This window comes from Nicotiana tomentosiformis, chromosome 5, assembly GCF_000390325.3.
Source record: "Nicotiana tomentosiformis chromosome 5, ASM39032v3, whole genome shotgun sequence".
NCBI lineage: Eukaryota > Viridiplantae > Streptophyta > Magnoliopsida > Solanales > Solanaceae > Nicotiana > Nicotiana tomentosiformis.
In genome coordinates this window covers 12,074,244-12,145,468 of record NC_090816.1, presented here as the reverse complement: position 1 = coordinate 12,145,468, position 71,225 = coordinate 12,074,244, and the positions used below count along the sequence as shown (strand labels likewise).

At 38.0% G+C, this 71,225-nt stretch overlaps 5 protein-coding genes, 3 long non-coding RNA genes and 1 other non-coding gene across 10 annotated transcripts; 5 read left to right on the top strand and 4 right to left on the bottom strand.

Moving 5' to 3' along the window:
* Positions 1-290: 290 nt before the first annotated feature.
* On the bottom strand, positions 291-3,767 carry LOC108947107 (uncharacterized). Of its 2 annotated transcripts, none has more exons than XR_011415924.1 (5): positions 3,404-3,767; positions 3,098-3,259; positions 2,910-2,996; positions 738-1,127; positions 291-612 (listed from the first exon to the last, which is right to left on the bottom strand). It is a non-coding gene; the product is annotated as an uncharacterized lncRNA (long non-coding RNA). The 2 variants fall into 2 exon arrangements; XR_001971531.3 differs by having other exon boundaries at positions 3,126-3,259; positions 3,404-3,755.
* LOC104107721 (uncharacterized) lies at positions 1,930-2,294 on the top strand. The gene is made up of 3 exons (XR_688849.4): positions 1,930-1,990; positions 2,084-2,139; positions 2,225-2,294. It is a non-coding gene; the product is annotated as an uncharacterized lncRNA (long non-coding RNA).
* A 21,257-nt stretch (positions 3,768-25,024) lies between the features above and the next one.
* Positions 25,025-28,531, top strand: LOC138910779 (uncharacterized). The gene is made up of 3 exons (XR_011415923.1): positions 25,025-25,494; positions 27,397-27,465; positions 28,287-28,531. It is a non-coding gene; the product is annotated as an uncharacterized lncRNA (long non-coding RNA).
* A 7,562-nt stretch (positions 28,532-36,093) lies between these two features.
* Positions 36,094-39,583, bottom strand: LOC104110693 (putative wall-associated receptor kinase-like 16). Its single transcript, XM_009620230.4, has 3 exons — positions 39,022-39,583; positions 38,301-38,456; positions 36,094-37,301 (listed from the first exon to the last, which is right to left on the bottom strand). Exons 1-3 carry the CDS (start codon positions 39,581-39,583, stop codon positions 36,094-36,096), a joined length of 1,926 nt encoding a protein of 641 aa, XP_009618525.3.
* A 6,520-nt stretch (positions 39,584-46,103) lies between these two features.
* Positions 46,104-47,303, top strand: LOC117280158 (F-box protein At5g07610-like). The gene has a single exon (XM_033659843.1). It carries the CDS (start codon positions 46,104-46,106, stop codon positions 47,301-47,303), a length of 1,200 nt encoding a protein of 399 aa, XP_033515734.1.
* A 474-nt stretch (positions 47,304-47,777) lies between these two features.
* On the bottom strand, positions 47,778-50,269 carry LOC104110694 (amino acid transporter AVT6C-like). The gene is made up of 5 exons (XM_009620232.4): positions 49,843-50,269; positions 49,078-49,218; positions 48,749-48,952; positions 48,189-48,657; positions 47,778-48,091 (listed from the first exon to the last, which is right to left on the bottom strand). The coding sequence occupies exons 1-5, from the start codon at positions 50,216-50,218 to the stop codon at positions 47,965-47,967; spliced, it is 1,317 nt and encodes a 438-aa protein (XP_009618527.1). The 5' UTR covers positions 50,219-50,269; the 3' UTR covers positions 47,778-47,964.
* Positions 50,270-57,150: 6,881 nt separating this feature from the next.
* Positions 57,151-62,211, top strand: LOC104110696 (alpha-soluble NSF attachment protein-like). Its single transcript, XM_009620234.4, has 9 exons — positions 57,151-57,391; positions 58,603-58,652; positions 58,762-58,834; positions 59,049-59,128; positions 59,515-59,666; positions 60,183-60,342; positions 60,418-60,465; positions 61,147-61,227; positions 61,902-62,211. The coding sequence occupies exons 1-9, from the start codon at positions 57,247-57,249 to the stop codon at positions 61,980-61,982; spliced, it is 870 nt and encodes a 289-aa protein (XP_009618529.1). The 5' UTR covers positions 57,151-57,246; the 3' UTR covers positions 61,983-62,211.
* Positions 62,212-63,769: 1,558 nt separating this feature from the next.
* Positions 63,770-63,875, bottom strand: LOC117280160 (U6 spliceosomal RNA). Its single transcript, XR_004510641.1, has one exon. It is a non-coding gene; the product is annotated as a U6 spliceosomal RNA (small nuclear RNA).
* Positions 63,876-64,330: 455 nt separating this feature from the next.
* On the top strand, positions 64,331-69,152 carry LOC104110697 (cation/H(+) antiporter 3-like). Its single transcript, XM_009620235.4, has 3 exons — positions 64,331-64,722; positions 65,693-66,706; positions 67,700-69,152. Exons 1-3 carry the CDS (start codon positions 64,489-64,491, stop codon positions 68,816-68,818), a joined length of 2,367 nt encoding a protein of 788 aa, XP_009618530.1. The 5' UTR covers positions 64,331-64,488; the 3' UTR covers positions 68,819-69,152.
* The last annotated feature ends 2,073 nt before the right edge of the window (positions 69,153-71,225 follow it).

The following is a 71,225-nucleotide window of genomic DNA, read 5'->3' as shown; positions in this document are numbered from 1 at the left end:
CCGCCGTTATCATATAGCAGCGGGTATTTGACGGCGGTATAACCTTCATAATTTGGTAGTTTGGCTGTTACTTGTTAAAATAATAGTGGAGGTCTAAACCCCCACAATTTCTTTATTTAACCTCCACAAATTTATAACACGATATTATTATAGGTAAAATAGCGGCAAATTATAACCTTCGCTATTCATTGAATATTTTTTTTTTCTGCAATGTTCCTCCATAACTGTTCCAATTTCAATTATATTAATATAATAAAGCATCAACAAATTATATAAATTGCTTACTGAAATCAAGTAACATCAATATATTAATAAACCACAAAATACATTAAAGTAAATTATCATTAGTCTCAAAAATTTACTTTAAACACAGCTACTCCAACCATTAAACACAAAATATCAATATTATAATTAGTCTTAAAACTAACATTAAACAGAACATCCACTCCAACTATTATGGACAAAAGATCTACTATGACCATTCAATCGAGTACGATACTTAGTTATCTAATACATTTGCAAGCAACTTCAATGGTTGTCGTTAGAATTACTTCCACCGGATGATCTTCTTATATCCATGGGTGAAATGGATCCGCTAGCCGCATCACTTGGCTACAAAATAATCAAAAGAAAATATAATTAACAAAAAGTAGCTCAACAATATCCTAACTAATAATGCTTGGACTGAACAATCATACTTTACAAAATTAAATAAGAAAGTTATGAACTATTCTTACCGTTGAACGAGGAGGAGAAACAAATATCCTTGCAAATTCTTCGGGTATTTTTCCTTCTTTCATTATCATATACGCCTTAAAAGCATTCATCATTTGAGTGTTAACATTCATCATTTCTCTGTAGTTCTCTTGGCTTTGATTGTGAGCATTCAACATTTGATTGTACTTCTCTTGGCATTGGAAAGAACATGAATCATTATTATAACTTGAAGCATTCAAATCACTATAACGAGGTCTTGTTTGTCTAGAAGCTCTACCAGGAACAACTCCTAATCCTAAGCACCTTACCCTTCTAGAGAGCTCTTTTCCCAACACCTTACCAATAATATCATTTGGCGAAATTTCAGACTCATCCACGGTACTTTGGCTCAATGCTAGTTCAATTTTTTCCTAAATATATTACACACCAAAAGCCAGTGTAATTACTTCAATCACTGATTGACAAGTTAAAAAGGAAAAACAATAGAAGAATAATATCTTTTTCTATTATAAAACAAGTGGTGAAACTTTGGCACTGTAGTTCTATAAATGAAAAGGTCAAATTCGCATTAACTTAACTAACTAGGAATAGTTGCTAGTTTAATTAAAGTATCCAAAATGAATTATTACCATAAGCGTACACTTCAATTGTTAGTGCATGGTTAATGTTATAATAATAAACATATATTTATTCTTCTAAATTACTCCTAGGAATTAGGATATAATGAATGCAAACAATCTGATTATATTATGCACAGAATATATGAGTAAATACTTACTCGTACTTGGTTTTTATTCTAATCAAACAGTTTAACTTAGCAATTAAAAGTTGAAAAGAAAACACATTACTTATTCATGATTTAATTGTAAATATGTATATGAAAACATCTATCTTGTATATATTGGATTGATTAATCAACGGATATGTATAAGGAATATTTGTTTGCAAAGGAAAAAATCCAAACTGCTGGAATATTTTACTGTGGAATATGATACTCCTATAATGTTAAGGAAGAAATGAGGCCAAGAATCTAAAATAAACAAACTAACTCTGAAGTGCCACTTCATAAAAGCCACTATTTAGTGAAGAAAATAAAAAGACCTTTCAACTCAAATTACACATTGAAAACAATATGATATGCTAAATAAAAACTGGATTTTCTTTTTCCAGAACAATAAAAGTGGTTGTGGTTGATATTGATATTTATATGGTATCAACAATTACACTCACCAGCTCCTTAGTTATAACAGTGCCAATGAAAATACTATAACATGTAATTTATGCTAATTCTTACTTGTTTCATTCTTCTATTGCAATAAGGTTGATAATAACTACATTTTGACTATGTATTTTGTGTAATTATCAGGCAATTTGACAGAATCACTTCTCTTCCTTTCTCACTTTATGGGGGACATTCATCAGGTATAGTATTGAATAAATAAGTGTTTTTCAAAATATGTTAAAGATTTTACAGTTTGAGGCCATAGTTTTTTCTGTTCATATGCAGCCATTGCATGTTGGATTTACATCAGATAGGGGAGCCAATACAATAGATGTTCATTGGTACAATAGCTAAATTGCCTTGACATATAATTTAACTTCCATCACATGAAGTTTTTCTCAAACTAATGACAGGTCTGGGATTCCAACACAATTGAAATTGCAGAAGAACGATACGACAATTCTAACGTAGACGAATTAGTCGATGCACTGCAGAATAATATCTCGGTATAACACTTGCTCCTAACCTATGCCTGCTCGTATCCTCCAATAATATCGCCAGGTGTGTCTCCAGGATTAGACACAGGTGTAGTGGTAATTTTTGGACTACTCTAGCTTCTTTTAATAACAGAAGAACATTTATGGTTGTATGTATTTTCTCAAATATTACGTTACTACTAATCACTCTAGAAATTAACAGAAAATATTTTGTTCACAATGTGTTTCATTCATACTTTCTATTCTATTTATGCAACAGTACAGTCATAAAGCAAGACAGAACAAATCTTTTTATACAAACCAGAAATCAAAAGTAAGTTTACTAAATACAACTACAGTTCCATGATACACCAACTTTTAAGCAAGAAATTTTCTGCCGGTTGGAAAGTAGTACTGTAGTTTTTGTACTCTTATCCAAAAGAAGATATATTTTTTGACTCCAATATTATTAAACAGAAAAATAAAAAATGTACCTTGAGACTGATTCAAACACAACGCAGAGCAAAAAGAGAAAAATCAATCGGCGACAATTGCGTCTTCTCTGAAGGTCCCCAGGAGTTCTAAAATACACATGCAAAAGGAAATATTTCAATTAAGACCCAAATCACATAAATTAACCTACAAAATACACAAAAAATCTAAATTTTAGAACCTATAATACCTAATGCAAAAGGAGAAAGAGGACTTACATCTCGATTTCAATAGAGAGAGTTATATCCTTCTTCAAAATACACCGATTCTACCAAATTTCTGTCGATTCTACCAAATTTCTGCCGATTCAAAATACACCGATTCTACCAAATTTCGTCAAAATACACCGATTCTACAAATTAACAGAGAAAATAAACTCAAAACCCACATGCATGAAGAAAGAAAAACAAAAAAGCAAAATCAAAGAATGAAAGAGCAAAATCAAAGCAAAATCGAAGAGGAATTTGTATGAAAGAGCAAAATCAAATAAACTTACATCCAATTAATTGATAGATCTGAAGTTTTCTTTCATATCTCTTTCATTTTGCAACAGAGGAGGCACTGAAGAAAGAGGAGGCGCTGAAGAAAAGCAGAGAGCTATTGTTTTGGAATTTTGCAACTACACCGGCTTGAAATCGGAGGAAATGAAGAAGAAATGGAAGAGATTACGTGAAGAAGAAATGGAAGAGATTAAGTGAAGGAAAATAGATTGATAGATCTGTAGTAGCTTTATTGCTATGGGTTTTGATTAAGTGAGAGTGGGCGTGGGTTTCTGAAAATGAAAAATAAGCGAAAATGAGAAAGGGGTTTGGGAAAAAAAGAGAGGGAAAGGAGTAAAAATCGAAGGAAACATCGGGGTTAGTGGGCGCTATGTTTTTAAGGATTGCGGAGGTTACTGACCGCCGTAAATATAATATATTTGCGGGGGTAAATAAATCCCCACAATTTGATATAGATTGCGGAGGTTATAGTAACCGCTGCAATAAAACCTCCGCAAATTTAGCATTTTTTGTAGTATTTTCCCTTCAAATCTTCATATTTTCCAAATCACGATGGCTAAGACTTCCAAATCAGTTCCTTAGAAAGCTGCCTCTTCATCTTCCTACCCGGCCACAGGTACCGAGGAAGCCGTTCCCGAGGTGGTTGCTCTCGAGATGGCTTCTCCCGAATTGACTGTTACCGAAGCGGCCCCAGAGCCCCCCATGAAACGCTTTATACCTGGGGGTTGTTCAATTGGGGACGACTTCAAAGTCGAGAAGGCCTCATCCAACCAAGACCGAGGTGAAGGGGCATCGAGATATATATGCTCCATTACCGAAGACACCCTTCCCATGGTCCGAGAGGACTGTAAATGGGAAGGTAAGGAAGCGGTAGTCCCCGGGCCTGAGGATGATATTACTACCCATGTGGAGGGGTATCTAAGTGTTTACACTTACCCCTTCACGCTGGGCCCGCTAGACCCAGTAGTTGTGGCCTTTTGCAAAAGATACAAGGTATGCCTTGGGCAAATCCACCAGTCTCTTTGGAGGATCGTGATCCTCCTACGTTATTTTTTGAACAACACCGAATCTCCTCAGTTCACCCTTGACCACGTACTCCGTCTGTACATTCCTCAAATTTTCCGAGGGGGACTAATCAAGCTCGTTCGCTGGGCCAGCAAGGCTCCCCTTTCGAGCATCGGCGAGGATCGAGATAGAGGCTGGAAGGGGCACTTTGTTCGAGTAAAAATTGAAGGTTTGATCTCTCCTAAGTTTTTGCCATTTCCCGAGAAGTAGAACGCATCTCGTAAGTATAGTCTTTCCTTAAGTGTCAAGTCTCCTTTGTTTCCTTTCTTACCATCAGCATTTGGTCGTGCAACTGTTGCTCGAGTTCCCAATGCGGTCCTCGGGATGAAGGAGTGGTTCGAAGGCACCTGCAAGCAGATGTCATACTTCGAACGCTCGTGGCGCAAGCTTTAGAAGGGCAGATGGGAGGCCCGCTCTCATGGTAAGGCTCTCCTCTGAATAGTTATTATTAAGCCCCAAGCTCACGTAACACTGACCTTTTCTCTTCCCTTCACAGGTTTGCCTAAGACCACCGAAGTTAGGCCGCTAGTAGGAGACGAGGGTACGTCTTTACCTATTGATCCCTCCGTTACGGGACAGCCCAGGGCTACCGCGGGGGAGAAGAAAAAGAGGAAAAGAAAGTCTTCGGGCTCCCCGGGTCCCGAGGTGAAGCCAAAAAAGAGGGCGGCTTCCCGGGCTCGAAACCCAAGAAGAACACTAACTCCCAAGTGCCGGATTCTAACTCGCTTCGCCTGCTCACAGATGAGTCCGAAGAAGATGACATCTTTGTCGGTCATGGATCGACCCTTGCAGAGGAGCAGGCGGCAACCGAGGAAAAGTGTCGTGAGGTCGGTCTCCTTTAGAAATAGAGACTGGGGCTGAGACCTCCTGAGAAGCCGCTTCTGTTCCGAAGGAGGCGACCAATGTGATAGACATCATCGAGATGCCCTTCTACACCGAGTCCATACTTGAAGAGGCCCAAGCAGGAAAGGAAAAGTAAAGTGATGGAGTTCACTGCGCGGACGACCCTATCCACTCCTTCTTCGATGGCGTGGATATGTCCACTTTAGAAGATTTTTTGGCTGGGCGACTTGGAGATCCCAAAGAAGGACGCGCCTTCGGAAGCTGGCGGGCCGAGTTCGAGCCCAAAACTTGTGAAGAAATTTCGTGCTCCGAGTGTGGACCTCGGCCGCAAAAGAACAGTCATTCTTACCGTCCCGAAGGATACTCGCATTCTATGGGCATAACCAGCTACCTACGATGCCTGGTGGCCGAGGAGGACCAGGTAAAGATGAATGAGGTGGGCGCATCGAGTCTCTTCAATGATGCGCAACAGGCGCTGAACTGGGTAAGGCATCAACACTCCCTCATGAATTTCACTTAGGTTTTAATATCTCTTACTGTTTTTGTTGCTTTGCAGGCCATGGTGCTTCACCATGAGAGCTTCCTCCGGTACCGCTTCGAAATCAACCATCTCGAGTTCGAGCTCAAGGAGCAGGTTCGGAAGAAGGAAATGTACAGGCTTCTCAATGAACAACAAGACAGGGTAGTCAAGGATCTTCAGGCCGAGCTGGACAGGGCTTAGAAGGAAGCTTCGACCGTGAAGCGAGAATATGCTGATGTCATGACCCAAAATCCATAAAGGTCGTGATGGTGCCGGATACCGCTGTCAGACAAGCCAACAATAAATACTAAATAAATTCTCATTTTAATATTTTTGAAGTCATAGTTGTTCCCCTCAATTAAATAGCAGAAGATGAAGTTTACAAAATACGTAATAATATCTTTAAAAATTTTCAATACATTGCAACCCATAATCATCCCAAATCCCGGTGTCACAAGTGCATGAGCATTTACTAGGGAATTAAAAATAAAATACAGCATATGTCGAGAATACAAATTAGACAGGAAAATATAATATTTCTGAAGGAGACTCTGTTGGTTGCGGATCGTAATACAGAATGCAGCTTACCTATGTCCCCACAATTATTAACCACACCTCTACGCCCACAAGGCCGCTAGAAAAATATGTACCTGGACAATAAAATGTGCAGCAAGTACAGCATGAGTACGAAAATAACGTGTACCTAGTAAGTATCAAGCCTAATCTCGAAGAGGTAGAGACTAGATGTCCGACTTTGACACTCACTATGGGTCAATAATATTAAATAATCATAAAAATAGAAATATTTATATCAACGTGATTCACAGAGTTAACAATAATTTATTTAACCTGCAGAAGTAATTAAATTCCTTCAAATGCAACAATTCTCAATATATTAATTAAATTCCTTCAATTCAAATAATTTTTAATTTATCAATTAATCTCATTTATAGGAATAACAATTAATTCCTTAACAAGTAGGCATAATAATTCATTAAATTCCAAGGATTCTCCAATTTATCAATTAGCTTCGCAAGCTGAAATAAGCTATTAAGGTATCGTGTGATTATTATTATTAAGTATGATTTCTGCCTAGGACGTACAACCCGATCCAGAGTGTCGTGTACACTGCCGAGGGACGTGCGACACGATCCATAGATGCATCTATCCTGCCGAGGCGTTCGGCCCGCTCCACAAGAAAGGAGGACATTTTTCTTATGTACCTCCGGGAATGAGAGTATGTTTATTATAAGATAAATTCGAGAGTATGAACAATTTCTTTTAACAATTTATTTAATCTAAACAAAAATTAAGCATATGAAAATTTTATCTTTTACTACCCTTCATAACAATTCACAATATACTCAGCAAATAATTTAATTAATAAAGAATATAATTTACACAAGTAATGCATGCTTTGAGTCCTAAACTACCCGGACTTTAGCATTAATAGTAGCTACGCACCGACTCTCTTCAACTCGTGCGTACGTAGACCCCGCAATTAGCAATAATTATTTAATTTAATCCCTATGATATAATTTTCCCCTCACAAGATTAGACAAGAGACTTACTACGTCTCAAGGTCCACTTTTCGATTACCACGCTGTGTTGAATTCTCGATTCGACGCCGAAAAATCCGAAAATATCCAAATATTATACAAAATAATTAATATATGTTAAATGATTCAAAATTTATCTATTAAATAAATTACCTTATCCAAAATGGTAAAATTCCTAAAATTTATCCCGGGTCCACGTGCCCGGATTTCGAAAATTTTCGGAGGGAATTGTTACCCATAATCTCAAGAACTCAAATATATAATTTCCATAACAATTTTCGTAGTGAAAAATCAAAAATACCAATTTTTAGTTTTTTCTTCAAAACTCCAAATTTCTACAAATTTTCATGTCTAAATTCATATATAAACCATGTATTTAACTTGCAATATGTGTGAATTAACTTGCCTCCAAGTTTCTAGGTGAATGCTCCTCTCAAGAAGCTCCCAAGATCGTCCAAGAATGAAGAAATGAACAAAAATGCTCAAATCCCTGCTTTAAACACTATTTGCCCAGCGATCATTGCGCCCGCTGCAAAAATTTTCGCACCTGAGGCTTCGCACCCGCGATGGATTTTTCGCACCTGCGGTTTCGCACTCGCGATGGATTTTTCGCACCTGCGGCTTCGCACCCGCGATGGATTTTTCGCACCCGCGGCTTCACACCCACAATGGAGTTTTCGCACCCGCGATGGACTTTTCATACCCGCGATCACACTAGATATCAGCTGCCTCAGCTCTTCTTCAAATTCCAAATTTGATCCGTTAACCACCCGGAATCCACCCGAGGCTCTCAACCAAATATACCAACAAGTCCTACAACATCATACGAACTTATTTGAAACCCAAAATCACATAAAACGATGCTAAAATCACAAATTATGCTCCAATTCAAGTTTAATGAAACTTAAAATTTCCAACTTCTACGTTCGATGTCGAAATCTATCAAATCAACTCCGATTGACCTCAAATTTTGCACACAAGTCATAAATGACATAACGGAGCTATAAAAAATTTTGGAACTGTATTACGACTCCGGTATCAAAATGTCAACTCCCCGGTCAAACTTCCAAACTTAAATTCTTGTTTTAGCCATTTCAAGCCTAATTTCACTACGGACTTCCAAATAAAATTCCGATCATGCTCCTAAGTCCAAAATCACCATATGGAGCTGTTGGAATCATCAAAATTCTATTCTGGGGTCGTTTGTACATAATTTGACATCCAGTCACTATTTGAATTTAAATCTTTTTATTGTTTTATCAAAATTCCATATCTCGGGCTAGGGACCTCGGAATTTGATTCCGGACATACGCCCAAGTCCCAAATCACGATACGGACCTACTGAAATTGTCAAAACACTGATCCGAGTCTGTTTGCTCAAAATGTTGACCAAAGGCAAGCTTGGCTTTTTAAAGCCAACTTAAGGAACCAAGTGTTCCGATTTCAACCCAAACACTTTCAAATCCCGAACCAACCATCCCCACAAGTCATAAATCATTAAAGCACATACGGAAAGTTTTATTTAAGGGAACGAGATTCTAAAAGTCAAAACGATCGGTTGGGTCGTTACATTCTCTCCCACTTAAATATGCATTCGTCCTCGAACGTGCTAAGGAGTGTTCGAGAGTTATCCAAAATTACTATTTAACACCTCGTGCACCTACCCATTCTATCACACCCAGTTGAGCACATTAACTCGAGCCAATCTAAAAATTCTCCCTTTTATTTAGGCAAATAAGCCTTAGAGCCCAATTCTAACATCCAGAATTCTCCACCATGCCTGTTTCCAACCTATGAATGTCGTATCAATCACTACACGATGCACAAATATAGGATTACATACCTTTGTTGAATTTAGACCATGCACCGCATCATTCACATGACTATAATAACATCCTCCGATAACAATAGCCAAAATTTCACGAATCTGATGTTCACAATACACCTCATGATACATATAAGTCCTTTTCCAACTCTTGAAATGCTTCCACGATGGAAGAAATGTGTAGAAATTCATAACCAACTGCCAAGTCAACAATTATTGAGTTTCTCCTTCTCACAAGAACTATTACCTCAGTATAACCAAATAATGGTATTTGCTCTTTATTACACTCTATATAATCTGATCGCACTGATCCCGAATCCAATAATCTCGTCTCACCAAGTATAAGCTGCTCAGGCAATAAACCAAATCGGACACGATCAAAAAGCCTCATATGACGCCACAATTAGCTAATAAGCTACGGACTCGATTGTGATACATAAGGAAAATGAACTCTGGAAAGGATTACTCAACCCACATGACTAATTAGACAACTGAAAAGGTGTCATGAACCTTCCTCAGAAAACGGGACATAAAACACACAAAATAGAATATAGGTAATTGTACTCGACATCACACTGTTGCGACGTGCAACCCGATCCACACATGATAACGTTGCGGCGTGCAACCCGATCCAAATAACATACCCGTGGCGGCATGCCACCCGATCCGCACAAAAAGAATCTATAAGAAAATACTTACCGAGCTAGAATGCTCATTACTATAAAATATCTGAATATCGGACACAAGCACGCTCAGTGCATAATATCATCCTTTGAAGGACCGACATCGCCATACGCTACAAAACTCAAGCACAACTAAGGTGCGATATATGATCTGAATCCTGAGAGCCATCCTGTTCACACAACACCATCGCTACGCGGACCTCAACCAAATATACCAACAAGTCCTACAACATCATACGAACCTATTTGAAACCTCAAATCATATAAAACGACGCTAAAACCATGAATTATTCTCCAATTCAAGCATAATGAAACTTAAAATTTCCAACTTCCACATTCGATGTCGAAACCTATCAAATCAACTTCGATTGACCTCAAATTTTGCACACAAGTCATAAATGACATAACGGAGCTGTGGAAATTTTCAAAACTGTATTCCGACTCCGGTATCAAAAAGTCAACTCCCCGATCAAACTTCCAAACTTAAATTCTTGTTTTAGCCATTTCAAGCATAATTTCACTACGGACTTCCAAATAAAATTCCGATCACGCTCCTAAGTCCAAAATCACAATATGGAGCTGTTGGAATCATCAAAATTCTATTCTGGGGTCGTTTGCACATAATTTGATATCTGGTCACTATTTGAACTTAAATATTTTAATTGTTTCGTCAAAATTCCATATTTGGGGCTAGGGACCTCGGAATTTGATTTCGGGAATACGCCCCAAGTCCCAAATCACGATACGGACCTATCGCAACTGTCAAAATACTGATCCGAGTCTGTTTGCTCAAAATATTGACCAAAGTCAAACTTGGACTTTTAAAGCCAACTTAAGGAACCAAGTGTTCCGATTTCAACCCAAACACTTCCAAATCCCGAACCAACCATCCCCACAAATCATAAATCATTAAAGCACAAATGGGAAGTTTTATTTAAGGGAACGGGGTTCGAAAAGGCAAAACAACTGGTTAGGTCGTTACAGTTGACCTGGTTGAAAAGGTAAAGGTCTTTGAAGTTTAAAACGAGGATCTTGTCATGGTAGCTAAAAACACAACCTCACAGGTCAAATAGAAGATTGACCCAATCGACCTTCTATGAGCCGAGATGAACGAGGTCCAAGCCATGGCCGGTGGGTGGAAAAGCAAAATAAACCTGATGGCTTCGGAGAAGGAAACCGCTAAGGCGGAGCTGGCATCAGTTGAGAACCAACTCTGGGTGGCGAAGGACAAAGCTGACATGTGGTCTCAGCTGAATGACGATCTCCGAGAATAACTGGGCTCGGCTGTCATGAAGCGGGACGCCCTCGGTCGAGAATACGAGGTAGTGAATTCCAAGTTGGATACAACCTCCGCCGATACCGAAGAAATGATGGCCCAATACAAGGTCTATGTAGAGGCAATCGAGGTCTGCCTGAAAGCAAAGGCCGAATATATGAAGTGGCTATCCCGAAGAGAGACCCTCGAAGAAATCCATGCTCGAGGTTTTGCCTTGTCGGCTGAGATCGAGGAAGCCAAAAAGTCTGAGGCCGAGGCAAAGAAGCTTTACAAGCTTTAAGGTGCCGAAGGTTCTAAGAGTATCGAGGGCACCGAGGGATCCGAAGGCTCCGACGGCTCTGGCGACGAGTCGGGCCCCGGTGAAGACTAGGCGTCGATGCCTTAGTACTTTTTTAGTTTTTGTCTTATGTACATATATCGGAAGCAGACTCTTTACCCTAGGGTAGGGGTAAGGTCTTCGTACACTCTACCCTTCCCATACCCCACTAGTGGGATTATACTGGGTTGTTGTTGTTGTCTTATGTACATATATATATATTTTTTTCTTTTATTTATTTTTAGGCCATTTTTATTTGGCCTTTGTAAATATACCCCGGAATATATACATATATGAAATTTTCCTTTTCTGGAAATATCGTACCTTTACTTTTCCAGTAGTTTTTCATAATTTCTATTCATATAATGTTTCTAATGCCTTAGAATAGAATCAAATGTAGTTATGGGGTGTTCGTTTTTCAGAGGTCCGAACAGGGCCTGACCTCGATACAACTTTGTTTACTTGAGGCTTTGAAAACTCGGTGTGACCAAAGGTTTTTTCAATATGCTTAAGCGATTTTTGGATGATGTTTTTGTCAAGGGTAACCTCTTAGCAGGTTTTGAGTTCTTATAAAATCCTTACTTTCTAATTACGAGCTTCAGACGTCTCCGAACCATTTTTAGGGTAGCCGGAGCCTTTTATTTTTGGGCACCGTCTCATAGGTTTGGTGCCTCCAAGATTTGGTAGCCCGAGTTGTCTGAAATTTCTTCGAACGACAATCCCCGAATAGGGGTGGCCCTTGGGCTTGATAGTCCTCGAGTAGGGGTAGCCCGTGGGCTCTTAGGATCCTGAATTTAAGAGGCAAGAAAATGCATAAATAGTAGGGAGAAACTTTCTTTCATTTCTCAGAATGTAAAGGACATGATCGAAAGCGCATAAAAACTTATATCATTGCTTGAGTAGACTAAGTGAGCAAGGTTCAAATGACCGTTTGGCCCTTACAATGAATCCTAACCACCAAGCCTTAGCTTCTTGTATACAAAGTTTTTCTTCTTTCCTTGCTAAAACACCTTGATCCTTAGTCCGAGGGTAATGGCCCCCAATATTCGAGGTCGAGCTTGAGAGGCTCGGATACTGTTGACATGAAGTGAACAATCATTGACTCTAATCTGAGACCGGCCTTCCAATCTAAGTTAGCACGTTTTAATGTTACCTCATTAAAAACCTTGCCGAAAACCCCATTTTGGGATAAAACTGGTTTAATGAAAAAAGAGTGCAACGCGTGCTTTCAGACCTAATAGTCATATCTACCCTTGGCCGTTTCCTGCAAGTGTTAGTCCGATTCATAACATGATTAAAGAGTTGTAGAGATAGTAACTTAGCAGTAGTACCACTTTAAGTGTGTCAAGTTCCAGCTATGCGGTAGTTGCACACCATTTCCCGCTTTGAGTTTGTGTGAGCCTTTGCCGGTAATTCCGATGATTCGATATGGTCCTTCCTAATTTGGTCCCAACTTTCCCTCGTTAGGTTCCGGGTGTGTAATGCTACTTTTCTCAACACCAAGTCCCTAATCTTGAAATGTCGGAGGTTGGATCTTCGGTTGTAGTATATTTTTATCCGCTGTTTCTGGGCCACCAACCAGACTAAAGCTGCCTAGTGCCTTTCATCCAATAGTTCCAGACTTTTGATCATGGCCTTGCCATTTGAATCTTAGGTCGCATATTGGAATATGAGGCTCGGCTCTCCCACCTTGACTGGTATAAAGTCTTCGGCCCCGTAGACCAACAAAAATAGAGTGGCCCCGGTACTAGACTTCGAGGTAGTACGATATGACCACAGGACTTCGGGCAAGATTTCCTTCCATTTTCCTTTGGCATCGGTCAACCTCTTTTTTAGGTTTTGAAGTATGGTCTTGTTCGTTGATTCCGCTTGTCCGTTCCTACTAGGGTGGTAAGGTGTTGATAGTATCTTCTTAATCTTGTGATCTTCAAAAAATTTATTTACCTTGCTGCCGATGAATTGTTTCCCATTATCACATACGACTTCGGCCGGTATCCCAAATCGACATATTATGTGGTCCCAGATGAAGTCAATGACTTCTTTCTCCCAGACCTTTTCGAATGCTTGAGCCTCGACCTATTTCAAAAAAATAATAAGTCATGAATAGTATGAATTGAGCTTTACTGGGTGCCTATGGTAGGGGACCGACAATGTCCATTCCCCATTTCATAAACGACCACGGGGACAAGACCGGATGGAGTAGCTCTCCCGGCTGATGGATTATTGGTGTGTGTCTCTGGCAGTTGTCGCATTTTTGTACGAAGTCCTTCGCATCCTTCTACATTTCGGTCCAATAATAACTAGCCCGATTAATTTACGAACCAAAGATTCTGCCCTTGAATGGTTTCCGCAAGTGCCTTCGTGAACTTCTCTTAAGGCGTACTCGGTATCTCCCGACCCTAAGCATGCTAACGGGTTGTCGAACGTTCTCTTGAATAATGTCCCTTCGACCAAGCTAAATCTGACAGCCTTGGTACGCAGGGCTCTCGATTCTTTGGGATTCGAGGGCAATTTCCCAATTTTTAAGTAGTCTATGTACTTGTTCGTCCAATCCCAGGTTAAACTCGTTGAGTTTACTTCAGCGTGGACTTCTTCTATCACCGAATTTATGAGTTGTACGACTGTTCCCGAACTGAATTCATCTTCATCAACCAATGACCCCAAGTTAGCCAGAGCATCAACCTCGTTGTTCTGATCTCGGGGCACGTGTTGTAGGGTCCATTCCTTAAATTGATGCAGTGTTACCTGTAACTTGTCTAAATACCTTCGCATTCGTTCCTCTTTCACTTCGAATGTCCCATTGACTTGATTTATAACGAGGAGGGAATCGCACTTAGTTTTGGCCACCTCGGCCCCAAGACTTTTTGCCAATTTGATACCTACAATCATGGACTCATACTCGGTCTCATTGTTAGTCAATTTTAAAGTTATAATAAACCGCCTAACTACATTCCCCGTAGGTGGTTTTAGCACTATGCCGAGCCTATACCCCTTTGCGTTAGAGGCACTGTCCATAAAAAGGGCATGTTGTGGGTAAAAGGTTATGACACATATGGGGTGACATTGAAAGTACGTTTTTAACTTTCTGGAGGCACTTAGCAAAGCGAACGCCAATTTTTCCAGGTGAGGATACCTTATTTCGGCCTCGCCTAGAGTTCTACTGACATAGTAAATAGGGAATTACGTACCTTCCTCTTCCCGGACTAAGACTCCACTTACCGCCACCTCGGAAACCGCCAAGTAAAGGTACAATTGTTCATCCGCCTTCAAAGTGTGGAGCAGGGGGGACTCGAGAGGTACCATTTGAGTTCTTCCAAAGCTTGTTGACATTTCAGGGTCCAGGAAAAGTTCTTCTTCTTCTTCTTCAACGGTGAGAAGAACTGATGCCTTTTGTCTGAGGACCTCGATATGAATCGGCCCAAGGCGGCTATACGCCTCGTCAGCCTCTAAATGGTGTTGACGTTGTCCACCACAGTGATGTCTTCTATGGCTTTGATTTTGTCAGGATTGATCTTGATCCCCCGATTGGATACCATGAACCCGAGGAATTTTTCGGATTCGACCTCGAATGCGCACTTTTCCAGGTTCAGCTTCATATTGTATCTCTTCAATATGTTTATGGTTTCCTGTAAATGTTTCAAATGCTCTTCTTCTCACAGGGACTTAACTAACATGTCGTCAATATAAATTTCCATTGATTTTCCTATATGTTCGTCGAACATCCGATTTACTAGGCGTTGATAGGTGGCACCGGTGTTCTTTAATCTAAATGGCATTATGTTATAACAATAGGTGCCGAATTTAGTGATAAAGGATGTCTTCTCTTGATCGCTCGGGTCCATCCGAATTTGGTTGTACCCGTAATAGGCGTCACGAAAACTGAGTATCTCGTGCCCGGACGTCGCATTGATCATCAAATCGATGTTAGGCAAAGTAAAAGAATCCTTAGGGCATGCCTTGTTCATATCTTTATATTCCATACACATTCTTAGCTTATTTCCTTTCTTAGGTACTACCACTACATTGGCTAACCAGTCTGGGTACTTAACTTCCCAAATAAATCCTATTTTAAGGCGTTTAGATACCTCGTCCTTGATGAATGCGTGCTTGACCTCAGACTGCGATCTCTTTTTCTGCTTAACCGGATGGAACTTCGGGTCCAAACTCAGCTTATGAGTGGTTACCTACGGCGGGATCCTTGTCATGTCAAGATAGGACCAAGCGAAACAATCTATGTTAGCTATAAGAAATTCAATGAGTTTTTTTCCTGAGCTCGGGAGTTAACGTCATGCCATGTATACCTTCTTATCGGGCAAGTGTTCGATCAATATGACTTTCTCTAGCTCCTCGACCGTCGATTTGGTGCCATCGGAATCATCGGGAGCAATGAGTGTCCTAGGAACTCCGTAATCCTCCTCCTCGCCTATTTCTCACTCTTATGGTTCGGTCGGGGCCGGTATCGGTGGTTGCTATTTAATTTCTTCCTTCCTGGTCAGCTCCGTGTTCTTTGACGTCGAGACCACGGGCATTGGGATCACCTCACTGACTGCGAACATTTCCTATGCGGCTGGTTTCTCTCTGTAGACCGGCTTGATTCCTTTCGGCGTAAGGAACTTCAGTTCCTGGTGTAATGTTGAGGGTACTGCCCTCATGTTGTGAACCCATGGCCTTCCGAATAAGGTCTCATGTCCCCTTTGATCTCATAGAATTTTGTATCTTGAATCATCCCGGTGGTATACATTGGCAGGGTTATTTCTCCTTTAGTAGTTTCGCACGCCATGTTAAACCCGTTCAACACCTGGACCGCCGGCACTATTTGATCTTGTAACCCCAAATGCTCTACGACCCCCGATCTGATGATGTTGGCCGAGCTGTCTGGATCAATCAACATACATTTAACTCAAAATTTATTGATAAGTACGGATATCACTAGTGCATCATTATGAGGTTATACGATACCATCGGCATCCTCGCCGCTGAACGAAATGGTTCCCTCTGGGATGTAATCTCGAGTGCACTTTTCCCTCGTAATGGATACTTTAGTGTGCTTTATAATTGGTCCCTGGGGGACATCGACCCCTCCAATGATCATGTTGATGGCGTGTTGAGGTTCTTCTTGTTCGGTCTGTTTGTTGGAGTCCCTGTTCCTTAAGTGGTTTTTGGCTCGATCACTGAGAAACTCTCGGAGGTGCCCGTTATTAAACAACCGGGAAACTTCTTCTCTCAATTGTCGCCAGTCCTCGGTCCTGTGGCCATGAGTTCCATGCTACTTACACATCATGTTAGGATCTCTTTAGGTAGGATCGGACTGCAATGGTCGAGGCCACTTGGTTTCCTTGATGCGCCCAATGGCCGATACGATGATGGCTGCTTCAATGTTGAAGTTATAATATGATAATCTTGGTGCTTCTCTTCCCTCAAGCGGCATGTCAAAACCATTATTGCTCATCAGACCTCAGCTATTGGTCCCATGGTCCTTCTTTTCTCGTTCCTTGTGGGGTTATGCCCAGCACCGTTTCCCCTCCGATCTGCATTGTAATGTTGATACCAATCTCGAACCGGCCTAGATTCCTGATCGACGAATCTCTTAGGTATGTCGTTAGTTTTGATGGGATAAACGGACCCAGAAAGGGCTCCGAGTTAGTCGTCCCCGACTCTAATTTTTGAATGGTACCTGTTGTGGACGTCGGCCCAAGTTATCATCGAGTACTCTACCAAATTTTGTTTCAGCTGCTGCGAAGACAAGGATCTTCGGGGGTTAAGTCCTTGAGTGAATTCCTGAACGGCCCAATTATCCACAACCGGAGGCAAGTCCATCCGTTCCATTTGAAACCTTGACACGAACTCCCTGATCATCTCGTTGTCTCTTTGCTTAACCTTGAAAATGTCTGATTTTCTGGTCTCGACCATGATGGCTATGGCATGAGACTTTAAAAAAGCATCCGCGAGCATAGCAAATGAATCAATGAAATTTGGGGGCAAGTTGTGGTACCATATCATTGCTCCTTTTGACATAGTTTCCCCGAACTTCTTTAATAATACTGACTCGATTTTGTCGTCTTCCAAGTCGTTACCTTTGATGGCGCATGTGTAGGAGGTCACATGCTCATTCGGATACGTGGTTTTATTGTATTTTGGAATATCGGGCATATGAAACCTCTTCGGGATTAGCTTTGGTGCCGCACTCGGAGAAAAAGGCTTTTGGACAAATTTCTTAGAGTCTGGGCCTTTCCATATCGGACGCTCCTGGGATTTGATTGACCCGAGAATTATATGTCTCCACCTTTTTCATCACTTCAAGCATTTTCATCACTTCGTAGCTGACACCGGAGTCAGCTTTACCCGGCCTTTCGGTGATTTGCTCATTTCTTCGGGTGTTTCCCAGGATGGTTCGGGCTTAACTCTACTGGGGGCGCGACTTTGATTTTGTAGTTGCGCTATCGCCGCATGTTGAGCCTGCAACATTACTAAAATCAATCATATACTGACCCCGTCGCCTTCGCCTTTGGGCGCTCCTCGAGTCATTGGTCGGGCTCCTCCGCAAACATTGTTCTCGGGGTCGGTAGGCATGTTGGTGTCGATGACCACATACGAGTTAGCATCGACTGGGTGTGCAACTGGGACTCTATTGGGATCAGCAGGGGCATTTCATTGCTAGGTATCAGATTGTTGTTTTCGCCATGATGGTCAAACTCAACCTCAACGTTAAAGTGAGCAGACTCAGAATTTGATATTTTTTAAACTGACCTAAAATTAAGACCTTAAAGAACAAGTGTAAAATAGAATGTGTTATGTAGATTTGTATCAAACCACCACTATTATCCTTAGCCCCACGGTGGGCGCCAAACTGTTTACCCTTAAAACGGATAACGATTAAATTTGTGCGCGGTTTTAAGGATATGTGGATTGATTCAACACAAGTAATCAAAATGTTAGACAAACGTATTAAAGATAAAATAAATAATCAAACTAGTTGTGACATTGAGTCCAAGCTCGAATTTAAGCTGAACAATAGTGTTGCCCTTGACCGGACCCTCAATTCGAAGCCAAATGTGTATGAAGAACTATGATTAAAATAAGAACTTTTCAATAGCTAAAAGTATAGAAATAAATTTGTATTGCCTTGATATACGTGTTACAATGTGTCTACTGAATAAAAAGCTTTTCATTTTATAGCAGGGGAGTTTTATCCCTAGTACAATTCTACAAAAGGTAAAAATTCTCCTTGTACGTCAATCACTAATACACTACCGACATCGGGCGAGATCCGCGCCTTAATATCCGATTGGGTGCGGATATCACGGTCCTCTGTTAGTCGTGTGTAGCCGTTTGTCGGGATTTACGAGGTTTTGGAGCTCGTTTCGGGTTCAGGGGGTGTTGTCTTGTTAGGCCCGGTGGCGAGCACCCCGTTCCGGCCTCAATTCAAGGAGTTCTCTGATTCTGTCTCTATCTCATACATTCATACTTCGTTTGACTCACCGGAAACTCGGGATGTGTGCTAACCCCCAGTTCACCCATATACACCTTCCACCCCCTACATACTTTTAATGTTAAACTTATGCCATTGAAAATGTTGCTTAAGCTTTTGACATTTATTTGTTGAAAATAATAATATTATGATTGCTAATATGCATATTACATAGTTAACTCTCTACAGTATTTGATCTTATTGTGGTCTTTTAGATAATATAATAATACAAAAGAAGGCGGGAGACAATATTTGTCATACTAATAGTAAAGTGGACCTTAATACTGTCTTCTTTATAATTTGACACTCAAACGCTCTTTCAAAAGATTGATCAAATACAATATATTTAAGTATTAAAAATAGAATTTTTCAAATGAATTATGCAAACACAAATTACTTATATCCAGATGCAGTTCTCTAAAAGAATGTTTTGATAAAAATATTTAATAAAAATTAGATTAATCTGTATATAATATTATATTTTCTTACAAAAAAAATTCGAATATTCGCTTAAGAAAAAAGTTAAGTCAAAGTTTAATATTTAGATAAGATATTAAAGTGAAACTTGGATTGATACATGTATACTCATTTCTATTAAAAATCATTTAGGCCTTTGAGTTGTATGCCTAGTCTTTTTAATATTTTCTTCGCAAAAGAAAATAGGGAAATAAAAAAATGGAGGGAAATTCAATTATTTTTCGAAAGAGGGAAATGCTAGTCCCGACAATATTGCTGTATTTGTAAATAATAATTCTGGAAAATATAAGTTATCGTAATGAAATAGTAATTAATTCGAGCCCACTGAATTCACAGTGTTTCCTTAAGGAATTTAATCCCCTCCTAGTACCCAAGGTTATGGATTATTTCCTCCCAGGATAGAACGAATCACACACTGGTGTAGCGGTACTTCAAACCCCAGTGTTTCAGCGAACACAAAGTTCGGTAGCAAATCACACTTACAGTTGCTTTGTTTGAAGTTAAAACAATGCAGAACAAAGGAGCAGAAACTCAGAAAATCGTATGGAAATGCTGAGAGGAGGGAGTGCAATGTATAGCCAACGTTTTTCAGGCTTTTGTGTTGGTGTTGTGTCTTTCTTCAACAGCTGCTGCACATATTTATAGCAGCCAGCTTTGAAGATGAACGACCATCCATCCTCCATGGTGGAGCATGCACTAGCTTGTTTGTGGAGCAAGCACTTGGCCATGGTGGGAAGAGCATTAGGCGGCTGCTATTGCAGCTTGTGGTCAATACACGGATTGGAACATATCCGTTACAAATGCAGATAATCTTACGTTAATATTTACTATTAACAAATAAATTTGGTCCAAAAAATTAATCAATCAATCGATCATTTGACCAAATCCAAATCCAAATCTAAATCCGAAGCCGAGCCGAGCGAGCGACGACGACGACGGCGCGAGGCTTGCTTTCTTCTTAACTCTTTAAGAGCTACAAGAAGAGCAATTATATATATGCCCACCAATAATCTTTTTCTCTTCCAATATGGGATAATGTCTCATTGTCAAGAGGGGAAAACTTAAAATTTTACTTAAAATTTTTATTTTCCCTCCATTTCCCATTCACCCTCATTTTAAGACTATTTCATCTTAAATAAAAACCTCAACAATCCCCCACATGAATGGGGAATGGCTATATCACGGAAGTATGCATGGAAAAACTGTGTGATTTGCAAGCAAGGATTAATCGCATCTGGATAAGTAGGTTTCCCTTTGAACTTTCCGTAGTAAACTTATGTCGGATATACTCGGTCAATCGGTAGATTTGATATCTTTGAACTGTCGATCTTTGGTGTATACCTAGACAACCATAAGTCACACAATCAACCCTTAACCATCTTTGGTTCTCATTGTTGTGTTTGTTTTAGCCATGAACACCGCTTGGTTTCATAAGTGCATAGATAACTGGCCTTATAAAGTTCTCCTTGAAGCGGCTAACACTTCACACTTACATAGGTGATTCCTAAACGTGTCATCCTGTAGATACACTATTTGATATACCCCGTATCAAATTTAGAAATCATTAAAAAGCCTTAATGCTTTATCCTTGGTACTGAACATTGTCTCATCACGAGAATGGACTAAAATTTTATTTGACAATGTTGAACCGTCATTAATGACTTTGTTTGATCTCCTTGAACCTAGATCTTGGGATCTCCAGTCTTCTAGGTAGAGTTACCGCCACAATGACTTGTTCTCGGCCATAGCCCCATTCCCCTTGATGATTTCTCAACTACCTCTCTAGTTAGGCCTTTTGTAAGTGGATCCGACATATTATCACTTGACTTTACATAGTCAATCATGATAATTCCTCTAGAGAGTAATTGCCTAACGGTTTTATGTCTTCGTCGTATATGACGAGATTTACCGTTATACATAACGCTCCCAGCCCTTCCAATTGCCGCTTGACTATCACAATGTATGCATATTGGTGCCAACGGTTTGGGCCAAAATGGAATGTCTTCCAAGAAATTCCGGAGCCATTCAGCTTCTTCACCGGCTTTATCTAAGGCTATGAATTCAGCCTCCATTGTAGAGCGGGCAATACATGTTTGTTTGGACGACTTCCAAGATACCGCTCCTCCACCAATAGTGAATACATATCCACTCGTGGACTTAGAATCAGTTGAACCGGTGATCCAATTTGCATCACAGTATCCCTCAATCACCGCAGGGAAATTACTGTAGTGCAATTCAAAGTTCTGGGTATGTTCTAAATATCCCAAAACTCGTTTCATTGCCATCCAATGAGATTGGCCTGGATTGCTCGTATATCGACTCAGTTTACTTATAGCACAAGCTATGTCTGGTCGTGTACAATTCATGATATACATTAAGCATCCCAATACACGAGCATAATCCCTTTGTCGTGATTGACGTGTGGAAGCATTCTGATTTTTTGTGCAAGAATTATATTCTTAGCGGACTGGAAGATAATCTGTATAATGTATACAGTGGCGTGGAGACATCAAAAGAATTGTGGAATGCGCTTGAAAAGAAATATAAAACTGAAGATGCCGGGATGAAGAAATTCATTGCCGCAAAATTTTTGGACTACAAAATGATAGATAGCAAGTCTGTTATTACCCAAGTCCAGGAATTGCAAGTGATTATTCATGATCTACTTGGTGAAGGTCTTGTCATCAATGAAGCATTCCAAGTAGCAGCAATGATTGAGAAGTTGCCTCCATTGTGGAAGGACTTCAAAAATTATTTGAAACACAAACGAAAGGAAATGTCCCTTGAAGATCTCATTGTTCGGTTGAGAATCGAAGAGGACAATAAAGCTGCTGAAAGGAGAGGCCGTGGAAATTCAACAATAATGGGAGCAAATATTGTTGAAGCTAACAAAAAGAGGAAGAAGGCTTCTGGTCCGAAATACAACCCAAGCAAGAAGCGGTTCAGTGGAAACTGCTACAACTGTGGGAAAACCGGACACAAATCTACGGAGTGTCGTGCTCCGAAGAAAGACAAGAAAAGGGGTCAAGCAAACATGGTAGTAAACCATGATGATGTTGATAACTTGTGTGCCATGCTCTCTGAATGTAACTTGGTGGGAAATCCTAAACTGTGGTGGTTTGATTCAGGAGCCACTCGCCATGTTTGTGCAGTTAGAGAGGCTTTTGCTACCTATGCTCTTGCTGAACCCGGAGAGACAGTTTATATGGGAAATGCTTCAACAGCAAAAGTTGAAGGATATGGGAAGGTATTTCTAAAAATGACTTCTGGCAAGGTCATGACTTTGAACAATGTCCTTCATGTTCCCGAAATGAGAAAGAATTTAGTCTCTACTGGACTTCTTGTTAAGCACGGTTTTAAGTGCGTTTTTGTGTCCGACAAGGTTGTCATAAGTAAAAATGAAATATTTGTAGGAAAAGGTTACCTCACCGAGGGCCTTTTCAATCTGAATATAATGGTTGTGAAAAATAATAATAATATTTCAGCTTCTTCTTACTTACTTGAGTCAAATGATTTATGGCATGTGCATTTGGGTCATGTCAATTATAAAACCTTGCGAAAAATGATTAACTTGGAAGTACTGCCTAAGTTTGAATGCGAAAAATCAAAATGTCAAACATGTGTGGAATCTAGGTATGTTAAACATCCTTATAAGTCAGTTGAAAGGAATTCAAATCCTTTAGACTTAATTCACACAGATATTTGTGACATGAAGTCAATACCATCTCGTGGTGGAAAAAAGTATTTCATAACTTTTATTGACGATGGTACTCAATATTGCTATATTTACTTACTGAATAGTAAAGATGAAGCAATAGACGCATTCAGGCAATATAAAAATGAAGTTGAAATGCAACTTAACAAGAAAGTAAAAATGATAAGAAGTGATAGGGGTGGTGAATATGAATCTCCTTTTGAAGAAATATGTTTAGAATATGAAATTATTCATCAAACAACAGCCCCTTACACGCCCCAATCTAATGGGATTGCGGAAAGAAAGAATCGCACATTAAAGGAGATGATGAACGCGTTGTTGATAAGTTCTGGTTTGCCACAGAACTTGTGGGGAAGCCATTCTTACGGCTAATCGAATATTAAATCGAGTGACCCATAGCAAAACACAATCCATTCCATATGAAAAATGGAAAGGAAGAAAGTCCAACTTGAATTATTTTAAAGTGTGGGGGTGTTTGGCAAAAGTGCAAGTTCCTAAACCCAAAAGGGTAAAGATAGGACCAAAAACCGTTGATTGTGTTTTCATAGGATATGCGACAAATAGTAAAGCATATCGATTTCTGATTCATAAATCAAAAAATTCCGACATTCATAATAATACAGTTATAGAATCAGATAATGCAGAGTTCTTTGAAAATATATATCCGTATAAAAAGGAATGTGAGTCGTTTGATGAAGGATCTAAACGACCTCGGGAAGAAACAAAAGAAAATACATATAATCAGGAGGATCCAAGACGTAGTAAACGTCAAAGAACTTCTACTTCATTTGGACCAGATTTTGTAACTTTCTTATTGAAGAATGAGCCTCAAACATTTAAAGAAGCTATAACTTCTTCGGAATTATTGTTTTGGAAAGAGGCAGTCAATAGTGAAATAGAATCCATATTGAACAACCATACATGGGAATTGGTTGATCTTCCTCCTGGAAATAAACCTTTGGGTTCTAAATGGATTTTTAAGAGAAAAATCAAAAATGATGGCACTATTGATAAATTCAAGGCAAGACTCGTAGTCAAAGGGTATAGACAACGGGAAGGTCTAGACTACTTTGATACATACTCTCCAGTTACAAGAATTACGTCCATACGGATATTAGTAGCATTAGCTGTAGTGTATGGTCTTGAAATTTATCAAATGGATGTTAAGACGGCCTTCTTAAATGGAGAGTTGGAGGAAAATATTTACATGGAACAATCTGAAGGGTTTGTGGTTCCAGGTAAAGAAAAAAAGGTATGTAGACTTGTTAAGTCTCTTTACAGACTAAAACAAGCACCCAAACAATGGCATGCGAAATTTGACCAAACAATGTTGTCAAATAGTTTTAAGATAAATGAATGTGATAAATGTGTGTACATTAAAAATGTTCCAAATCACATAGTCATTGTTTGCCTATATGTGGATGATATGCTGATAATGGGTAATGACATTGCCAACATAAATGCTACTAAGCGTATGCTCAATAGCAAGTTTGATATGAAAGACTTGGGAGTTACTTATTTAATTCTGGGAATTAAGATCCATAAGACTCCTCAAGGTCTGCCATTGTCACAATCTCATTATATTAAGACAGTACTTGAAAAATACAAGCACTTGAGCTTTAAAGTTGCTAAGACTCCAATTGACGTGAATCTTGCATTAGTAAAGAATAAAGGCCAAAGCATATCACAATTGGATTATGCTCATGTGTTGGGATGCTTAATGTATATCATGAATTGTACACGACCAGATATAGCTTGTGCTATAAGTAAACTGAGTCGATATACGAGCGACGACGACGACGGCGTGAGGCTTGCTTTCTTCTTAACTCTTTAAGAGCTACAAGAAGAGAAATTATATATATACCCACCAATAATCTTTTCCTCTTTCAATATGGGACAATGTCTCATTGTCAAGAGGGGAAAACTTAAAATTTTACTCAAAAATTTTATTTTTCCTCCATTTCCCATTCACCCTCATTTTAAGACTATTTCATCTTAAATAAAAAACTCAACAGGAAAGTCAAAGAAAGAGAGGAAACTCTCATCGATCAGAAGCTGAAACCCCCATCGGTTCAAAGTTGAGGAATTTGGGAATTCAAATGAGCCGTTCTCCAATATTTGCGTTGATTCAATGTAATTTCATGCCTCAAATCATAGATAATTCGTAGAATTTGTGACAAGTAAGATTTTGACCTCGGTTTAAAAATTGGGGATTTCCAAAATTGCAACAGTTGCTTATTTTTGTTTTCTCTTCAACAAATTTGCATTTGTTGTTTGTTACCGGTGGACAAGTTGCATTCCTGACTAATCCCTTATCTCCCAATGACTGTCGGCCATCAGGTTAATTTTCTCTGAATTTTTTCTTTTTTACTTTAGTCTAAACCTTTGCTTCTCTGAAATTTCTACGGAATTCATTTTTCTTGTTTGATCTTGTTCGACTCCTTTCCTAATCTCAACAATCCGAAAGTTAATTGTTGTTTGTGACGGTGCGGTTTGAACCGCCGCTATATGCTTTGAAAACTAGTTCAGCTGGCCTGTTTTGTTGTAGTGAATTATAAAATATATATCAAATGATTGTAGGAGCAACAGTAAATAGAGGTCTCATCACACATCCTCCTAGGTATAAAAGGCCGAGTAAATTAGAGAAATAAAAAATTAAATAGTGGGTTCCTTCGTTTTTATGGTTACTTCTTAAACGGTGAGGTCTTTTTTGTACACTCGAGCCTTTACTTTATACTTTAATTTTGTATTAATCAAATAATGGATGTTATTAGGAGCTTGTATCGTTCACACTCGTTGCCTCTACCCATGAATTATCCAATAATTTTCATTTAGACACTTGGTTGTAGTTGGGGAACATCTCAAGCTGTTAGTCTAACGATTCGGTCGGTCGTTTTGAAAGTAATAGCCCAAATTCCCTATTTATTGGTTCCCCCGCATCTATTTATGCTATTGTGACTTGTCGGGAGGCTTCGCTTTGGTTTTTGCAGTGTTCCGAGATACTTAGTCCCTAAAACGGGAGCTTAAGCCTTAGGATTTAGACCGTAGTTGGAACTGTATGAAGACGACTCCGGAATGATATTTTGTCGGTTCCGTTAACTTGGTTAGGTGATTTTGGGTTTAGGGGCATGTCCGGATTGTGTTTTGGAGGTCCATAGCTTATTTAGACTTGAAATGGCGAAAGTCGAATTTTTGGAGATTTTGACCGGCAGTGGACTTTTTGATATCGGGGTCAGATTCCGATTCTGGAAGTTGGAGTAGGTCCATAATGTTGAATATGACTTGTGTGCAAAATTTAGGGTCAATCGGACGTGGTTTGGTTGGTTTCGACATCGGTTGTCAAATTTGGAAGTTTCAAGTTATTTAAGTTTGAATCGGAGGATGATTTGTGATTTTAGCATTGTTTGATGTGGTTTGAGGGCTCGACTAAGTTCGTATGGTATTTTAGGATTGGTTGGTATGTTTGGTTGAGGTCCCGGGGGCCTCGGGTGAGTTTCGGGTGGTTAACGGACTTGGAATGGAAGTTGAGAAATTTCTGAAGTTTGGTCTTTTGCTGGTATGATCGCACCTGCGAGGGTATTAGCCGCAGGTGCGAGGCCGCATGTGTGGTAGGTTGAGCGCAGGTACAGAAGGGGTGGAGATCAGCAGAGGTCGCAGGTGCGATGGTTTCTCCACACTTGCGATAGCGCAGAAGCGGAGGCAGCCAAGGTTAGTCGTTTTTGCAGTTGCACCCATATTTTTCGCACCAGCGGGCGCGCAGGTGCGAGCCCAAGCTCCGCAGGTGCGGAAATGCCTGTGCAGTGATTAAAACCGAAGGGTTTCGTGATTTTTGTCATTTTGGACTTTGCAAACTTGGTTTAGGGCGATTTTTTAGAGCACTTTTGAGGCATTTCTTGAGATAAATCCCTTGTGCTTATTTTTGATCAATAATCTTATTTCCCCATTTATTTTTTCACCTAGTTAGTGTGTATTTAAGGTGGAATTTGGGAGTTTGAGGCTAGGGATTTCGAAAGTTTGAATTGTGGATTTGAAGGACCATTTGGTGTCGAATTTTAGTAAATTTGGTATGGTAGGACTCGTGAGTGAATGGGCTTTCGAATTTTATAATTTTTGCCTGATTCCGAGACGTGTGCCCGGGTCGACTTGTTAGGGAGAATTTCAGAATTTTTGTTAAATATTGATTTCATTAATTAGATGAGTCTATTATGGTTGTATTTATGATATGCAATTATTTTTTGCTAGATTTGGGCCATTCAGAGTCGGATATTCGTGGAAAAGACATTGTTACCGATTGATTGAGCTTGGTTCGAGGTAAGTGGCTTGCCTAACCTTGTGTGGGGGAAATTCCCTTAGGATTTGTACTGTTTTTGATATATGAGCGTCGTGTACGTGAGGTGACGAGTACGTACACAGGCTAATTGTGTAAAAACCCGATTTTTTTACTATGTAATAACCTGATTTCATTCTTATTTGAGTTTCATCAGCATGTGTAGTATCCTACTAGATTAGAATAGCATGCCTACTTGCCCTAACTGTTTACTTGAACTACGTGCAGCATGTTTAGTGAATTTACCTGTTTTTCCTTAACTGGTACTTAGGTTGAACTGTAGAATTTCATGCTGTAACTATTGAATTCTATTGTTTGGTTGTATATTTACTTTGGGACTACGGAACGGTATTCCGGGAGATCCCCATGTACTTCATATTTACTTTGAGTCTACGGAGCGGTATTCTGGGAGATCCCCATGTACTGCATATTTACTTTGGGACTAAGGAACGGTATTCCGGGAGATCCTCCTGTTTTGCATATTTACTTTGGGACTACGGAACGGTATTCCGGTAGATCTCGCCCCCTGTTTTGCACATTTACGTTTGGGACTACGGGACGGTATCCTGGGAGATCCCCTGTTGTTATTTTCTGTGTACTGAGCTGTTGACTTGTTATGATTTCATTCTTGTTAAATTTCAGTACTTATTTTTGTTGCAATATTTTATTATGTCTTAGTTATTATATATATACCAGTAGGGCCCTGACCTGATCTCGTCACTACTCGATCGAGGTTAGGCTTGGCACTTACTGGGTACCGTTGTGGTGTACTCATGCTACTCTTTTGCACATGTTTTGTGTACAGATCCAGGTACTTCTTATTATCCCCGCTACTAGCTGAGAGTGCTTGCTGTTGTACAGAGACTTCAAGGTATATCTGTCGCGTTCGCAGACCTCGGAGTCCCCCTCTATTCCATCCTATGTCATTTACCTTCCTTACTTTTGTTATTAGACTCTAGTGTATAGAGATACTAGTTTCCTTCTGTAACTTGTGACTTATGATGTTCCGGGTTTTGGGAATATTGTGTATTACTGGAGTGATGGCTATTGTACATGCCAAGCGGCATTGTTACAAGTCATTTAGTTACCTGTTGCAGATATTTGTTAAGTTTTACTTCCATTTTTGTTATTTTCGCATTTATTTAGGCTTACCTAGTCGTAGAAGCTAGGTGTCGTCACGACGTCTTACGGAGGAAGAATTGGGTCGTGACAAGTTGGTATCAGAGCTCTAGCTTAATAGGTGTCGTGAGTCACAAGCCGGTTTATTAGAGTCCCGCGGATCAGTACGGAGACGTCTGTACTTATCTTCGGGAGGCTATGGAACTGTTAGGAAAATCTCACTACTTTGATTCCTTGTCGTGCGAAAATTGTTGACTTCAAAAATTCTAAACTTCTGTATTTTATTCTCTCACAGATGGTGAGGACATGTACAAGAGGATCTGATGACCAGGCACCCGCGCCCCCTGCTAGAGCCGCGAGAGGCTGGGGCGGGGTTAGAGGCCGAGGACGTCTATATGGGGCAGCCAGAGCACCCCGCACGAGCTGCTACAGAGGAGCCTTAAGTAGCTCCAGCTGGAGGGCAGACACCTGAGGCACATGTTCCTGCACTAGCCCTCCAGGAGACTCTAGCCCAGTTTCTGAGCATGTTCAGTACCTTAGATCAGGCTGGATTGATTCCACTTGCCCCTGCCACATCTCAGGCCGGGGGAGGAGCACAGACTCCCGTCGTCGGTACTCCAGAGCAGCGTGTTCAGATCGACCAGGTGCTAGAGATTGTACCAATGCAGCTGGTAGCTCCAGCTCAGCCCGAGGTTAGGGCAGCAGCTTCTGAGGTGGAGCAGCTCAGACTTGAGAGGTACAAGAAGTACCACCCACCTACCTTCAGCAGATTAGTTACAGATGATACTCAGGGTTTTCTGGAGGAGTGTCATTGTATTCTCCGTACTGTGGGAGTAGCGGAGACGAGCAGGGTTTCTTTTACTATATTCCAGCCTAGAGAAGCAGCCTATTAATGGTGGCGTGCTTATGAGTTGAGTAGTCCGACTGAGGCAGCTTCACTTACATGGACTCAGTTCTCGGACATGTTTTTGGAAAAGTATGTCCCTCAGAGCCTCAGGGACTCATGGCGCGCAGAGTTTGAGCAGCTGCGCCAGGGTGCTATGACTGTGTCAGGGTATGCAGTTCGCTTCAGTGATTTGGCCCGACATGCACCGGCCTTGGTTGCCACAGATCGAGAGAGGGTTCGACGGTTTATTGAGGGACTCCACCCCAGCATCCGGACTAGTATGGCCTGGGAGTTAGAGATGGATATTTCTTATCAGCAGGTGGTGAGTATTGCCAGGAGATTGGAGGGCATGCTTACCCGGGATAGAGAGGAGAGGGAGGCCAAGAGGTCTCGAGAGACTGATTATTATTATGGAGCTCGTGTCCCAGCAGCTCGCCATGGTAGGGGTTATGTGAGTCGCCTCGTTCATTCAGCTCTTACAGCCGCCACTGGTGTTCCAACTCCTTCTAGGCCCCAAGAGCCTTATTATGTATCGCCAATATCTAGTATGCCTCCTGCACGGGGTATTCCTAGCGGCCAGTCCAACAGACCTGGCCCGAGCCAGTCACAGTAGTCATGCCCTCTCAGAGCTTGTTTTGAGTGTGGCGACACTCGCCATATGGTAAGGGATTGCCCCAGATTTAGGAGGGGTGCACCTCCACAGACTTCTCAGCCACAACGTGCTCCACCGGGTCCTCGGGCTATGATTACAGCACCAACTGCCACCCCACCTGCTCAACGAGCTCGAGGTGGACGTCGAGGAGGTAGAGGTCGCCCTATAGAGGGAGGTCAGGCCAGATATTATGCCCTTCCTGCTCGTACAGAGGCAGTCGCTTTTGATTCTGTCATTACAGGTATTGTCCCGGTCTGTCATAGAGATGCGTCGGTATTATTTGACCCAGGCTCTACATATTCTTATGTGTCCTCTTATTTTGCCCCGTATTTGGGCATATCTCGGGATTCTTTGAATTCCCCTATTTATGTGTCTACTCCTGTGGGAGATTCTCTTGTTGTGGACCGCGTGTATCGGTCGTGTTTGATTGCTCTTAGTGGTTTTGAGACCATAGTCGATTTATTATTGCTCAGCATGGTGGACTTTAATATTATTTTAAACATGGATTGGTTGTTGCCCCATTATGCTATTCTTGATTATCACGCTAAAATCGTGACGCTGGCTATGCCAGGTTTACCGCGGTTAGAGTGGAGAGGTACCTTAGAGTATACTCCCAGCATAGTTATTTCATTTCTTAAAGCTCAACGAATGGTTGAGAATGGGTGTGACGCGTATCTAGCTTATTTGCAAAATGTCAATACTGATACCCATATAGTTAAGTCAGTTCCATTAGTGAGGGACTTTCCAGATGTGTTTCCAGCTGATCTTCCGGGCATGCCGCCCGATAGAGATATTGACTTTGGCATTGATCTGTTGCCGGGCACTCAGCCCATCTCTATTTCTCCGTACCGTATGGCTCCTCCTAAGTTGAAAGAGTTGAAGGAGCAGCTACAAGAGTTGCTTAATGAGGGCTTCATTCGGCACAGGGTGTCACCTTGGGGTGCTCCTGTCTTATTTGTTAAAAAGAAGGATGGTTCTATGCGGATGTGTATTGATTACCGCCAGTTGAACAAAGTTACAGTGAAGAACAGGTATCCATTGCCTCGTATTGATGACTTATTTGATCAGTTACAGGGTGCCAGGGCATTTTCCAAGATTGATTTACGTTCCGGCTATCATCAGTTGAAGATTCGGGAGCCAGATATCCCGAAAACTGCCTTCAGGACTCGGTATGGTTACTACGAGCTCCTTGTGATGTCTTTTGGGCTGACCAATGCCCCCAACAACTTTTATGCACTTGATGCACAATGTGTTCCGGCCTTATCTTGACTCATTCGTCATTATGTTTATTGACGACATTCTGGTATACTCCCAGACTCGAGAGGATCATGAGTAGCACCTGAGGATTGCGCTTCAGACCTTGAGATAAAATAAGTTATATGCAAAATTTTCAAAGTGTGAATTTTGGCTAGACTTAGTGGCATTCTTGGGTAATATAGTATCGAGTGATCGGATCTAGGTGGATCCGAAGAAGATTGAAGCAGTGCAGAGTTGGCCCTGACCGTCCTCAGCTACAGAGATCCGGAGTTTTCTTGGTTTGGTGGGGTATTACCGTCGCTTTGAAGAGGGATTCCCATCTATTGCAGCACTTATGACCAGGCTGACCCAGAAGGGTGCTCCGTTCAGGTGTACAAAGGAATGCGAGGAGAGCTTTCAGAAGCTCAAGACAGCTTTGACTACAGCCCCAGTATTGGTATTGCCTACAAGTTCGGGGTCTTATACTGTACATTGTGATGCATCGAGGATTGGTCTCGACGCGGTGTTGATACAGGACGGTAGGGTGATTTCCTACGCGTCCAGACAACTGAAGGTGTATGAAAATAACTATCCTGTCCACGACCTTGAGTTAGCAGTTATTGTTCATGCCTTGAAGATTTTACGGCATTATTTGTACGGTGTTCCTTGTGAGATTTACACCGATCACCGGAGTTTGCAACATCTGTTCAAGCAGAAAGACCTTAACTTGCATCAGCGGAGGTGGTTGGAGCTACTTAAGGACTATAATATCACTATTTTGTACCATCCGGGGAAGGCCAATATGGTGGATGATGCTTTGAGTCACCGGGCAGAGAGTTTGTGGAGTCTAGCATATCTACCAGCAGTAGAGAGGCCATTGGCGTTGGATGTTCAAGCCTTAGCCAGCCAGTTTGCGAGATTGGATATTTCTGAGCCGAGTCGAGTATTAGTTTATGTGGTCTCTCGGTCTTCTCTTTATGATCGTATCAGGGAGCGTCAGTATGATGACCCCATATGCTTGTCCTTAAGGACACGGTCCAGCACGGTTATGCTAAGGAGGTCATTATTGGGGATGATGGTGTATTGAGGATGCAGGGCAGGCTGTGTGTGCCTAATGTGGATTCGGTCGGTCATTTTGAAAGTAATAACCCCAATTCCCTATTTATTGTTTCCCCCGCATCTATTTATGCTATTGTGACTTGTCAGGAGGCTTCGCTTTGGTTTTTGGAGTGTTCCGAGATACTTAGTCCCTAAAACGGGAGCTTAAGCCTTAGGATTTGGACCGTAGTTGGAACTGTGTGAAGACGACTCCGGAATGGAATTTTGTCGGTTCTGTTAGCTTGCTTAGGTGATTTTGGGTTAAGGGGCGTGCCCGGATTGTGTTTTGGAGGTCCATAGCTTATTTAGACTTGAAATGGCGAAAGTCGAATTTTTGGATATTTTGACCGGCAGTGAACTTTTTGATATCGGGGTCGGATTCCAATTCCGGAAGTTGGAGTAGGTCCATAATGTTGAATATGACTTGTGTGCAAAATTTAGGGTCAATCGGACGTGGTTTGGTTGGTTTCGGCATCGGTTGTCGAATTTGGAAGTTTCAAGTTATTTAAGTTTGAATCGGAGGATGATTTGTGATTTTAGCATTGTTTGATGTGGTTTGAGGGCTCGACTAAGTTCGTGTGGTATTTTAGGATTGGTTGGTATGTTTGGTTGAGGTCCCGGAGGCCTCGGGTAAGTTTCGGGTGGTTAACGGACTTGGAATGGAAGTTGAGAAATTTCTGAAGTTTGGTCTTTTGCTGGTATGATCGCACCTGCGAGGGTATTAGCCGCAGGTGCGAGGCCGCATGTGTGGTAGGTTGAGCGCAGGTGCGGAAGGGGTGGAGATCAGCAGAGGTCGCAGGTGCGATGGTTTCTCCGCACCTGCGATAGCGTAGAAGCGGAGGCAGCCAAGCTAGTCATTTTCGCAGTTGCACCCACATTTTTCGCACCAGCGGGCGCGCAGGTGCGAGCCCAGGCTCCGCAGGTGCGGAAATGCCTGTGCAGTGATTAAAACCGAAGGGTTTCGTGATTTTTGTCATTTTGGACTTTGCAAACTTGGTTTAGGGAGATTTTTGAGAGCACTTTTGAGGCATTTCTTGAGATAAATCCCTTGTGCTTATTTTTAATCAATAATCTTGTTTCCCCGTTTATTTTTTCATCTAGTTAGTGTGTATTTAAGGTGGAATTTGGGAGTTTGAGGCTAGGGATTTCGAAAGTTTGAATTGTTGATTTGAAGGACTATTTGGTGTCGAATTTTAGTAAATTTGGTATGGTAGGACTCGTGGGTGAATGGGCTTTCGAATTTTATAATTTTTGCCTGATTCCGAGACGTGGGCCCGGATCGACTTGTTAGGGAGAATTTCGGAATTTTTGTTAAATATTGATTTCATTAATTAGATGAGTCTATTATGGTTGTATTTATGATATGCAATTATTTTTGGCTAGATTTGGGTCATTCGGAGTCGGATATTCGTGGAAAAGACATTGTTACCGATTGATTGAGCTTGGTTCGAGGTAAGTGACTTGCCTAACCTTGTGTGGGAAAAATTTCCTTAGGATTTGTACTATTTTTGATATATGAGCGTCGTGTACGTGAGGTGACGAGTACGTACACAGGCTAATTGTGTAAAAACCCGATTTTTTTACTATGTAATAACCTGATTTCATTCTTATTTGAGTTTCATCAGCATGTGTAGTATCCTGCTAGATTAGAATAGCATGCCTACTTGCCCTAACTGTTTACTTGAACTACGTGCAGCATGTTTAGTGAATTTACCTATTTTTCCTTAACTGGTACTTAGGTTGAACTGTAGAATTTCGTGCAGTAACTATTGAATTTTATTGTTTGGCTGCATATTTACTTTGGGACTACAGAACGATATTCCGGGAGATCTCCCTATACTACATATTTACTTTGGGACTACGGAACGGTATTTTCGGGAGATCCCCCTACACTGCATATTTACTTTGGGACTAGGAACGATATTCCGGGAGATCCTCTTGTACTACATATTTACTTTGGGACTACGAAACGGTATTTCGGGAGATCACCATGTTTTGTATATTTACTTTGGGACTACGGAACGGTATCCTGGGAGATCCCCTGTTGTTATTTTCTGTGTACTGAGTTGTTGACTTGCTATGATTTCATTCTTGTTAAATTTCAGTACTTATTTTTACTGTAATATTTCATTATGTCTTAGTTATTATATATATATACCAGTAGGGCCCTGACCTGATCTCGTCACTACTCGACCGAGGTTAGGCTTGGCACTTATTGGGTACCGTTGTGGTATACTCATGCTACTCTTCTGCACATGTTTTGTGTGTAGATCCAGGTACTTCTTATTAGCCCCGCTACTAGCTGAGAGTGCTTGCTGCTGTACGAAAACTTCAAGGTATATTTGCCGCGTCCGCAGACCTCGGAGTCCCCCTCTATTCCCTCCTATGTCATTTACCTTCCTTACTTCTGCTATTAGACTCTGGTATATAGAGATAATAGTTTTCTTCTGTAGCTTGTGACTTATGATGTTTCGGGTTTTGGGAATATTGTGTATTACTGGAGTGATGGTTATTGTACATGCCAAGCGGCATTATTACCAGTCATTTAGTAATTACCTGTTGCAGATAGTTGTTAAGTTTTACTTTCGTTTTTGTTATTTCCACATTTCGTTAGGCTTACCTAGTCGTAGAGATTAGATGTCGTCACGACGTCTTACGGAGGGAGAATTGGTTCGTGACCGTTAGACATGTACTAATGAACCCCCAATGCTTACATGACAAGCGTGCATTTTCTAACTTAAATTGAGCGTGTATAGCAAAGACTTTCACGGGAAAATATGGAAGTTTTGCCAGAATTTTCCGGCCATTGTCTCCCCTTTTCTAAAGTTAACCATGATTTTTTGGCCATTCTTCTTCTATCGCTGGCAAATCATTACCATGCGTTCCAACCGATGAAAATCTTCTCAAATGCACCACTTTCTGTTCCCGTTTTGGAGGATCCCCGCCTCTCACCTACACTTTTCCTTCCCCGTCTCCAGCACCATCTTTCTCTACTGCCCTGCAGTTTGCACCACTCCTTCTCAAGACTTTGATCAGGAGTGTGTGAACTCCTATGTCGGTGGAGTTCTTTTTCTTTTTTGCTGTTTTCTTTTTTGATTTGTCTTTTTCCACCTCATCCGAGAGTTGCTAAAAATTTTTGTATTTCTTGCTGGCTGTTTTTGAGGGGTTTAATTGGAATAATTTTGGACTACTTAAAGTATTCAATTTCGCACCCTAAATTTAGGTGCTCTAAATAAGAATTTTTGGCTAGTTTTGGGGTGGGGGTGGGGGATAGTATTCTGCTTTTTGAAAAGTTTCCTGTTTTTACGACACTGTAACAGTACTTTGACACCACATGGAATGAGAGGAAGGAACAATGTGAGGCAAGCAACCATTGCTTTCATTAATGGGGTTTTAGAAAGCGATTAGGGCCAACTATAAGAAAACTAAAATTCGACCCTACATATACATAAATACTCATGTAGAGACCAGTAGTGTATCATAGTAATTAAGCAATAAATAAATTATGGAAGTTGATCACATAAAAACACAAATATCATATTAAATTGTTGGGTTTTTAATTAGCAATGAATGAATGATCATATGAAGATGCAAATACACTAATTTATAAAAATTCAATAATTAGCCATCAAAGAGGGTGTCTTCTTCACGTTTCACGCTAATTTCGGTGCTTTGTTGATCACTTGATGATGTATCATAATTGGTGGAAGTGTACATTAGTACACTATAAAGGTCCTCCTGTTCACTGATCATTTCTCCCATTTGTAGTTGATTGTTTTCTTGATCATGATGAGCCCATGTGCGACTATTATATTTAGTAAATCCTTCCAATTCAGTTGCCACTTCTTTCATAGTAGGTCTTTCTTCTCCTTTTGTGTTAAGACATCTAACCACAAGCTCACCAATGGCATTGAGCTGCTCCAAGGAGCCTTCTTTCAAGACCCTATGATGGAGAATTTGAAATAAGCGATTCTCCTTCACAGAAGCTTTAAAATATGTGGCTAAACTTTTTTCTTTGTTGGGTAGAGTGAGATCAATAGCTTCTCTTCCCGTTAACAATTCCGCTAGAACTACACCAAAACTGTAGACATCACTCTTGTCTGACAATCCCATTTGTATGCCTTCAGGATCTAGATAACCCAATGTGCCTGGTATAAGTGAACTCATATCAGCCTGGTCGAAAGGTCTTAACCTCGAAGCCCCAAAATCAGCAATCCTTGCTGTGTAGTAGTCATCTAGTAGTATATTTGCTGACTTGATGTCTCTATGTAGGATAGGTGTAGAAGCTGCATAGTGGAGATAACTAAAGGCATCAGCAGATTCAACAGCAATTCTTAAGCGATTTTGCCAAGAAAGCCAAGGCATTCCTCCATTGGTATGTATATGGTGGTGAAGGGTACCATGAGATATGTATTCATAGACCAATAAAGGGACTTCGGTCTCTAAGCAACAACCCAATAGTTTCACCACATTCCTGTGGTTAATTTGAGTGAGTATTACAACCTCATTTATAAACTCTTCTATTTGGTTTTGCTCAAGCTGTTTAGACTTCTTGATTGCAACTATGCGTTGATCTGGTAGAATCCCTTTGTAAACTATGCCATTTCCACCTACTCCAAGGATGCGATCTTTAGCAAAGTTGTTGGTGGCTTTTTTAAGCTCTTCAATGGTAAACACCTTATTTAAATTCGACGACGTCTGCTGCTTTAATAGCATACCACCATTTTGCTCGAAGAACTTCTCCCGTAATTTTAAAATTTTTCTCCTTTTTATACCGAAATATATCCAACTGACACTAACCAGTAGTGACAATAATCCAAGACCTAAACCTGCATTTGATCAATAGAGTAGAATATCAAGAAAACATTTTGACATTTCTTTTTGACACTGTTTCTTGGATCGGAGAACATATTTTTCTTCTGCAACAAATAGAAGACTTTATTCTCTCATATTTATATTCAAGTAATAGGGAGAAACATAGTCTCTGAGGAATTATGTATCAAAAAAGGGTATTCCTTTTGAGTGTGTAATAGCCTCAATGAATTTGTGATGCTTTGAATACTGGTTGTAAAATCTCCTTAGTATAGCGATATTTGCTTCTCCGGCACAGTTTTCCCGCTTTTTTGAGAAGTTTTTTTCATTTAAATTTTGGGGTTCATTGTTTGTTCGTGATTATTTTCATATTATTCCTTCGTCCCCACAAGTGGTATAGGAGCCTAGAAGGATGATGGATTCAATGACTACACAAGCCAGAGAAGGCACAGCTAGAAGCCACATACCAGAAAGATAAAGATTGGTCAGCTTTTGATGAAAAGGGGTCAGTATGCAATCAAATTGCACTTATCATCTGACATGCTCAATTTTTTTTTTTTTTATGAAGATAGTTTATGTGGAACATGAATTAGATTGGAGAGTCTACACATGTACTGGTTGTAAAATCTCCTTAGGATAGTGATATTTTGCTCATCAGCCATAGTTTTGTTTTTCTTATTTGAAAAGAGTTTTTCATGTAAATCTTGGAATTCATTCTTCATTCTTTATTCCCCTTGTTTACCACGACTATTTCTGTGTTATTTCCTGCATTCTTTTGCTTGTTACTGCTACTTTCTTTTCATCTTTACTTGAGCTGAGGGTCTATTTGAAACAACCGCTCTACTTTCAAGGTAGGGGTAAGGTCTGTGTATGCACTACCCTCCCTAGACCCCACTTGTGGGACTATATTGGGTTTGTTGTTGTTGTTCCTGCATCTCCTACACAGACTACACGACTAGAACTACCGAAATGTGGAACTCCTAGCTAATCATTCTGCATCGTAATTGCTTACATACCAAGAGATAACTTCAAGATAGGGAGATCACGCTCCTTCTGGCAACCACGTCCCTTCTGGCCGTCTCCAAAATATCCTTCCGGACAGGAACACTGAAATCCTCCTGGAGTGTTTTTGCAAATCCCATCACAAGGATTCTTTGCGCACTCATCGATATCTGTAAGAGGAATACTCAAATTAGTGCAGTAGAAAGTAAAATTTACCCCTTGTTTGGGGAAAAATGGGGGTGGGGGGTTGAGGGAGGTCACTATTTGCTGTCTGCATTTATTTATTTATTCATTTTTTTTCTTTACATATGCTGCCTCAAAATCCCCCTGCCTCCGTAAATTCACAACTAGGCAGTTGATGTTTATGCACAGTTCCAATGTATAAATTTGCTTAAACTGTGAGCAAGTAGAGTGTTCTTTTTCAGGTTTAAATGTACGGTTTTCGGATAATCAGAACTTGCACTGAGAGAAAGCTCATTATGGAAGTTTTAGTGCTTTCTACCAAAGAGAATAACATTTCAGAGTTCGAATCCGAGAAGTATGGTCAAGGATAAACACGGAGCTCTCCCAAAATGTCCATACTTGCCAAAAATGCTGCTAACCAGTTGGACTTTTATTAACTCTCTTCTCACTTTTTATTGAGAGTTACTTCTATGACCTGATAGTGTAAGAAAAGATCTACACTGTTGGTGTATATAAGTTATAAACTCATGTAAATCAGGCAAGAACTCTAACCTTGGCAGCCTGGAGTAAGATAAGGATTACCGTCATATCCTTCCTCACAAATGCAGCGATAACCTCCACGTCCACTTTCAGAATCAATGCACAGACTATGTTCCTTGCATGCATAGGCAGTGGAGTTTCTAACCTCACTGCAACTTTGATTCCCAATTGCCCAGTCAATAACAACAGGTACATCTTTCACTATTCTGCTTACAAAATTTGGGTCTGTTAAGTCTGATGCACCCCGAAATGTAAACTTTTCGTGCTCACCAAGGAATGCATAGCCACAAGGGTTAAAAGACCAGACCTTAGTATGGTTAAGCATGCTAGTCACAATCCCCCAAAAGGTCATCAATCCCTTAGGGATGGCTGCTTGACAGCAACCAATCCCAGAACAAGTCCCATTGCTCACATCCACACTTCTTGAACACGAAGTTATACATCCAATGCTAAAATTACGCCCTTCATACAACGAAAGACCAGAAGCTAAAGCCAAATCATCACAGCCTACGAGAGTCAACCTGTTATCTTTATCAGATAAGGTGAAAAATGGGACTCCCGTGTCGATTCTCATAGTTTTCCGTTCAGCTAGTTCGCCATTTTGTTCATAACAGCTGCCTGTGAAGGTGTTTTTGACTCGTATTTGGCTAGTTGATATGTCGAGGACCTCCATACCTCCAGTGTTGAGATAGGCGATAGGAGGATCGAATGAGGTATTGCACCTGATGTCGAATTTATGGTTTATAGAGCAACCGGTACCTATACCGATCCCGAATGGGAAGGGAACAGTCATGTTTCCGCATTTCGGTTGGCAGCCAGGCTTAGTGTGGTTGGTGCTCTCTATTGTCATAGCTAATAAAGGTAGAAGAAGAATTAGGGGAAGGAAAGCCATGTTTAGTACTTCAGCCTGCAGGCTAGCTAGCTAGTGCTATATTTAGAAGTGATATAGCTCTTTGGTGTCATCATAGACTACTTAAAAGAGGGGCAATATATATTATGGAAATCAATTTCAAATTGTTATATTAGCAAGTTTCAAATTTCTTGGCATGTTAGACATTTCTTTTGAATTCAACACCTTTAATACTCCATCTGTTTTAAATTATGTGACATAGTTTATTAAGTACGGAGTTATATATAAAAAAAAAAATTTTGAAAACCTCTGGTCTTGAACATGTCATAACATTTTGTGCCTATAAAATTGTCATTAAAGGATAAAATAAGGCGTTTAAGTTAAGTTATTTCTAAGTTTATAAAGTTATCATTTTTCTGATATAGACTTAAAAGGAAATGCTGCCACACTAAATTGGAATGGAAGAAGAGCTGTAGACTTGTGCTAAAACGACAAGATCAGGACTACAACTTGTGATAGAATGAGTATTTTTGTATCTTGTTGAGGATTAAACAATTACCAACTTGTCCGTTAAACTTATTGCTCTCAATTACTAAATCTCTTGGTGATAGAAGACGTGCTCTGCATATTAATGAAGAATCAAGAACTTGCTAAAATTAACGTGCTTCCAAATGGATAATAAGTAGTATTCAATTGGGAAATATGCTACAAATAGAAGGGTTAGCTTCGCTGCAAAATACTTCATATTTTTCTAGTTTGGAGAAGACTTTGAAGGTGGCAAATTCCTCCGTACGAGTTGACATTAAAAATTCTCCTGGGGCAACTTGCTTTCAAATTTTTGCCTAATACCCATTATAAATGATCATGCCATTGCAATCACGTTCAAAGAAATCTTGTATTGAGTTATAAATCTTTTAAATAAGCTTTATACTTTAGTTTGCTTCTTTTAAGGGAATATTGTGTATGCACTTAAAAAGTAAGTGATTTATCCTTACAAATATCCAACTAATTAAGGTGGCCTCTTCTTTTTGGGATCTTTTACAAATACCCACCCACCACAAACTATTTACTCACCCCTACCCATAAAGTGTTTTTCCTATCCATTTTTTTTAGCCAAGCCAAGCCGAGCCAAGCCAAGCCGAACCAAGCCAAATCAAGCTAAGCTAGGTTAGGTAATTAGTTTTAACTGGATAGGTATATATCGTAAATAATTTTAAAATAGATAGAGAAGGATAATTATTTTAAGCTCAATGGGTATTTTGCATAAATTGCTTTTTTTTTTTTGCTATCGTATCATAGTAGGGTACCTAAAGCTTGCCAATATTAACACGCCCCTAACGTCCCTGTGTCAATAAGCTATTTAAGATAAACACTCTCAACTGGAATTTTTCAAGTTGAAGTTGTTAATTTGTATTTTAGTTTCAGCTTTAGCTTGAAATAAAAAACTTTAGCATCAGCTTCTACAAACAAGTTTTTAAATTTCACAATTTTTTTATATCTAATATAAAAAGTAAATACATCGTATATTATTTTGAATTTTGTTTTTGGGGACGAGATCGGTTTAATGTTAACTAGCAAAAAGCGAAAGAAATTTGCTGGGTGTAAACTAATTTTGGAAGAAAAAAAAGTTCAAAGTTTAAGCATAAAAGAAAAAAGAAAGAAAAAGGAAAAAGAGAAAAGGGCATATGCAAAGAAAAGAGCCCACATGCAGTTAAATTCGTTCGAAGAGGCAGTCAATTTGAAGTAATTATCGCTCAACAACGTTTGGAAGAAAGGAAAAAATCCCAATCTTTTTTAATTAATTATTCTTGTATAGTTTGATTCGTGATCGAATTTAAGTTCTCTTTTATCGATGCATAGTTCCTCGCATTCCTATGTTGTAGGTCATGCAAGGGTTATAATTGTATGAATTAAGGGCAGCCCAACGCATGAAATATCTCGCGTTCACGCAGGGTTCAATTCGTACCCCAAGGCGCTGTGATGTACGTAGCCTACCAAAGTGGCTGACTCAAACCCGTGACATATAAGTCGCACGGAGACAACTTTACCGTTAATCCAAGGCTCCCCTTCTATAATTGTATGAATTGAATTGATTAATTATTTTATGCGAAAAATAGATGAACTATGTTAAAATTTTAACTTATGTTAAAATTCGATTACAATTTTATTTTTCTGGGTGTACAAAAACTCGTGGAGTGTATGAAGTTTATCGAGTGAACTCTCTTCTTTCTTCTTTCATATTTGGTTGCACGCTTAACTAACTTAAAAGTTTCCCTTTTAACAATAATTTCTTGAAATATAATCCTTACTCTAAAGTTTCCCTTATCCTTACTCTAAATATAATAACTATGTCCAAAACAACAGTGCACTGAAAATTCTAAGATTCATTGCTAGCAACTTAATACCATTATTTAGGGGCTAACCATTGGTTATGCCTTGAATATCACTGGTGGTACTGTTGGCATTGAAGGCTTCATTGTTAGATTCTCTATAGAAATTCACTTAAGATCAATAAAAGCCTCTGCAAATAATTTTTGTGTCTATATAAATGTATAACTAATCCACCGTGCAGCTTTTGGCCATTCGATCTGTATAGGCTGCTCATAGAATGATGTAGTCTTGGAGCGGAAGCTAGTACTTCTTCTTTGATCGATACTTCACCTAGTTGGAAGTATCCTTATGTACTGGTTTTCAAATAATGTTGTGGCACCAACAGGCCTAGCAATCATTAGATGTAGCCTGACGTTTCTATATCATGGTGATTCCCATAATATTGCAAGAGATCAATGTCGAAAATGCACCAAAGTGTATCAAGTATTATTATTATCTTGAGGGGATCCTTCTTTGATTTTATAATGTAAATAAAAGTCATCACAAATCTCATCTGATTGAAGGTCTAACGCTTATACGAATACTAGTCTTTATGCATGTATGCTGCACATGCATAAAAAGATGCACATAGGTACACTTGTGCATAAAAAATGACAGAAGCTGTAAATATGGTAACGCCTCACAATTTTCGATATGGATGGTGCTGGTTATTTGCATTTATAGTTCCACTTCTTGTATTATCTTTCTTTCTTAATGGGACCCCGGAGTTTCTCATTAAGAAAGGGTGTCTGGAGGAGGAAAAAGAAGCCCTCAAGAGATCAAGAAAAAGTTAAGCAAAAGTATAGTTGCAGATGTTGGTGGGCTTTATAGAAAATAAAAGGCAAGGAAAGGAGGAAGCTATTACATTCACCACTTTTAGTGGGTAACATATTGCCCAAGTTTTCTCGTAGTGTTGGGCTTAGACTCAATAATATTCTTCGAACTTTTATCTCTTCAATCAGCTAGATACACATATAACGCCTCGTTTGTCGCTTATAATCCTTCTTTGATTTTATAATGTAAATAAAAGTCCTCACAAATCTCATCTGATTGAAGGTTTTTCGCTTATACGACTACTAGTCTTTATGCACGAATGTTGCACATGCATAAAAAGATGCACATAGGTACACTTGTGCATAAAAAATGACAGAAGGTGTAAATATGGTAACGTCTCACAATTTTCGATATGGATGGTGCTGGTTATTTGCATTTGTAGTTCCACTTCTTGTATTGTCTTTCTTTCGTAATGAGACCCTAGGGTTACTCATTGAGAAAGGATGTCTGGGGGAGAAAAAAGAAGCCCTCAAGAGATCAAGAAAAAATTGAGCAAAAGTATAGTTGCAGATATTGGCGGGCTTGATAGAAAATAAAAGGCAAGGAAAGGAGGAAGCTATCACATTCACCACTTTTAGTGGGTAACATATTGCCCAAGATTTCTCGCTAGTGTTGGACTTAGACTCAATAATCTTCGTCGAACTTTTGTCTCTTCAATCAGCTAGATACACATATAACGTCTCATTTGTCGCTCTTATCATTGCCAGAGTTGTTAGAGCTGGAGTTGTCAAACTAAATTATTTGAGTTATAACTTCTTCGATTGACTACTCTGGTGATCTCTGCATGCTCAAGTATGGTTTTGGCGCATGTTTCTTTGTTAGGTTTCTTCCTTTCGGTAGGAGATCCTATCTTTTAGCTGAGCTGACACCATGCTTATATTAGCATAACATTTGTCATCCCCCTCATGGTCTGCAATATTTAATTTTCTCTGGTCCTTGTGATTGGATTGAGGCATCCTACCCTGATGAGATCCGAGCGCTAGATGCATCTTGGGAGACGAGCATATCTTTGCTTATGTCACTGGTCATGAATCCGTTGATTTTGTTGCTTCTTTGTGCTCTCAAAGCTTGGAAATTCGTGCTTTTTGCAGCTCTGACTCTAGGATTATGCTTTTCAATCTACAAATTATTACCCGAGAGAGAAAAGAAAGATGGTGAAGCATTAAGTAAGAAATCCGAAAGCAACATTGGCTTTGGAAGAGATTTATTCCTAAAGATCGCAATGTTGAAACGATGTAGTTGATGTCAGTAGTATTACTAAATATTTCTCAAGAATAATATAATGTTAGGTAAAAATAACTAATAAAATTATCAAATTCTTATTTAATACTATAAATGAACTCCTCAAAAATCTTATCTTATTGAAGGTCTAATGTTAATATAAAACATTAGTCCTTGTGCACATATATTGCACGTGCAAAAAAATGCACGTACATTGTACTTGTATTTCACTTTTAGGAATAAATTTGGACTAAAGAAGCTACATTTAGTATAAGAGCGGAAGCTGATTAACTTACCTTTTATAGGTGTCGCTTTGATGGCTATCAAGACACCTTATACACACACAAAAAAATAGACAATTCTACCATATTGTGAAGTTTTTTGCACTACAGATTTCTTCTGTGGTGATGCGACAACCTTGCTCCAGAACTGCTTAATCAAAAGCACTCATGCCATTGCTCCAGTAGTATAATACAATTACGACACAAGGGAGAGAATTTGAGAACATAAAACTAAAAAATAAGGCAGGTTACCTATTACTAACAGTTAATGCAATATTTAAAAAAATTATACTATCAATAAATGCAAGTTAAATTGCTGTCTCTTTATGATCACTAATCTAAGTAAGAATCAGCAACTTGCAAGTGAGATTTATTTTTTTTATGTTTTTACACGACTGTATTTTCACTAGTTTAAAAGGTCTCTTTTTTTTTCTTCTTGAATTCAATACCTACCCCCTAATGATAGGGGTGTCTATGGTTCGGTTCGGCCGGTTATTTTATAAAATTGGTATCATACTAATTTTTCGGTTATTCTATTATGTATAACCAAAATTAGACTTTTCGAAACCATTCCAATCATGTCGGTTTCTAATCGGTATCGGTACGGTTCAGTTAATTTTCGGTATTTTTTAAAATATCATATAAAATTCACCAGTAGAAGTAGAATGCAATAATATACGTTCTTTTATAGGACTTAGCAAAACTCTCTAGACATTTTTACTGTTTAAAGAGTGATGAATTAAAAAAAATAAAATATTGCTAGAGTATAGATCCATCAACTATTCTACAACAACGTAAAAGAAACCAAACAAAGGCAAAGAAAATATAAATCACACGAGCGGAAAGATATTAACCAAGTTGGGACTCAAGAATAAAGTATATAGAAGATTAAATATTCAAAAGGATAAATCTAAATTATATGAAAGGAAACATATTCAATACATTGTAGTTTGCTACTCATTATCGCTAGAATACTTTGTGTCTTGCTAATAAAGATACTTGAAATAACTTAGTTTAAGTAGATGTAGCATAATAGGTTTTAGGAATTAGTATTTTGAGTTTAATTACTTGTTAGCTTGTAATAGTTTGCATAATTCCAAGGCCCAAAGAAAAATTTAATGTATTATTATTTTTAAACTTACTAGATAAATATATTTTTCACATGTAGAATTTATTCGGTACGGTTCGGTATTTTTTCGGTTTATTTTTATAAAATAAAAAACCTACCTAATTATCGGTGCAGTTATAGATTTATATAAAAACCTACGGTTTCTTTAAAAAAAACCTAAAAATCGATTCGGTCGGTTTAGTCGGTTTTCGAATATCCATTGACCTACCTAATGATAATTAAATCAAGAAAAGTATAAATGGGTCATCTGTTCACGTCATTGACCTTGTCAAGGGCCATACACAAGTGGCTGTCAACTTAATCAAATAATGAAACTTGCCAAGCAATCTTTACCTAGATGTACATTTTAAATATGCTTTCATCTGCATTTTTGCAGAACCAAGAAATAAACTACTATTGACACTGAAAAATGCAAGGTCTCAAAATCAAGATTACCAAAACTGCAGAGTTAGAACAGCCAACATCAGCTCAAATAGTTGCTTCTATTGATGATCTCTTGCTTGAAATTTTATTACGCCTACCTATAACATCACTTCTTTGCTTCAAAACAGTATCCAAACATTGGCTTTCTCGCATTACTAATCCAAAATTTTCTGTCCTCTGTCACCCAAATCCAAATCCTGCTTTAGGCCTTTTCTTGCCCTCTACTTCTGTTTTAAAACCCAAGTTTGATTATGTCCATTTTGATAGCCAAAATCCAACAAATCCACCATTTAAGAAACTCAAATTTACTAAGGACCCTTTTGGCATTACTATTCTCCAATCATGCAATGGACTATTACTTTGTTGCAGCAACCGAATTCGTCAGCCTATAAATTACTATGTTTACAATCCCACTACAAAGCATTACACAACACTTCCAAAATCACTTCTTGGAACTGAAAATTCCAAGATTCATGGTTTAAGCTTAGCTTTTGACCCTGCCAAGTCTCCTCACTATAGAGTAATTTGCATTCGCGATTCAGAGTTATCTCCTCAGCATTATCAGATTGAAATTTACTCATCTGAAACAGGTCCTTGGAGATTATCAGGCGGTCCATTTATCGCTGATGTTAATTTTAGTACAGGGGTTTATTGGAATGGATCAATTCACTGGATTAGTACTAATGGAAACTCGAATTCTTTATGTTACAATATTGATCTTGAGAGCTTAGGCGTAATGCCAATGCCACATGTGCCCGATAACAACATATCATTAACCACTACCTATTTCGGGGAATCTTGTGATCATTTGCACCTTATACAAATTTCTAATCCACAAATCCAGTTTGATGTATATGAGATGAAACGAGACTATTCGGACTGGTTTGTTAAGTACAAGGTTGATCTTCAACCTTTTGCTACTGCCTTTCCTAAGATGACTAATACATACCTTGATCCTTTTGAAATTGATTATTATAACTTCGTGATATTATCTCTGGTTCGAGGTAGACGAGAAGAGGATGCATTTATGGTACTGGCAATTCCTGGTGATTGTAAGGCGATAAGGTACAATCTTTTAAGCAAGACTTTTCAGAAGCTATGTGATGATGAGGTTGGAGATGAACAAGTTTGTTTTCTTAGTGCAGCTGCTGCTTTTGAGTATATTCAGTCTTTATGTTGTGTTTGAATCAATTGCTAAATTTTCGATACACTATAGGAAATAAGGTCTGTGATGTCTTGTTTGGAGAGAACTAGGAAACAGAAGATATTAGTATATTTTTAAGCGTCTCTTCTAAGGTCGGCGTAAGGTCTGCGTACACTCCACCCTCTCCAGACTCCACTTTGTGAGATTACACTGGATTTGTTGTTGTTGTTGTTGTTAAGCATATCTTCTACTGTTTAAACCAGAGAGATATTTTCAAGTTCCTCTCGATCCTATTGTTGTTGATGCGTGGTTTCTGTTTTCCTACCAAGAGGGAAATTTTCATGCATTTTTCCATACACTTTGTTGATTGGGAAGTATGTTTCCTCCTCTTGCCCTTCTCCGGACTCCACGCATAGCGGGAGCTTAGTGCACCGGCTGCCCTTTTTTCTGATGAGTGGCATTTCAGCTTTAAGGATGTTCAGAAATGAATCTTTGTTTTGTACATATGGAAAAATGAACTTGTTAATCCTAAATTTTGGCTGAACTTTGTATTCACAGAAAAATGCTGGACATTTTGATAGTGTTACATAAGAATACAGACAAACTCGACAACAACAATAACTGCCTCAGTCCCAAGGATACAAACAAACTCATCTATGGAAAAAATGAAAAAATGAAAAAAATGAAATTGACAAGCAAGAAACTATGAACTATTTCCACTCATATTATAGATATTAGTAGCAATTGTTATAAGGCTAGTCACAACTGCTTGAACAATCATGATCACTGCAATGATCTTATCTTTTCGCGAAGATATACCATGGACATCTCTGCCAAACAAGAAATCAATATATTAGCACAAACAAAAGAACGAAAATAACTTCAAATCGCTATAGGAGTAAACACGAGTGAGAGAAAGATAGATACCTGAGGGCAATTGCTCCTGGAAATATGAAAGCAAGGCAAACACCAGTAGTTGATCCCATGAACTGGAAAATGTACCATATAGACGGGATAAAAATGGCCGCTATATATGAGAGGGCTAATAAAACCAAACTAAGAGACACGAATCGTTTGTTGTCAGTTGCCAAAAAAGGCTTCTTAGGGAAAATGAGTTCATCTATATTGGCCCTTAAGGAGAAGTTCAAGAGAGGAAACACCAGCATTAGGTGAAATGCATAGCTCAAACGAACTATGTCGTTTAGCATTGAACTGATTGCTGAAGTACCAGAAGATTTGTCGAAATTTACAAGTATGTCTGGCATGATTGAATCCCCGAATAAAAGGTACCCGAAAATGCCAATTGAAAAATAGATAGTTGCACATAGTACTAATGAAATCTTGACAGCGGACGACATAGCTGCTGGTTTTCCCAACTCAGTTCCAATAGGATGAACTGCATAACAAGTTATAATGTCATATTCATCATTCAAGTTAACGTAAAACTAAACAAGAATCGAAACGAATGTAGGGTTCTTACTTCTTACCATTGAAATGAAATGTAAATGCTGTAACAATGACTGGAACCGCGGTGAAAAGGTTGAAGAAAGATGTTTGATTATCCATCTGAGGTAACATTCTTGGACTTGCTGTTTTCCCTTTTAGGATTGCTATAATTGCCATTACTGAACATATGACAACAAATACAATTGCTAGTAAAACTGCTAATGCTGAACTCAACCACAATGATTCTGCAATCACACGCCGCACATAATACAAAATGTCAGCAATTCTTCACTGATTTGGACACATATATATCGACTAGGACAACGAATTTTATAGAAATTCAACAGCAAAAGGGGTAGTATGTACTGACCGATACGTCGATAGAGGACTAATGGAAGCATAACAAACAAGACAATGAAGAGGATGGCGAAATTACGAGAATTCCACCAATGAATCCCAAACCATTCTTGTAGAACACCAAGATGTTCTCCTTGTCCAGATAGAACATCTCCTGCTCATAGAAAATAACAGAAACTGTTACCAGTTGAATCAATCACTCAATTTCATTCAACTTAATTCCTAAGCATATATTTCAAATTTAGTTATGCATCAGGTAATCATTAGAAAAACCTCCCAAAAAAGGGTAAATCCAAAATCAAGAAATTAGAGAAATCAAGTAATTCATTATGTACTCCCTCCATCCCAGTTCATGTCCTTTTTAGTCAGTTTTTATATTTAGTAACAATTTAACTTCAAACTTTCACTTTTACCTTTAATGAGATGATTTATAGTCACGAATATTTATGTCTTGTTTAGACCACAAGTTTCACATATCTTTCTTACATTCTTAAATTGCATGTCCAATCAAACAACATCGTATAAATTGGGATGGAGGCCGTACTAATTCCATTTGATTTGATTTCAACTAAAAAAGGAAAGAACCAAATAGTTTTTGGCTCTAGAAGTTGATGAAAAGCCAGATATACAACAACACCTTACCCCTAACTCTCGCGAAGGTAGAAAGACTAGACCCTCGGCTAATGAAAAGCCAGATATGACTTGCTTAATTCAGACAAAACATATTGCACACATAAACAACAAAGTTATAGAATCAAGAAGTTAAATTTATGCTTACCAATAATAATAAGGTACATAATCAAGCAACCAAGATTGGTGACCATAACAGCAATTTGCACAGCAACAGAACCAATCTTTCCAAAAGACTCATTCATTAATGCAGCATAAGTTTTCGACTCGCCCGCATATGTAAACCTCAACATGAAATCAACCGATATGTCAACCAACAAAGCAACTATTACAATCAATACAAAAGCTGGAATTACACCTAAGACTTTCATAGTTGCTGGAACGGACATAATTCCAGCACCAATAATACTTGTTGAAACATTAAAAACTGCTCTCAAAATCAGTAGCTGATTTTCCTTAGTATGAGAATTTGTCTTTGGCAATAGAGGAATGTCAGCTCCAGCTTCATTTTTTGCCGGAGCCATTTCAGAGACAATGAATGTAGTTTTCTTTGTTTTCTGTGGTGTTTTTATGTTTCTATATTCTGCTATTTAAAGTACGTAACAATAATTGACTAATTTGGTAAATTTACGAAAAAGGGTATGAGATATTGGTAGGTACAATTATACAAATGAATGATTAGTTATAATCACTATTTTATGGGGGGGTAAAGTTGGAAATATAGTGAGGATGATAGATTTAGTTTAGACATTTTGAGAGGTGCATATGGACGTGGCAATAGCGACCGGTTAGATAGATTAAATGTACGTGGACGCAAATATGGGAGAAATAGGTCTTTTTTTTATAACAGCTAATGGCTCTTGAGGACTAAGGATTGGAAAGATTTAACAAAGTATATAATGATAATGTATTTTAATCCATTATAACAGGTAATTTTAATCTGGTATACAGATAATTTATTTTGCTTTTAAGTTAATAATTATATTTTTTTTTTTTACGGTTGGTCACTACTGTAAGAATCATCCTCTTTTGCGGTTGGAATTGACTCGTGATTGTTATTATACGAATAATTATTTATAGTTAATTTTCTGATAAAATAAAAAATATTTACGCTATTAATGTAGAGAAGTTAAAGTTGGAAGGCCACTTAGAGGACAATAATGAACAAACAAATAACATGATTCGTAGGATTCAATTGCGATCACAAATCACATGGTTAAGCATTATGATTATTACCAAACAAAAAGAATTAGTCAAACAAATATTGAGCACGCCACTAGCTAATCTAGAAAAGTTATAGTCCAATTAAACTTCTTCTACTAACCTTTTGTGTATAGCTAAATTAATGTAGGAAAGTGACTTGTTGAAAGATAATACTCTCTCCTTTTTTAATTAGATAACATATTTCGATCTGCACAAATATTTTAAGATTTGTTTTTTATTATATGGACATGAGAAAAATTGCTGCTTGTAGTAATATTTTTCGTATAATTTTTGAATATCTAAATTTTAATTTTAGAGTACCGAGTTGAAGTAAAATAATTTAGCTTGGCTTTAATATTTAATCAAATTAACTTTTCTTAAGCGAAATGTGTTATCTAAATTGAAAGAAATGGAATATTAATTTGTTTGGCACCATGAACTTGGCAACTTTAGGACGATAATCAACCAAAAAGTCGTAATTCATAGGATTTAGTTGAGGTCACAAATCACGTGCGTCTTCAAGCAATTTGATTTTCAAGCAAAAGAATTAGCCAATTTCAACTAAGCTTCTTAAAAATAATGTCGGATAATGACTTTTTATTTAATAAACGAGAAAGGTAAGAGAAAAAATGTCATGTATAACATTTATCCTATTCTCAGCAAGTCTAAACTAAAGGATGCTTACATGAACGAAATAATCTGGTGATAACCTTAAGATTATAGACTGTAAATTGTTAGTGATGCAAATATTACAAAATTAAAGATCAAAATATCATTTGGTGATGGCTTTATTATAAGCTTGTATAAATAAATTAAAAGATAGCAGAACGTGATATACTCGTTCAAGCAAAAAGCCTTTTACTCTTTAAGTCTCAAATAAATATATATTTTCAAAATCCTAGATAAGATCGATAGCTTTAGAAACTGTTTTTCAATTGAGTTAACTCATTTGAAAGATTCCAGCTGTTCTCAAACTTGTTTTTGTATTGTTACCGTCCATCACTGTAGCTTAATTATTGACATTATTTTCCATAACGAGGACAATTCGTCCAAGTTAAAAAACAATCACATTATAAAACCATGTCACTAGAGGTGGAATCAAGATTTGAAGTTTATAAAATCTAAAATTATCACAGAACTTACGGCTCGTCTTAATTACTGAGTTCGCAATTAAATATTTATATATATTTAGTAATTTTTCTAATATATAGTTTTAAAATAAAATTGACTGGGTACGGCCGCATTGCGGCACTCGTCCGCCTCTGTATGCCACTTAAGAACCATCTTAATTCTATTTTATATGATAGTACTATTTTTTAGTATGTTAATAAAAACATATTTTTATATTTAAAAGTAACTATATATTATTTTTTTTATAATAATCTGTGAATATTACCGTAACAACCAAAAGCTTTACATCCTAAGAGCTTCGAGAGTACTAGGCACATCCCAGTACGTCAAGACCTCAAATAAAACCTGACTAAATACATGGATTCAAGCCAAAAAAGAGACTTGTTGTACAAACTAGCTACACAATCTATGTATCAACATTGGACACTGCCTTGCTCTTCTGGGCTCTGCATGCATTATTATTCTTTCTGTAAGCTCTTTCTTGATTTGACTAATATAAAATTTCATGTTCAAGTTAATTTGTCTGAAAATTTTCCAGTTCCTAGCTTGCCAAGTATGGTAAACCATCACACCTATTATTGTTGATGCTATTTCCTTTCTAAATTGCTTCCAATGCCTCCTTCTAATCCCCTGCAAAGTCTCAGGTATTGCCATATCTGGTAGATTGATACCCGACCACCTTGCTAGTGCTCCTCTCGTGGATTTCACCCAGCTGCAATCTACAAATAGGTGTTGGTGAGACTCTAGCACTCCCAGTTCACACAGGTAGAATCCAACATCTCCTGGGATAGGAATGTGCATCTGTAGAAGTCTCTCCCTGGTTTGCAGCTTTTGTTGGTTTGCTAACCATAGTACAAATCTGTTTCTGGGTAGCATAACTCCACTCCATACCAAATTCATTTCCCAACATCTTGACATATGACCAAGTAATGCATTATAACTGCTTGAGATAGAATAAGAGCCATTTTCAGTCAAAGTGTAGGTATTCCCATTATACCATTGAGCCATGTTGTTTTTTAGTCCATTAATCTTCTTCCAGTACCAGCTACAATCTGCAGGTGGTTGGTGATCCCAGATACTCCTACATGCCTTCATATAAATAACATGCACCCACCTCACTCACAACACTTCATTATTTGTCACTAGTTGCCATAACATTTTTCCTACAAATGTCACATTCCATAGTTTGCATCCCTTGTTATTTAAACCTCCACACTTCTTAGGTCTACATATTTATTAAGTCCCAAGCTACCAATACCATTTTCCTATGCCCTTCAGTGCTACCCCATAGGTACTCCCTGCATTTCCTATTTACTTACTTGATGACACTTTGTGGAAGTATGAAGACAGCTCCCTAAAAATTATACACTACAAAGAGTTTATAACTTGTAGCCTACCAACATAAGAAAGCTGTTTAGAATAAACATAATTGATTTTCTTTGTAATCTTCTCCACTAATTGATGGCATTCAACTTTACTCTACTTCTTTGTTGTTAGAGGTAACCCCAGATACCTCATAGATAAAGTGCCAGCTGAGAAACCTGTGTTACTCAGTATTATCTGATTTAGTTCATCATCCATTCCTGCTAGGAAGATATTAGAATTTTTCATATTAGCCACCAATCCTGAGACTTCACTAAAGCGATTCACAGCTTCTATCATCCTGTGAATGGACTGGAGGTTGCCTTTGCAAAACAATATCAAGTCATCTGCAAATATGGGATGAGTAAGATTAGTAATCGTTCAAATAGGGTGATACTGGAAATTTGGAAGATCACTCATTTTGTTCAGCACTCTAGTTAGGTACTCCATGACTAGAACAAATACCAATGGGGATATGAGATCTCCTTGTCTAAGACCGCTCTTCCTCTCAAAATAGCCAAAACCACCAACATTCACTTTTACTGTAAATGTAGTACATGTAACACACACCATGATCAAGTGTATAAATGGCATAGGAAGAACATAGCCTTTAAGCACTTCCTCCATTAATTCTCATCTAACTATATTATAAGCTTTCTTTAGATCAATTTACATCAAGCACCTTGGGGTAGTCTTCCTGTTATAATGTCTTAAAATGTCATGACATATGAGTACATTGTGAATTAGAGATCTTCCTTCTATGAAAGTTGCTTGGTTATCTGCTATAATCATTGGAATGACTTTTCTTAATCTCTTGCAAATAATCTTAGAAATACACTTGTAAATAATATTGCAGCATGAAATAAGCCTGAATTGGCTAGCCTGTAGGGGATTATCAACTTTTGAAATAAGAGCAATGATTGTAGGATTTATTTGTGCAAGTAATTTTCCATTCTCAAGGAATTCCAGAACTGCAGTAGTCACCTCATCACCAATAATTGACCATGAATCTTTATAGAAATCACTCCCATAGCCATCTGGTCCAGGACTCTTTGTCTTTGGCAAAAGCCTACCTATCTGCATCAGCTGTTATAACAATGTTATTTAAATGCCTTCTATTTAGATCTTTAAGTTTATGCTTCAATAATTTTAACTTCTTGACTAATCTGAACATGTTGCACCCTAGTACTTTCTGTTCCCACCCCCTCATTTACTACATCTAGAAAGTTAGGATGAGTAGCCCATACATTACAATATTTGAAGGCACTCCTAAGTGCAATTGCAGATGATAGCTTGAGCGATCACTGATCCCTTCTTCTAGGTATTGAGCCGTAAAGTTTTTCATAGAATTGAGCCAGTCAGTGTTCATAAATACCCAGTCAATCTTTGATAAGATCCTACTATCACCATATCTGTCATTCCATGTATATCTGCTACCACTTGTTGGTAACTCAACCAAATCACATTGTTTTTATACACGTATGAAACTTTGCTATTTCAGCCATAGTTATAGGAATCCCCCACTCTATCTTCAGTGTGCAAGACAGAGTTGAAGTCTCCCATAACAATCCATGGACTCCCTATTCTCCTGCTCACTACTTCTAAATAACTCCATAAGCTTCTTCTATCTTCTTTTGTATTAAAAGCATACACTACCATCATCATAAATATAACTTGCAGGTTGTTGTGAGTGACCTGACAAGTGACTGCTTGTGCATTCACAGATAAAAGGTTCATTTTGAAACAATCTTGTCTCCAGGCCAGCCATATTCTCCCATTATAGTGCTCACTCAAATTTGTTATATAAACCCACCCATCAAATAGCTTGCTAGCCACTTGGTCAATTTTCTCAACCTTTATTTTTGTCTCCAACATACCTATTAATCCTATCTCTTCTTTATTACAAAGGAATTTCACCTCCTTTCGTTTGTTAGGGGTATTCATACCCCTAACATTCCCACATAAAATGTTATCCATGACCACTGGGGGTGGTACTTTTCCTCCCACATTTCTAACAGATTTGGTTGCACTACTCATTGATTACATTACCATTCACTATCTCCAAAACTTGGAAATTATTTTGATCTCTCTTATCTCCTACTCTATTTCCTTGTTGTGTCTGTCGATTTGTTAGTCTTGTAACATTTAAAGGAGTCATCCATCCTGCATTGTCATGCATAGGCTGAGTGATTGTAACTGGCTATCCTATTGCATTGTTCTTTCCTGTCATTTGCCTACTCTGTGCTCCTGCCTCCTTATCATTCTCTTTAACCACTTGTTCTGCTCCTATATCACCCTTTCTTCCATTTGTATCATATGGTGCTTTGGTACCAGCCGATCGCTGTTGTTTCCTTACTCTGCATATTTGGTCATCATGGCCATATTTCTTGCACACTTTACACAAAATTGGCTTCCAATTGTATTGCACGTTTTGTTCTATAAGCATCCCTTTCTCATTCTTAAATAATATTTTGTTAGGCAACTGAGTATCCATCTGAACCTCCACTAGAAGTCGTGCAAAGCTCAACCCCACTTTCCTTTCTGTGTTGTTGTCTACCATCAATGGTCTTCCTATTAAGCTCCCAATTTTTCTTAGGCATTTAGGACTCTACCACTTGAAGTCCAGCTCAGGCAATTTAACCCATATAGGGATTGTATACAACCCTTATCTTGTGAATTCCATGTATGCATGTCAAGCTTTCACAATAACATGTTTGTTGTCAAAGTGTGATACTCCCCATTGTAACACCTCATTCTTCCCTATCTCTGAATCAAACCTCGCTAAAACAATCCCATTCTTCAACATAGACACCTTATTTATACCATGTTTACCCTAGAGTCTACGCATATAGCCATTAACCACTGAGAATGGCAGGTGAGCTCCCAGAACACAACACACAATGGCTATTTTTTAGTACTTTATCTTAGAGCTTATGTCCTCTACTTCAATTTCACAAATAGGTGCTGCTTCATGTATTTTATGTTCTACATATTTGAGTTTGAATCCAGCATTTGTTACCTTGGTAACATCAAAGTTGTCCCAAATGGAACCCTTAGTATTCAACTCTAGCGAAGCTTCAACTTAATCAGCCCACGACATTTTTCCTTGACCAACCCCAGAATTCAATACCTCCTTCCATTGTTGTGGCGTAGATGAAGTTCCTTCCCACACTTCCCTGACATGTGATCCTAATTGATAGACAATTGGTGCTATATCTTCGATTTCCCCTTGTTCGATCAATTCATCTATGCATGGTATTGTTCTATTGGTTTTCACCTCCTCGAATTGCTCTGTTGGAATTTCACTTCCTTTCAGTCGGTCATCCTTCTTGCTTTGATGATGCGCACCCAATGCGATGGTCTCCTGTGCCATTATTGCCTTATGCGAGGGATTCCGAGCTCTCTTCCCCATGGCGGCGCACATTATGCTAACATGCGCTGAGAGAGAAAACGAAGGCCTCTAATTCAAAATATTAATGAGTATTTTTTTATTTTATTGTTAATGATATACTTTATTGTTAATGATATATACTTTTATAATTACAATAATATTATAAAATACTTAAAATCATAAGTTTATAATCCGTATTTTATCAATTACGGTCATTCTGCCACATAAAATAAAACGAATGGAGTAATAACATTTGCGAGTCCCGAATAATTGGACTCTAGTTCTAGTTTTAAGCCCAATTAAAGGATACGGGCCCTGACAAAAGTCAAGGCCTGTTATTTGAAAAATCAACTCCCTCACCTTTCCACCCCTTATTTCTTCCTCTTTTTTTCTAATTTCAGAATCCTTTTCTGCTAAGCTAAAAAAAAAAAAGAAAACCACCAAAAAAAGAACTAGAAAAAGAAAATGGGGGATCAGATAGCAAGAGGAGAAGAATTCGAGAAAAAAGCAGAGAAAAAACTAAGCGGTTGGGGACTTTTCGGTTCCAAACACGATGACGCTGCTGATTTGTTCGATAAAGCTGCTAATTGTTTCAAACTCGCTAAATCATGTTAGTTTTTTTTAGTATTTTATTACTAATAATTATCCTTTGGATCATCCATTTCAGTATTGTAGTGGTTAACTTTGATTTTTCGCTTTTTAGAATTATATTTTTTGATCAATTGCTGGTGTCATTTGCTTCTTTTTTTTTTACCGACGAAATATGTTAAGTTTTTTTTTAAAATTTTCTAATTCGAGCTGATTAAGAATGCTTATTTTAGAATTTGTGAATACGATATTCTGATATTATTTTTTAAATGAATTGTTGTTATTCTCTTGCGGATAATCGTTATGTCAAAGTAATTGTTTGTCACTTGTATTCAAATTATGACTAAAACCAGCAAAACTTTGTACTTTCCAATCTGATTTTGTTCTTAGGCTTTCATTGTAATTTTTATCCATTATCGGATACTTTGTTGTTTGATAGGCATCTAGATTTTTTATCTTTTTTTGGAAAGAATTTAAATTTATACACTGGCGGTGTAAAATATATTTGTGTACAATCTGCTATAACAGGTTAAATAACATAGATGGTGTAAAAAAATTCACTAAAATGTCAGTGTATATAACCTTAATTCTTAAAAAAAAAATGTTTGTTGTTTAATTCTACTTGATTCAAAATGCTTATGTTCGTATTTGTGAAGAGAAGGGCAGTTGTATTACTTTCTGAATCTTCTGATGACTGGCATATGGTTCATTTATGGAGAATAATTTACTGGGCAGTTGTTTATCATATTTTAGACGTGCTACTACCATTGAGTGAGTGAACTATTACTTGTGATAATTCACTGGTAGTTTCATGTTTGCACTATCACCTGATTTATCTATTTGCTTTATGCAAGTCACTGAATTGATACCCGAAAATCTAAGAAAGGATATTCTATAGTTATCTTGTATAAGATGGACATCGATTTGTTTGATAGTGGAAAAACCTGAAAGAATATAATGTAAGCAAGGTCTACGATTTTTATAGAATCCTTAGTTTTAGAGAATTCCCAATTGTCTTTTCGATAGTGGAACTGAACGGGCATAAGTGAGGCAGAATGGATATAGAGGATTCATATAGTCGCCCCCAACTTGGGATTGAACCATAGTAGTAGTAGTAGTAGTAGTTGTTGTTGTTGTAGGATCTGTTAGAGAAGGCTTAATGTTTCGTAAAGTAGATCATTTATATGGTATGATGAAAAACTGCATATTAATCTTGGATTGTTGGTCTTTCAGGGGATCAAGCTGGAGCAGTATATGTCAAAGTAGCGAATTGTTATCTGAAGGTAAGTTTTCGATCCTCTCGTAGTGACCTTTCTATATCTGATGCCTTTCCCTTTAATTTTTCCTACAAAAATTATATTCTTCAATTACTTCTTATTCTTATCTTATCAGTTGGATAGCAAACATGAGGCTGCTGGTGCTTATGCTAATGCTGCTCATTGCTACAAGAAGACAAATACGAGAGGTTGTGTGTTGCCTTCATGTTCTTCAATCCAATTCTTTTATGTTGTGGAATGTCTTATGTGCTCCAAACTGATATGTGCCAACATCTTTGGACATATGTCCATTATTCATTTCAGGGCCATGTTCTATGTAATCATCACATCGAATTCATTTTTTCATTAGTCAAGTTTCACTTTTGCTGAACAAAAGAACTATTTATGATATATCTCTTGCAGAGGCAATATCATGTCTAGAGCAGGCAGTACACATGTTTCTGGACATTGGAAGGCTAAATATGTCTGCAAGATATTACAAGGTACAGATATATTATCTGTGATAATCCAGATGTGCTCTTTGTCTTTGATGTTTCCTATAACTGTATTGTGTGCTTGGTCAAAATTCTTTTATAGAGTAAGGTCCGCTTTGGTATATGTTATGCTTAGTCTCTTCAATTTGCGTTGCAATTTAACTTTGATATTATCAAGAATGTGGTCCGGCCCTTATCCGTACCTGCGCATAGTAGGAGCTTAGTGCACCAGGGCCCAGACTGCTTTTTTAAGAAGTGATATGTGACTGTCTAATGTGGTACATGACTGTCCGGTTTCATTGAAATGATTCTAGACTTCGTGCACAGTTAATTGGAGTGTATCTTTGGCAGCTTGATTGCATTTGAAAGATACATAATGATTCTGCTGTGTCCAGGAAATTGCTGAATTATATGAACAAGAGCAAAATTTGGAGCAGGCTATCATTTACTATGAGAAAGCTGCTGATCTTTTCCAAAGTGAGGATGTAACAACATCTGCAAATCAGTGCAAGCAGAAAATTGCACAATTCTCTGCTGAACTAGAAAAGTAAGAATCTTTTTCTGAATTAGTAATACAGTTTTTCTACAGAAAGAATAATTGTGTCTGGAAATTGCAAATTTATTGCTGCATATGGAAATATTGACACAGTTAAAGACAAAGACAACAGGTTAAAAAGGTACTTAGAAACTGCAAGAGGAAATTTCTCTCAGAACAATTCCTTGGTTATCTGGATTTGATGCTAAGCTTCCCTGTATATCTTGCATTCTTTTCTGTGGAATCACATTGAATTCTATCCTAGTCTCTTGGAGTACTGGTGCAATAAATCTTCTATGTGGATTGAAAAAAATTAAAAAAGGAAAAGATATAAAAGGAGTCAAAACCAATAATTAGGAAAAGAAATCACTTAAACTAAGAGTAGACATGTGTATTAAATGCCATGTTAAAAGCGCCGAGCACCTTATAAATGTTAATAAACTAATTTTCACGTCTAATTGCCCAATATGTAATAATTGAAGTTCTGCATTATAAAAGAAAACTTAACATTTAGCATTTGTCACCCAGATATCAAAGAGCAATTGAGATCTTTGAGGAGATAGCACGGCACTCTGTCAACAACAACTTGTTGAAGTATGGAGTTAGAGGGCATCTTCTAAATGCTGGTATTTGCCAACTTTGTAAAGGTGATGTTGTTGCAATAAACAATGCATTGGAGCGATATCAGGTACATTGTTGTTCTTGTCAAACATCTAAGATTTCAATTCGACATGATAAGTAAATATTGCATCCTGATTTGCAGGAACTGGATCCAACATTTTCAGGGACACGCGAGTGCAAGTTGCTAGTGGTATGCCTTAGCTTGTATTAACTCAAGCATGCGAGTTCTTTTGTCTTGCTCCCTTAACCGTCTCTTTTGAACAACTTTGCTTGCTTTATCTGTGGATATAGTAAGTATATTCCATATCAAATATGTGAATTGTCAAGAATTTATCCAAAATATAAATTGTCAGCTTTAAGGTGGTTAGTCTGAAACTTAAAAACAGTGTGTAATGCAGACAGGTGAAATGTAGTTTGGGAATGAATTACCAGGACACAAAACAGAGTTTCATGCGCTGGTTGACATGTGTCTGATCTTCCATTACTCTTCTACTAGAGGCATAAAATTTGCACATTTATTCATTTGTCATGTCTATGTAAGGTAAACCGATGTGATGTATGAAAGTGCAGATATTAACGACATATTGGTATACGGGGTTTTGTGACAAATTGGACAAACGTCAATGTTATATTATTAAATTAAAGAAAACTATCAAAGTCAGAGGAAATTGAATTGACTGTAGAAATGATTTCTTAGGGACATAGGCACAATGCTTTCTAACCAAAATAGCTACTAATATGATGAACCATCAAAGTAACTGTATTCTCTCATTTGAGGGCATAGTTATTGCTTTCAGAACTCAGAATCATTATATGCTTCCTGAATTTGATAATATAGAATTAATTTGGGAGATTTCTTTTACAATTACAGGATTTGGCAGCTGCTATTGACGAGGAAGATGTTGCTAAGTTTACTGGTTCTGTCAAGGAATATGATAGCATGACAAAGCTGGTATATTTTAGTTGTCTCCACTTCCTTGCCTACAAAATGAAATAGAAGTGTTTAGATGTTACCAACTGCTGATAGTTATACATCGTGAGGTTACTTCTTTCTGGTTTTCGATACACACACACACACACACACACACACACACTTGAACATCATCATCAGATCTTTGCTCTACATAGCAGAAATGTTACTAGGAGGTTTTTCTTTTCTCTAGCATTTTGTAAGGTAATGAACTCCATTTGTGTGCCATTATGAGATTGCTGTGTAGGTTCTATAAATGACAGAAGTAGATACATCTCAGGATTTATCGATGTTGCAGTTAACCTTCAGGCATTCTCTACATATATTGGTGTTGGAACTTAAATGCATAACTGGACATATGTAAATGAATGTAACATGTAGTAAAACTGGTCACACCTTTGGCAGTTCATTAAGTACTTCTATTTGATAGTGCCAGTCCCAAGCAACTAAATTAAAGAAAGAATCCTTTTGTTTATCTGGATATTTTAGAATGTATACTATCTACTGGTAGTTCTCACATTTCACTTATCTAAGTGAAATGGGAAGTTCTTACTTGGTTGGTTCAATCAACCTTAATGCATTTTGTTATGCTTTCTTTTTGATTGTTCATCGCAATACTTATGTCGTCTCTATCGTCATTTTTCCTCACTTTACAGGATGCTTTGAGGACGACACTTCTTCTCAGAGTGAAGGAAGCATTGAAGGCGAAGGAGCTCGAGGAAGATGACCTTACTTAAATTGATCTTCTCTGAGATTGGTTGTAAATTGCATTGCTTATGATGCCAATTTGTTTCTACTGGTTGATGGTTTCTTATCATGCTACTTATACATCTCATATTGTATTGGTTGAGTATGACTATCAAATTGAGTTCGACTACCAACAACGTTTTAGCCTGGTAGTCGATATTGATGGATTGCATAGAGTTCTTTGTTTAATTTCATATAAAAAATGCATAGTTTTGTCTATGTTGGTTGAGTTTGACTGCCAAATTCAGAGGCAAAACAAGTTTCCAGATAGTAATATTGTTACTGGGAGATTGGATAGAGGAGAATTCGGAATCTAGAGTTAGTGGAGAATAAATAAATCTATTTACATTTAAAAATTTCTAAGGATCTATATACATACTTCAAGGTGGAAGTAATAAATTCAGTTGAATTCACAAACATATTTACACATGAACACAAAACCTTTTTATATTACGTGCATAGTCAGATGAGATGAAAAGTGAGTTGCAACATTTTTTTTTTGGTAAATAAAGCAAACTTTTATTACCACTGAGAATTCTGTACAAGCAAAAGCACCAAAACAGTCTGACTATTGGACATAGCCAATATTAGTACTAGGGGAACATGTACCGGGTTGGTTCGGTTGGTTTTTCGGATTTTTTGTTACTTAAATATTATTTTAATCTTACTTTGTTAAATTTTTGATAAGTAAATATATATTTAGTAAAAATATAAAAAATTGACAAACATATTATCTATTAAAATATTTTTATGGGAGAATTTTCTTAGTAACACATAATAGTTATTTTTTTAGTCGCATGACAATAATGTTTTGTTGATGTACACATTCAAGGTTAACCAAATTTAGTAATTAAACATAAAAATCAATATGATACCTAAATAATAATAATCACTTCACATTCGAAAAAGATATAAGAATTTAATAGATCTTAACATATGATGTGAATATGGAAGAATAAATAGATTGACGCACACTTGATGAGAAAGTGATCATACAACCTATTATTTAAGATTAATAAATATGGAGCACTTCATATACTATTAAATATTATATCCCGCAAGAGAATCCCAAATATTTCTAGACATTTTTAAAAGAAAATTCTATATAAAATCTTAAAAGTATATACAAAAAGTATATATTTATATGTCGGTTTGATTCGTTTTTTTTTACTCAATACCAAACCAAATCAAACCAAACTTAGTCGGATTTTTTAATCGGTTTGGTTTTACTTTTCGGTTTGGTGCGATTTTCCGGTTCGGTTTGTACACCCCTAATCAGTACACCTCTAACTTCTCGTACCAAACCAGAAAATTATGTCTTCATGTGATAATATTCCACGAAAAATAAATAAATAAAGAAGTAAATAAAATTTTCTAATTTGGAAAAGACAATAAAATAAGTAAAAGACAGTATGCAGGCAGAGGCAGACCCATGTGTAATGGTGAGTGGTCACCGGATCCCGTAAACTTCGGCCGAAGCCCTATATATATATTTGTGTATATCTTGAAAATAATTAATTTAAAACAGTTGGTACCCTAAACACCAAAAACCTTTAGGAGGCACTGGTTGAGCAGAATAATGTGTCCCTGTCGCATAAAAATTCTGGGTCCGCCTCTACATAAATGCCTAGCTTTCCAGGATGTGCATTCCTGAATATTAAGGACGGGATCCTATCCTATTCTCGAATCCTCTGCTAAGCTCTAACCTGTCCAAGTAAACTCCTTAGTGGAACCCTCCCCTCAGGGGAGACAAGGGAGCTCTAACCTCCTTTCCATAAAAAATTTAAACTGTTTTTCGATTTGTGCTTGTCATTCTTACGCATGGACTATGTAAATCTTCTCTGTACCTATTACTGATAATACGTAATAGTGTCAAAAAAAATAATAATTAACAAAGAGTGTTTGATACGAATGGAATTTTTTAATTTTTTTATGTTTGGTTGACTTAAATATTTTAAAAATTATTTTCTTAATGAAGTTATTTTACTCCAATTTTAGCAAAATTACTTACCAACCAAGAGTAGGAAATAAATATTTCTCAAAATTTTATTGAAAACACTCCTAACCCCAACCCCCACCTCCCAATTCACCCCCTTGCCACTCCATCCCCGGCCGCCAACCCCTTGACCAACCACCTCGCCCATCCCCGCCCTCGTATGCCATCCACCTTGGCCCACCCATAGACCCCGACCCTCGACCCGTGAAAAATACTAAAAAATAAGTAAGAAAATTATTTATTTTCCAAAAAAATATTTTCAGATCAAACATACCCAAAATATTTGCTCCTCCCTGTTTTTTAAATTTCCCACAGCATTACATTTCCAACCAAAGGCTGTGAATATTTTACGGGGTTAAGAATTTAGTCCCTTTGTTTTTGCTTCTAACAAAAATGATAGTACGAATCTTTAAACCTCTCCTTTTTATTCACAATGCCAAATTCTTGAATTTCTCTGTCAATGTGGGGGTAATCAGGCCTAGCCAAGGTCAACAACATCAATGGCAACAGGGCAGACAACCCCAAAAGGGGAATTACCAGGTGGAATTGGAAATTGTTATGCTGAAATACCTCTTCATTCACCTGGATTATGGGGTTTACCAGATTCTCATGATTTCCTTATTTTCACTTTGCCTAGGCTTCTTTTACAATTAGCCATCATTTTTCTCCTTACTCAATCCCTCCATTTGGTCCTTAAACGGATCCGTCTGCCCCGCCTTATCTCTGAGATTTTGGTACTTTCCCTTTTCTTTGTTAATCATTCTTGCGGGAATGTACTGGGTTTGTTGTTGTTGTTGTTGTTTGTTAATCATTCTCGTCGGATTATACTGGGTTTGTTGTTGTTCTTTGTTAATCATTCTGCCATTTTATTGATAATAATGTTACATGTTATTTTATAACGGTGGTGCCGGGCCAGCTTACGTTCATGTCAAGACAAGAGCAAAAGAAATCACTTAGAGATTTTTCGTGATAATGTTACATGTTCTTCTCATTCAAGGTCTTCTTCATATTAAAAAATGGAAGAAAAAAAAAGACTTCGATAAAAAGTTTGAGAATATAATGTTACATGTTTTTAAAACGGTGGCGTCCAAACCAGCTTGGATGCACGCACTGGTTATCTTGTAACCTCCCACAAGTAGAGGTAGAATTAGGATCGGAGCTAGGTGAAGGAAGGGATTCCATTGAATTTTCTTCGTCGAAAAATTATATTGCATAAATAGGATAAAAATGATTTTTTGACTATATATAAGCTATAGAATTCCCTTGACATAAAGGAATACTCTAGTGTAGTAGTAAAGTTGCGTTATGTCACAAATTTAAGTCCCAAATATGACATTCTAGAGTTTTTTTTGAATCCTCTTGTATAAATTCCTGACTACGCCATTGGATTTTGTGGGTAACTCTGCTTACCAAAATTTAGATAGACAGAAAGTTTTTTGTGATAATGTTACATGTTCTTCTCATTCAAGATCTTCATTCATATAAATAAATGGAAAAAAAATTGAAGCTCTTGATAGGAAGTTTGAGTACATAGTTTCAGGATAAAAGTATGAAGAAAATATGGGGTGTTTGTAATATTAGAATTGGGAGTATGTTGCAATTTTATTCAATGATAGAAAGTGGTGGTTCTACAAACTACCAAACTGTATTTCCTTTATGTTTGGTTTTAACTCCAGCTTTGATGGTATTGTCATTCACTTACAGGCAGGTATCATACTTGGTCCAACAATGCTTGGAAAAATCCCAGACTTTACGGAGACATTATTCCCACAACCAGGAGAAATTTTCATAGATTTAATGTCAAAAATTGGTTATATATTTTTTATCTTCTTAAGTGGAGTGAAGATGGACGCAAAAATGGTGTTGAGAAGTGGCTCAAGAGCGTGGACAGTAGGATTGCTTGCTGTTATTCTACCGGTGGCCTCTTTTGCGAGCTTGTATTTTGGATATTTTTCACTAGATGAAAACATGCATAGATACCGAAAACCAGCCACTCAAAGTATTTTCTTGATTCAGAGTTTGATTGCATTTCCTGTGGTTGCTTCTCTCCTTGTTGACCTGAAAATCATGAATTCTGAGCTTGGTCGTCTTGCTCTTGCATCAACTTTGATCAGTGACCTATTTAGTAATCTGGGGTTGACTATCTTCTCTACTCTTAGAATTGGAGTGTCGGCAGAGATTCCTATGGTTATCTTTGTCCAGTCTTTTGTTCTACTTGTTGGCATAATCTTGCTTATCGTGTTTACTGTCCGACCGCTTTCACTTTGGATCATCAAAAGGACACCAGAAGGCAGGCCGGTTAATTCTGTTTACATAGTTTGTGCATCTGTCACAGTCATGTTAGCCGTGATTCTTACGGATAACGCAGGGCTTAATTACCAATATGGTCCTTTTATTCTCGGTCTTGTTATACCAGATGGTCCACCTCTCGGATCAACATTAGTCGAGAAGTTAGAGACCATGGTATCTGGTATGCTTGCACCCCTTCTAGTAACTTATTGTGGTATGAAAGTAAATCTGGTCGATTTGTACGATCTCACGTTCCTGTACTGGGTATGGGTTATGGTGTTCTTTTGTCTTACGGTAAAGTACGCGTCAGTTTTCCTTCCGGCATTGGCGTGCAAGGTTCCCCCAAAAGATGCTGCTGCTCTTGCCTTTATCATGAGCACACAAGGTGTTATCCAGATGTCTTTTTACTTTAACAACATTATTAATCAGGTATTTACTTATCCTTTCAATATCTTAATATTGGTGTTGCATAAATGTTGAAGGGGAGACTTGGCGTAACTGGTAAAGTTGCTGATATGTGACTAGGAGATCACGGGTTCGAGCCGTGAAAACAACCTCTTCTAGAAATGCAGGGTAAGGCTACGTACAATAGACCCTTGTGGTCTGGCCCGTTTCCGGACCCCGCGCATAGCGGGAGCTTAGTGCACCGGGCTGCCCTTTTTTGCCGTTGCATAATTGCATTTTGAGGTTGTGTTGCTGAGCCTGCAGTACAACCAGCCAAATTGATTTTGAACGGTAAAGTATAACTGTTTTTTCCTGGAATGTTATTAGCTTGAATAGTGTTTCTTTATGTGGGCACATTTGTACAATTTTAGCTTTCTTAATCCATGAAATGCTGTTCTGTGTCAACCTAGGACGACGTTTCTTGAACAGACGTTCCAGTTTAATATCTACGTGCTATTTGCATAAAGTCAAGCACAGGGGCGGAGCCATAACCCTGTGTACGGGTTTGGCTGAACCCAGTAGCTTTGGTCCATACCCTGTAATTTTATTTAAAAAATTCATTTAATATGTCTAAATAATTTATTCAGAACCCTGTAAGCTATTTTTTTCTAGAATCCAGAACCCATAAACTTAAAATCGTAGCTCCGCCTCTGGTCAAGCATACAAGCAAGTTGTTTTAACCATTTAGTTTGAATGCAGTAGTTTGGAGCTTCTTAAATTCATTGATGAGCAACGGCGTGCTTATAGCTGATTACCTTCGAATTTAAACGATGTCCCTTTTCTTTTGTGGGAGGTGTTGGTTCTGTATTATTGTTGTCGACACTGTATTTATTTATTGTCAACATGTGAATGTTGGAATGTGATGGAAATGCTCCTAATGAAAAGGAAACCATAGTTAGTCATTCCTAAAATGTGCTAATAACCATTTTCAACCAGAGTTTTAATTCTGTTTTCTCTTCCCCTTGTATTGAAACGCAGACATTTGATGGAGAAACCTTTTCCATGCTAACTGCATCGGTACTACTCATAGCTGCACTCTCGCATTTCTGTGTTGGGTCGCTGTATGATCATACAAGGATATATGCCGGCTATCAGAAAAGAGACATCCAACATGCTTCAAACAATTCTGAATTGCGCTTGCTTTTATGTACTCATCGATTTGATGATGCTGTAGCTATCCGTAAGGTCTTAGATGCTTCTTTTCCATGCAAAGAAAGTCCTTTATCTGTGTATGCACTACACCTTGTCGAACTTGCTGGTCGGGCATCCCCAGTTCTAATTGATCACCAACTTGGCCAAAAGAATGTTTCTGGCATTTCTCGGTCACAAAAGATTGTGGATGTTTTTCTATCATTTGAACAGCAGTACCTTGGATCTGCTAGTACTCATTTCTTTACCTCAATGTCACTGCCAAGGTTCATGCATCAGGACATTTGCTCGCTTGCATTCGACAAGTTAGCGTCGATGATCATACTCCCGTTTCACAGGAAATGGAATCACCAGGGAAAGATTATCTTGGACAGCAGCAATATAAGGACAATCAACAATAATGTATTGGACATGGCTCCTTGTTCTGTAGGTATACTAATTGACCGTCAGAAAATCAAGCGTCTAACGAGTCAATCAAGTCAATCAACGATGTATGATGTAGCTGTGGTTTTCATTGGAGGCAATGATGATCGTGAGGCATTAGCTTATGCTAGACGGATGTCAAAATCGCCAGAAATTCACTTGACTGTCGTTAGATTCGTGTCATGGGACATCGACATACGTGAAAACGACTGGGATGCTGTACTTGATGCTGAGTTATTAAAGGAGGTACGTGTTCTAGGTCAAAACCAAGATAATATTGTGTATAGAGAGGAAAGAGTTAAAGATGGAGCTGAAACAGCTTTGATTATACATGCTATGGAAGAAGCCTTTGATCTTATAATGGTTGGAAGGCGTCATCGCGACGATCTGCAACAATTATTAGGACTTAATGAATGGAATGATTTACCAGAACTTGGACCAGTTGGTGATATGCTTGCTGCTGCAGAGATAAATAGACCAGTTTCAGTATTGGTGGTGCAGCAACAAATTGTTAAGAACAAATGAGAAAGTGAACCCCTTATAGAGAAGCAAATTGACCATATAATATACAGTAAAACCTCTCTATAACAGTCTCATTTGTTCCAGATTTTTTTGGCTGTTATATAGAACAAATATTATAATATAACATGAAAATTGATTTTAAAAAACTTGACTTTTATAGTGAACGACTGTTATATAACGATACTGTTATAGAGAGGTCTGACTGTATGTAAATGGTTCCCCAGATCAAGCAAATTATGCCTTGATGTAGATTTCCTTGTGCATTTATGGTAATACCATGTCTATATGTAAATTAACATTTAAATTTTCATGGCATATAACAGCACACATCTCTCAACCAGCTGCTCTACTTTCATAATTCCTTAGTTTAATTTGCAGGCATGATGATAGAGAGAGGACTAATGAACTTTTCCATGTGCCCTCAGAATAGATTTATAATAAAGAAAAACAGACACTACAAAAAAAAATGGAATTAACTACGAATTTCGTCACTAATCTGTCGTTAAATTGTTGTAGGTAACAAAATTTTGTGATGATCTGTTGCTAAATAGGATTAGCGACGGATTTTTCTGTTCAACTATAAAACTTGTCCGTCGCTAATTCCTATTTTTTTTTTTAGTAGTGTGAGAATTTCGAACTTGATATCTAAAGAATTTTCTTTAATATATCATAGTGTTGGTTTGCAAAATAAATACAACATTTCACTTTGTAATCTCAAATTCCTCTCCAATCAGCCAAATTAATATTAAAAGACTATAATTTATTAGGAAAATTGACATTTGATTTGTAAATTGTTCTTGATTGCCAATCGACAGGAATGATATTATTAGCTTTAATTTGATGCTTATACTCTGAAGTTAACCTAAGTGAAAAGGGAGGTTTTTGTGTGTTTGGATTAATATGAGCAGACCAAATTGCACCAAACATTTGTTGCATTGGAAGGATATCCGAAAATTTTCGGTTATTACTTTAGTTTTAATAGGTGTTTGTCCGAAAATTTTCTACCATATTTGAATTTTGTTTTGAAGGATTGACAAATATTTACACTGTTTTTACTTTTTTCCTAAAAGGTATATATTGCAAATTTGACTAATTCTTTTTTGGAGGAAAAAAGATTTGAATTACTACAAATGGAGGATCATTTCTTCTTATTTTACAACATTCACAATGTAGCCCTTAAAATTCTAGTTTAGGGGAAGAAAATAAACCTCTTTGAGAGTGGATTTTGTGTTGTAAATTTTTGATATTTTTGCACTCCCTTTTATATTAGTTCATATGTAGGTCAATTAGTCAAGATTAACTTCTACATAACACCTGATAATTTCACTGGCGAGCCAGAATTTTTTTTTTTTGGGGGAGGGGGAGGGAGGGGAGGTCAAAATATATATAAAGAAGTAAGCCCACGAAGAAGTCAATGGAAGTCAATATGTATACATATATACATACATACATACATATATATATATAGAATACATGTGGTGCGCGTCAGATCTTTCGATCCCAACAATTTTCTAAGTAATCATATTAGATTTGTTGTAAAGAGTTATGTGTAGATCACTTAATTTGATGATGTAAGAAGCTTATATACTGGCAATGCATAATCTTAAATTCCTAGAAATATTAATATTTTAGTTTGTTGTGAATACTCACCTTTTGTAGGAACGCAAATTCATCTGTGAGAGAGACTCTTATTGGCTTCCTTGAGCAATGTGGACTCTGGTTGCATAACACCTAAAAAAGAATTCTACTCATACAAACATGTTATATAGTACATTTATTCTCTAAATTTTAATAATTTCAACTATGCATTTTCTATTTTCTTTTTGCAATTTCTTTGTCTCTCATTTTTCAAGTAGTACTAGTGGATATAAATTTATTAGACGTTGTGGATTTTGAATTAATTATAGAGTGAGTTCTGAAATATTGTATATTTAACTCCATGAATACTTGTTTTTGTGTGCGCGCATATATATATATATATATATATATATATATATATATATATATATATATATATATATGATTTGACTTTAAAATACTATTATGTCGAACCAATTTAAATAAAAGTTAAGAGTAATGCTCACACCTGATAGCATGCGCCACATCCAAAGCCATGCCGAAATAGAACTTGATTTCCCGCGGTTATCATAGCATTGTATGGAGCTTTTGCTACACCATCTTATAGTCCGCATGCTCCCCCTGAACACCAAAAGCGACACAAATATTGTACAGTAATAATCATTTTGTTTGTTTGTTTGTTTGTTTGTTTCAGTGTTTTAACGACTTTTTTTGGGATTTGCTCGGGGCTCGCCCCTGAACTGGACACTATCAAAAGACTCATATATGGGGCTTAGTTCTGTGAGGTTTATGCCTTAAGCGCCCGACTGTACGTCTTAAATACACGTAAAGC

Coding starts and splice junctions, on each gene's coding strand:
- LOC104110696 (XM_009620234.4), top strand. CDS start 57,247: ATGGGGGATCAGATAGCAAGAGGAGAAGAATTCGAGAAAAAAGCAGAG. Junction 60,466..61,146: donor GCGAGTGCAAGTTGCTAGTG/GTATGCCTTAGC, acceptor TTACAATTACAG/GATTTGGCAGCTGCTATTGA. Junction 61,228..61,901: donor ATGATAGCATGACAAAGCTG/GTATATTTTAGT, acceptor CTCACTTTACAG/GATGCTTTGAGGACGACACT.
- LOC104110697 (XM_009620235.4), top strand. CDS start 64,489: ATGGCAACAGGGCAGACAACCCCAAAAGGGGAATTACCAGGTGGAATT. Junction 64,723..65,692: donor GCCTTATCTCTGAGATTTTG/GTACTTTCCCTT, acceptor ATTCACTTACAG/GCAGGTATCATACTTGGTCC. Junction 66,707..67,699: donor TTAACAACATTATTAATCAG/GTATTTACTTAT, acceptor ATTGAAACGCAG/ACATTTGATGGAGAAACCTT.
- LOC117280158 (XM_033659843.1), top strand. CDS start 46,104: ATGCAAGGTCTCAAAATCAAGATTACCAAAACTGCAGAGTTAGAACAG.
- LOC104110694 (XM_009620232.4), bottom strand. CDS start 50,218: ATGGCTCCGGCAAAAAATGAAGCTGGAGCTGACATTCCTCTATTGCCA. Junction 49,219..49,842: donor TATGTACCTTATTATTATTG/GTAAGCATAAAT, acceptor TTCTATGAGCAG/GAGATGTTCTATCTGGACAA. Junction 48,658..48,748: donor ATTTACATTTCATTTCAATG/GTAAGAAGTAAG, acceptor CTTGTTATGCAG/TTCATCCTATTGGAACTGAG.
- LOC104110693 (XM_009620230.4), bottom strand. CDS start 39,583: ATGAGAATCGACACGGGAGTCCCATTTTTCACCTTATCTGATAAAGAT. Junction 38,457..39,021: donor TCTTACTCCAGGCTGCCAAG/GTTAGAGTTCTT, acceptor TTCCTCTTACAG/ATATCGATGAGTGCGCAAAG. Junction 37,302..38,300: donor TATCTTGAAGTTATCTCTTG/GTATGTAAGCAA, acceptor GATCAAATGCAG/GTTTAGGTCTTGGATTATTG.